Source organism: Cherax quadricarinatus, chromosome 91 (genome assembly GCF_038502225.1).
Source record: "Cherax quadricarinatus isolate ZL_2023a chromosome 91, ASM3850222v1, whole genome shotgun sequence".
NCBI classification, from domain to species: domain Eukaryota; kingdom Metazoa; phylum Arthropoda; class Malacostraca; order Decapoda; family Parastacidae; genus Cherax; species Cherax quadricarinatus.
In genome coordinates this window covers 12,619,286-12,691,374 of record NC_091382.1, presented here as the reverse complement: position 1 = coordinate 12,691,374, position 72,089 = coordinate 12,619,286, and the positions used below count along the sequence as shown (strand labels likewise).

At 43.7% G+C, this 72,089-nt stretch overlaps 1 protein-coding gene across 1 annotated transcript; it reads right to left on the bottom strand.

The window, feature by feature from the left end:
• Positions 1-20,510: 20,510 nt before the first annotated feature.
• Positions 20,511-71,436, bottom strand: LOC128704818 (uncharacterized). The gene is made up of 7 exons (XM_053799958.2): positions 71,246-71,436; positions 69,807-70,064; positions 52,758-52,880; positions 48,083-48,172; positions 31,618-31,773; positions 31,269-31,415; positions 20,511-21,055 (listed from the first exon to the last, which is right to left on the bottom strand). The coding sequence occupies exons 1-7, from the start codon at positions 71,367-71,369 to the stop codon at positions 20,946-20,948; spliced, it is 1,008 nt and encodes a 335-aa protein (XP_053655933.2). The 5' UTR covers positions 71,370-71,436; the 3' UTR covers positions 20,511-20,945.
• Between the last annotated feature and the right edge of the window lie 653 nt (positions 71,437-72,089).

Genomic DNA, 72,089 nt, shown 5'->3' with positions numbered 1-72,089 from the left:
CTAAACTACACTACTATTAATAAACTACACTTCAATCACTAAACTACACTACTGTCAAAAACTACATTACCAATGCTAAACTACAGTACCGTCATAAACTACATTACCTACAATAAACTACACTACCATCACTAAACTACACAATAATCAGTAAACTACACTACCATCTCTAAACTACACTACCATCTCTAAACTACACTACCATTACTAATCTCCACTACCATCACTAAACTATACTACCATCATTAAACTACACTCTCATCACTAAACTGCACTACCAGCACTAAACTACACTACCTTCACTAAACTACAGTCCCATCACTAAGCTACAGTTATATAACTAAACTAACGTTTATCACTAATCTACACTACCATCACTAAACTCTACTTCCATCAGTAAACTACACTACTAACACTAAACCACACTAATGTCACTAAACTACACTATCATCACTGTACTACACTATCATCACGTAACTATACTACCATCACTACCCTTGCTAAACTATACTATCATTAGTAAACCACACCATCATCATTAATCTATACTACCCCTCAGTAAACTACACTACCATCAGAAAACTACTCTACCATTTTCTAATTGTACTACCTCTTAGTAAACTAAACTACCATTAGTAAACTACACTACCATCATTAAGCTACACTACGATCACTAAAGTACACTACCATCTGTTATGCAAAAATGTGGGATAACTGGGGGCTTGAGCCTGGTCTAAGGGCAAAGGTAAAAGTTACACACATCTCAAGCCCAAACCGGCCACCCAGGGCTATCCCAGTCAAAACAGAAAGCGCTAAACCAGAGTGTGTTACTTCAGTGGGTTGGTTAACAGAGAGTTAGGCAAAAATTCCAATTAGGAAAATATATCTATTTAATCACCATAACATTACATAACAGAAAAACCTTAATTCTAAACGCCCAAATGAGGGTACACACCACAGCTGGCTGGAGGTTCAGCCACCATAACACTAGGCTTCGTCAGCGTCAAGCCGTCATTACACTACAAACCTCATTTCTTATTTCCTCAATCATCCCACATCACCCTGACCATGTCAGAGCCTGGGTGAACATACAGGTAAGCCATATGAAAGCCTATGGCTTGAGTTGGATAAACAAAATGAGTGTACAACTACAAACTTATCTTAAATACACAGCATCTCCGACGCCAGCCTCTACACACCATGCTAACGTCACGTGACCCCCCCCAAACCACCTTACTCTGCGTACCAAAACATCCTTGGAAAATAAATCATTAACAGAATTTCTTTATAATTACAGTTAGAGTACTTTACAATACCCCCAAATGCACATTATCAATTATAAAATTATTCCTTACAACTGTAATATTCATATTATTATGGCACACTTCTCCACTATATGTACATTACGATGTCATGCAGAACCCTGCATAACATCATCATAAACTACATTATCAACACTAAACTACACTACAATCACTAAACTACACTAAAATCAGTAAACTACACTAACATCACTAAACTAAACTACCATCACTAAAGTACACTTACATCACTATATTACACTACCATTACTACCATAATTAAAGCACACTACCATCACTAAACTACACTACCATCAATAAGCTACACTACCATAATAAACTACATTGCCAACACTAAACTACACTAAAATCACTAAACTACACTACCATCGGTAAACTACACTACCATCACTAAACTACACTACTACCACTAAAATACAAAACCATCAAAAAACTACACTAACATCACTAAACTTCACTACCATCTCTAAAGTTCACTACCATCACTATCCTACACTACCATCACTAAACTACTCAACCATTACGAAACTATACCACAATTAGTAAACTACTTTACCATCACTAATCTATACTACCCCTCAGTAAACTACATTATCATCAGTAAACTACACTACCATTACTAAACTGCACTACCATCAGTAAACTACATTACCAACACTAAACTACACTACTATCAGTAAATTATACTAGCATCACTAAACTACACTACCATCCTTAAACTACACTACCATCAGTAAACTGCACTACCATCTGTAAACTACTCTACCATCACTAAACTACACTACCAAAAGTAAACTATACTATCATCACTAAACTACAGTACCATCATTAATCTAAACGACCTTCACTAAACTACACCACTATCAGTAAACTACACTACCATCTGTAACCTACACTACCATCACTAAACTACACTACCATAAGTAAACTACCCTTCAATCACTAAACTACGCTATCATCAATAAACTACACTACCATCAGTAAACTACACTACCATCACTAAACTACACTACCATCACTAAACTACACTACCATCACTAAGCTACACTCCCATCTCTAAACTACACTACCATCACTAAACTACACTACCATCAGTAAACTACACAACCATCACTGAACTACACTTCCATCACTAAACTACACTACCATCACTAAACTACACTCCCATCACTAAACTACACTTCCATCACTGAAGTACACTCCCATCACTAAACTACACTACCATCAGTAAACAACACTACCATCACTAAACTACACTACCATCACTAAACTACACTACCATCACTAAACTACACTCCCATCTCTAAACTACACTACCATCACTAAACTACACTACCATCACTAAACTACACAACCATCACTGAACTACACTTCCATCACTAAACTACACTACCATCACTAAACTACACTCCCATCACTAAACTACACTACCATCACTGAACTACACTCCCATCACTAAACTACACTACCATCAGTAAACAACACTACCATCACTAAACTACACTACAATCAGTAAACAACACTACCATCAGTAAACAACACTACCATCACTAAACTACACTACCATCACTAAACTACACTACCATCACTAAACTACACTACCATCAGTAAACAACACTACCATCACTAAACTACACTACAATCAGTAAACAACACTACCATCACTAAACTACACTACCATCACTAAACTACACTACCATCACTAAACTACACTACCATCACTAAACTACACTACCATCAGTAAACAACACTACCAATACTAAACTACACTACCATCAGTAAACTACACTACCATCACTAAACTACACTACCATCACTAAACAACTCTACCATCACTAAACTACACTACCATCAGTAAACTACACTACCATCACTAAACTACACTACCATCACTAAACTACACAACCATCACTGAACTACACTTCCATCACTAAACTACACTACCATCACTAAACTACACTCCCATCACTAAACTACACTACCATCACTGAACTACACTCCCATCACTAAACTACACTACCATCAGTAAACAACACTACCATCACTAAACTACACTACCATCACTAAACTACACTACCATCACTAAACTACACTACCATCAGTAAACAACACTACCATCACTAAACTACACTACCATCACTAAACTACACTACCATCACTAAACTACACTACCATCACTAAACTACACTACCATCACTAAACTACACTACCATCACTAAACAACTCTACCATCACTAAACTACACTACCATCAGTAAACTACACTACCAATACTAAACTACACTACCATCAGTAAACTACACTACCATCACTAAACTACACTACCATCACTAAACAACTCTACCATCACTAAACTACACTACCATCAGTAAACTACACTACCAATACTAAACTACACTACCATCACTAAACTACACTACCATCACTAAACTACACTACCATCACTAAACAACTCTACCATCACTAAACTACACTACCATCAGTAAACTACACTACCAATACTAAACTACACTACCATCAGTAAACTACACTACCATCATTAAACTACACTACCATCACTAAACTACACTACCATCACTAAACTACACTACCATCACTAAACTACACTACCATCACTAAACAACTCTACCATCACTAAACTACACTACCATCACTAAACTACACTACCATCAGTAAACTACACTACCTTCAGTAAGCTACACTACCAACACTAAACTACACTACCATCAGTAAACTACACTACCAATACTAAACTACACTACCATCAGTAAACTACACTACCATCATTAAACTACACTACAATCACTAAACTACACTACCATCACTAAACTACACTACCATCACTAAACTACACTACCATCACTAAACAACTCTACCATCACTAAACTACACTACCATCACTAAACTACACTACCATCAGTAAACTACACTACCTTCAGTAAACTACACTACCATCACTAAACTACACTACCATCACTAAACTACACTACCAACACTAAACTACACTACCATCAGTAAACTACACTACCTTCAGTAAGCTACACTACCAACACTAAACTACACTACCATCAGTAAACTACACTACCTTCAGTAAGCTACACTACCAACACTAAACTACACTACCATCAGTAAACTACACTACCTTCAGTAAGCTACACTACCAACACTAAACTACACTACCATCAGTAAACTACACTACCAACACTAAACTACACTACCAACACTAAACTACACTACCATCAGTAAACTACACTGCCTTCAGTAAGCTACACTACCAACACTAAACTGCACTACCAACACTAAACTACACTACCATCACTAAACTACACTACCAACACTAAACTACACTACCATCAGTAAACTACACTGCCTTCAGTAAGCTACACTACCAACACTAAACTGCACTACCAACACTAAACTACACTACCATCACTAAACTACACTACCAACACTAAACTACACTACCATCAGTAAACTACACTGCCTTCAGTAAGCTACACTACCATCACTAAGCTACACTACCAACACTAAACTACACTACCATCAGTAAACTACACTACCAACACTAAACTACACTACCAACACTAAACTACACTACCATCAGTAAACTACACTGCCTTCAGTAAGCTACACTACCATCACTAAGCTACACTACCATTGTAACACTAAATTATACCGATCATCGCAACATTTAGTTATACAAACATTTCAGTACACGTGTGTCACTACACTATAGTATACCACCATCGCTGCGGTACACCATCACTACTATACTACACTTCTATCGGTATGCATCACTAAACTATCATTGCTACACTAGCGGCCCCTTTCAAAGCAGGCGACACTGCAGACCTGGTGAATGTGCAAAGAACTTTCATGGCACACGTATGTACGATAAGGCTCCTAAATTTCTGGGAACGGTTGAAAATCCTTGATCTGTATTTCCTCGAGCACATGCGAGAGAGATTCAAATAATATGCACTTGGAAGGTCCTGGAGGGACTGGTACCAAACCTTCACTCGAAAATCACTCCAAATGAAAGCAAAAGACTCACAGGAGATGCAACATTTCCAAGATGAAAAGCAGGGGCGCCATGAGTACATTGAGAGACAACACAGTAAGTGCCCGGGGCCCAAGATTGTTCAACTACCTCTCAGCATACATAAGGGGGATTACCAATAGACACCTGGCTGTCTTCAAGAAGGCGTTGGACAGGCCTCTAAAGTCAGAACCTAAGCACCTGACCTGTGTTTCTTATGTCAGTTTATATGCAGTCAGCAGCAACAGCCTGGATGATCAGACCCTGATTCACCCTGAGACCTGGTCTAAGATCCAGCCATAGGGGCATTGACTACCAAAACCCTCTGCAGGTAAACTATAGTACCCCACTATTAGTACACAACACTATGCTATCATTGCAATACTACACCACTGTCAGTACACAGCACCATACATTACTACACCACTGTCAGTACACAGCACCATACATTACTACACCACTGTCAGTACACAGCACCATACATTACTACACCACTGTCAGTACACAGCACCATACATTACTACACCACTGTCAGTACACAGCACCATACATTACTACACCACTGTCAGTACACAACACCATACACTACTACACCACTGTCAGTACACAGCACCATACATTACTACACCACTGTCAGTACACAGCACCATACATTACTACACCACTGTCAGTACACAGCACCATACATTACTACACCACTGTCAGTACACAACACCATACATTACTACACCACTGTCAGTACACAACACCATACATTACTACACCACTGTCAGTACACAGCACCATACATTACTACACCACTGTCAGTACACAGCACCATACATTACTACACCACTGTCAGTACACAGCACCATACATTACTACACCACTGTCAGTACACAGCACCATACATTACTACACCACTGTCAGTACACAACACCATACATTACTACACCACTGTCAGTACACAGCACCATACATTACTACACCACTGTCAGTACACAGCACCATACATTACTACACCACTGTCAGTACACAGCACCATACATTACTACACCACTGTCAGTACACAGCACCATACATTACTACACCACTGTCAGTACACAACACCATACACTACTACACCACTGTCAGTACACAGCACCATACATTACTACACCACTGTCAGTACACAGCACCATACATTACTACACCACTGTCAGTACACAGCACCATACATTACTACACCACTGTCAGTACACAACACCATACATTACTACACCACTGTCAGTACACAACACCATACATTACTACACCACTGTCAGTACACAGCACCATACATTACTACACCACTGTCAGTACACAGCACCATACATTACTACACCACTGTCAGTACACAGCACCATACATTACTACACCACTGTCAGTACACAGCACCATACATTACTACACCACTGTCAGTACACAACACCATACATTACTACACCACTGTCAGTACACAGCACCATACATTACTACACCACTGTCAGTACACAGCACCATACATTACTACACCACTGTCAGTACACAGCACCATACATTACTACACCACTGTCAGTACACAGCACCATACATTACTACACCACTGTCAGTACACAGCACCATACATTACTACACCACTGTCAGTACACAGCACCATACATTACTACACCACTGTCAGTACACAGCACCATACATTACTACACCACTGTCAGTACACAACACCATACACTACTACACCACTGTCAGTACACAGCACCATACATTACTACACCACTGTCAGTACACAGCACCATACATTACTACACCACTGTCAGTACACAGCACCATACATTACTACAACACTGTCAGTACACAACACCATACATTACTACACCACTGTCAGTACACAGCACCATACATTACTACACCACTGTCAGTACACAACACCATACATTACTACACCACTGTCAGTACACAGCACCATACATTACTACACCACTGTCAGTACACAGCACCATACATTACTACACCACTGTCAGTACACAACACCATACATTACTACACCACTGTCAGTACACAGCACCATACATTACTACACCACTGTCAGTACACAGCACCATACATTACTACACCACTGTCAGTACACAGCACCATACATTACTACACCACTGTCAGTACACAGCACCATACATTACTACACCACTGTCAGTACACAGCACCATACATTACTACACCACTGTCAGTACACAGCACCATACATTACTACACCACTGTCAGTACACAACACCATACATTACTACACCACTGTCAGTACACAACACCATACATTACTACACCACTGTCGGTACACAACACCATACATTACTACACCACTGTCAGTACACAGCACCATACATTACTACACCACTGTCAGTACACAACACCATACATTACTACACCACTGTCAGTACACAGCACCATACATTACTACACCACTGTCAGTACACAACACCATACATTACTTTTTTTTTTTTTTTTCATTTAAAAAACACAGTATACATGTATGTTATACATAATTGACTAAAACACAGTATAGATGTGTGATATACAAAATTGATTTTAAAACAAGAACCGTGAAAACTTTATGTAAGACAACAATATATATAACCAAACAGAGAACTATCGGAACCTACCTTAAACACCAAATAAATATATAACCAAACCTGACAGTCTTATTCATATTGTGCATGAAATTTTATATACAAAAGAATGTCATATAAACTAATGCATTGCGCATTCAATGGTGCTATGGACATATAATAATTTATGTACAAAAACAATATCATAGAAACTAATACATTACACACTCACTAGTACTTTGGTTATATTAAATAACTAACAGAAAACTACATGACTTGAAATTGAAACCTGGTGTTTTTTATTTTTGGTTTTGCATGTATTGAAAAAGGAATCAAAATATATAAAAATCCTTTAATAATTAACATAAGACTTTACAGATCTTTTTTTTTTTGTATATTTTTATTAAAACATAGAACAAATATAGTAAGTATAAGAGTAAAATAAAAACCATACTAGATATTACAAAACCTCTAAAACACAATCCCGGTACATTTAGAACACCATAGATCATGGCCATATTACAACCATATACATAACCCACAACCATATACATAACCCACGACCATATACATAACCCACAACCATATACATAACCCACGACCATATACATAACCCACAACCATATACATAACCCACAACCATATACATAACCCACAACCATATACATAACCCACAACCATATACATAACCCACGACCATATACATAACCCACAACCATATACATAACCCACAACCATATACATAACCCACAACCATATACATAACCCACGACCATATACATAACCTACAACCATATACATAACCCACAACCATATACATAACCCACAACCATATACATAACCCACAACCATATACATAACCCACAACCACATACATAACCCACAACCATATACATAACCCATAACCATATACATAACCCACAACCATATACATAACCCACAACCATATACATAACCCACAACCACATACATAACCCACAACCATATACATAACCCACAACCATATACATAACCCACAACCATATACATAACCCACAACCATATACATAACCCACAACCATATACATAACCCACAACCATATACATAACCCACAACCACATACATAACCCACAACCATATACATAACCCACAACCATATACATAACCCACAACCATATACATAACCCACAACCATATACATAACCCACAACCATATACATAACCCACAACCATATACATAACCCACAACCATATACATAACCCACAACCATATACATAACCCACAACCATATACATAACCTTCAAACCCTCCTTTACAATACTCATTATTGCCAGTGCCGACACAGCTGACACTTCTACCCCCCCCCCGTATGTACAGTCCCCATTCTAAATAACATACATTAATTTCCCTAATGAATGGTCATTGATAACAATTTCTACTAAAATAACCCAACCAACCAACTTCCAAACAAAAACAGTCAGGGTCATTATAAGACATGTAGGAACGAGTCCTTCAATCATATATGTATACATATACGCATGCATATACACACATACGTGTATGTGCACTTATTCATAAGAACAAACTGAATCATACATAGAAATAAATCGCTAAATGACTTGTCTGCAAATAAACTAAAAATATTACATTCAATGATAGAACTATACCTAAGACATTGGTTCCCACAAACACCCTACACATACACAAAGTTAATGTTACCGATTAACATTCAATATATAATAGGACCTTCCATACAAAAAAAGGGTATATATAAACCCCATCAAATACTTATATATTTTCGTACATAGTGCATAAAGTACCCATTCAATACGATAAAAAGAGACGGATGACAAGGCTAAAACTATCATCAGATTGAAAATATATAAAACATAACCTCACAATATTATATAAATATAAACGCACCACTGAAGAGACCAACCCCTTGCCCCTCACCCCATACCCAAACGGAGTAGACGTTCAACAGTAAGTCCACGATATCCCTCCGGAAAACTAATTACCCACCTTCCCCCATATAATTGTTTGTTCCTACATGCTGTCCTATAAAAACTCGCCGCCAACGCTTTTATCCTAATGTTTCCCTCCACCTCCCTCATCCCCCAAGAAAGATACAAGTAATCAACTATTACGTATCTGATAGCCCTTCCCATCTCTTTGGGTACCCCTCCCATATCTAACATTAAAGCCCTAAGGGGTGATATCTGTCCCCCCCCCAATAAAAAGAAAACCCTCTTCAACCAAAATCTTACCACCTCCAATGCAGAACAAAAATATACTACATGAAAAGCCGTTTCAACTTCCCCACAAAAACCGCATGACGCCTCTCTCACAAAACCCATTCGTCTTAGCACCTCTTTCGATGCTAACGTCCCCATAAGAAATCTATATACTAATTCCCTCGCTCTTGCCGGTATTCTTAATTTACTAAATTCCACCCATATCACTCTCCAATCATATGTGGGATACACTGCCATCCCCTGCATTAATTCCTGACGACGACCCACACCCACTAACCGTTTTACCTTGAGTTTTTTAACATTGCATACCTTGAACATAAACCGCAACATATCTTCACACTCCACTAAGTCCCTGCCACCCCACCATTTGCAGATATCCCCCATCACCTCCCCCACCCGAAGACCCCTTTCCCCTGCTGCCCGAATATATCGCTGCTTCACATATAGCGCCTTCACCCTAGACCCTAATGCAATCAATCCCAGTCCTCCCTGCCTTACCGCAGTCATTACTACATCTTTGCCCAACCACACCCTCCCATACCCCCACACATACCTTAAGACTCTTCTTTGCATCTCCATAATATCCTGACTTCGTAATGGGTAAATTTCCGCCACTCCCCACACCTTACTATAAATCAGCGTATTTACCACCACAACCCTTTGATGCAAGGTTACATCCCCGGCCCTTAGACTCCTGAGCCTACTCAAAGCTCTGTCCATTACCATTTCTGAATTAACCCTCCTGCTCTCCTGTGCATCTGCCAAAAACAAAATCCCACAAATCTTTAGCCTATCTACAGTTATCCAACCAAAACCCTCCCCAAGGTCCCTCCTACCCAAGCGCCTACCTCCAGCAACCGTGATTTCTGCTTATTAACTCTCATCCCAGTAGCATTCCCAAAAATCTCAATTACCCTTCCCACTTTTCTTAAATCTTCTATCTCATTAAGTAAAACAGTTGTATCATCTACATAACCAACAATATTCCCACAATATCCTCCACTCTCCCCCATCCTTCCCATCCCACCATCAACCAGAACATAGAAAGGATTCTGCATACATGCAAAGAGTATTTGGGAGAGTGGACACCCCTGCCTTAAACCCCTCCCCATGCTTACAGAACTACCCAACCTCCCATTTACCTGTACTCTCATTGATGCATTCTCATACAAAGTCCTCACCCATCCAACCACCCTCCCTCCAAAACCCATTCTCACCATACTCTCAATCAAAAATTCCCTATCCACATAATCATAAGCTTTCTCCCAATCCAGACCTAGAATACCTCCCTTATTACTACCCTCAAGGAAATCCCGAATACGACCATGACCTACCCGCATACTCCTCCCCGGGATACCAAACTGTCCCCCATGTATCACCGATCCCATGACCTTCTTCAGTCTATTACCCAAAATTTTCGCAAAAACTTTGTAATCCGCACACATCAAAGATATTGCACAGTAAGCACTCAACTCTCTACCCCCCCTCTTCTTTGGCACCAAAACTATGACACCCGTACTTTGCGATGTGCCCAACTTCCCACTAGTTAACATATGGTCCAATACCCTAACAATACACTGCCTAATACACCCCCAATGTGCTCTATAAAAATCATTTGGTATACCGTCTATCCCTGGTGTTTTCCCGGTACTCATCCCGAAAACTGCCTCTTCCACCTCAACCTCACTTATACCAACCTCCAACCCCACTCTATCCTGCTCACTTAAAACGCTATGGAACCCCCCTTCAAAAATACCCTCCCAGGAACCCCCCTCCCTCCAACTCCATTTCTCCCTAAACCAACTATCTGCATAAAGACTCATACTTTCCGTATTGGATAGGACTCGACCCACTGGATACCCTCCCACCCCAGGGCTTGTCTCCAATTGTAGAATGGTGGTTACACTCTGTCGATCCCTAAATTTACGTAAAACATACCCAGACGGCTTATCACCCCACAAAACATCCTCTAACCCCGCCCTAACCCTAATTGCATCAAACCTATCATTGTGTAATTCAGTGATTCTACTCCGCAGACTGTCCATTTCATCCCTCCTACCACCTCCCCCAACATAACAATCTTGCAATTGTCCCTCCAGATAATTTTGCAACCCAAAACGCCACCTCGCCTCTTCTCGTCCCCTTACCTTAAAAAAGTTCGCTATTCCAGGTTTGGCCTGCATTTCCCACCAATCTAACAGATCTATCTCCCTGTCCCTAGCCTCCCAAAAAGGCAACCACCAATCACTGAAAAAAGGTCCCTCCCCCTCCTCCTTAAGAAGCCTTACATTTAATTTCCAGTACCCAGAATAAATACGCACCACTCCATCCCACATCAAATCTGCTATTACCGCCCTGTGATCAGAAAACCCCACGTCAAGGGTTTGCACCCTCACAACGTCTATTCCCTGCTTAATATAGATTCTGTCCAATCGCGCTTCATATCCCCTATGGACGAACGTGTGCTCCACTAGGTATCCCCCCCTCCCCACCATATCTATAACCCCAGTATCTCGCAATACATCCCTCAGAACACTCAACACACAACCCGCCCCTCTCGGTTCGACATCACTCCGAATCACACAATTCCAATCACCTCCAATTACTGTTATAGCAGGCAAACCTCTCAAGTGATACATCAGTACCTCCCTGACAAAATCTACTTTTACCCTGATATTACTAGTTGCTGGCATGTAAACTCCTACGAAACTTGCTCGACTCTCACCCCAGACACCATCCACCCTCACGACCCTCCCCCCCCCCCCCTCTTCCCAGCCGATGACACGCAAGGGGCTGGTCTCCTTTATCGCCACTGCTACCCCACCTTTCAATTGCAAACCACTGGTAACATACATCCGATATCCTTTTAACCTCAACACACAACCAGCCCTATGATTATGCTCTTGCAAAAAGCAAATGTCTACATCAAACCGCCGTAAAAACCACTCCAACCAAACTTTCTTAACCTCAGTCTTAAGTCCATTAACATTAAGCGTGACACTTCTGAAAATTATAGAAGGGGCGGCTTTCCCCTATGCCGCTGGGATTTACTCGCTGCACTTTTCACATTACGTATTCCTTTACCACTCGAGTTATCCTGTGCAGTCGCCTCCCCCCTCCCTCTCCCACTGTGCAACTCAGGCGCACCTCTACCACTATGTGGCATCGGCTCCACAACCGCTGCCCATGACTTCTTCCCCGGCCTCTGCCCCGGGGTAATAACCTCGTCTATCTCTGATGCCGCAGTTCTTTTCCTAGAACTTCCACTTACACACATCTCACCCTCAGACGAATCCCCCTGGTGTACCTCCACGGCCACCACATGCTCCAGCCTTTTCTTACTCAAGTCTTTCTCCACAATTTGTTGTCCCTCCAGCTCTCCAACTTCACATAAACTGAGGACACCTTCTGCACCGGGCTCCTCCCCATCCAAAAAGTCCTTGATCACATCTGCCAGTAAACCCTCCTGAGTCGAAGCTTCCTGGACAAAAGACTCCTCAGATATCACCTTCGACTCCCCTGACTCCTCTGGGAGAGTGACACACGTCTCCGCCACTGCCACCTCCCGGTCAACCTCCTCACTCCAGAGATCAGACCTCCGGCCTCCCGAGGCAACAGAGCCAGGCACCAAATCACACGACTGTTGAATCACAATCGGCGTTTCCAGAATTCGAGGAGCCCGCCTCCTAGGACACTGGGCCGCCATGTGCTCATAAGAGCTACACAGACGACATGTTTTTCTCTGACCCGCATAGTACACATAAACCTGTGTTCTACAACCGGTCATCGTTACATAGGATGGTATAGGCCTTGTTAAAGACATTTTAAGGGTGTAAGAACCTTCCGGCATTCCTTCATACGGACCATCCCTCCATACCCCCATGGTTGCAGAATGCACTGTCCCATAACTGCGAAAAAACTCCTGTAGGCCATACGCCGTGGCCTCGAAGGGTACATTCCGTACCTTCACCCATGTGAAGTACTTAGAAACATCATGTAACACAACATCCATCGCTGAATTCACACTCATGCGTTGTTCCTGGTACTGCTCGACAATTCTTGTGTAGAAGCCGGCTCTTAGAAATTTCACGAAGATTCTTGTCAAACCATTAAGAGCGACGCCATATAATTCCTCGTTGGGGATGCCATATGTGTCCCTGATGATGTTAGGGAGAAGTACGTTCATCGTATCTCCACTTAACGTACCACGAACCAGCTCTATGCAGATAGTATTTACTCTTCGTACTGTAAGTTCAGCCATTTTGATATCCCAAAATGAGCAGCGCACGTCCTCACTACTCAATGGTTGTTGATGTACTGTGGGAGCTCGCCTGAAAACAGCAGAGGGGTGCCGAGCACAACCGCACTCCACCGTGGTCAGGCAGCGAATCAATCATTACAATTATTAGCTGCATTTCCAACACTAAACTACACTACCATCAGTGAACTACAGTACCATCACTAAACTACACTACCATCAGTAAACTACACTACAATCACTAAACTACACTACAATCAGAAAACTACACTACCATTACTAAACTACACTACCATTCACTAAACATACACTACTGCCACTAAACTACACTACAATCAATAAACTACACTATGATCACTAAACTACACTGCCATCAGTAAACTACACTACCATCACTAAACTACATTGCAATCAGTAAACTACACTACCATCAGTAAACTACACTAAAATAAATAAACTACACTGCAATAAAAAAACTACACTACCATCACTACTACACTACAATCACTAAACTACACTACCATTAATAAACTACACTTCCATCACTAAACTACAGTACACTCAAAAACTATATTACCAACTCTAAACTACACTACTGTCATAAACTATATTACCAACACTAAACTACACTACCATCACTAAACTACACAACAATCAGTAAACTACACAACCATCTCTAAACTACAATACCATTACTAATCTGCACCACCATCACTAAACTATACTACCATCATTAAACTACACTCTTATCAGTAAACTGCACTGCCACCACTAAACTACACTACCTTCACTAAACTACAGTCCCATCACTAAGCTATAGCTATATAACTAAACTAACGTTTATCTCTAAGTTACACTACCATCACTAAACTCTACTACCATCAGTAAACTACACTACTAACGCTAAACCACACTAACGTCACTAAACTACACGATCATCACTATACTACACTACCATCACTTAACTACACTATCATCACTAAAATACACTACCCTTGCTAAACTATACTATCATCAGTAAACTACTCTACCATTTTCTAATTGTACTACGCCTTAGTAAACTAAACTACCATTAGTAAACTACACTACCATCACTAAAGCACACTACCATCATAAACTACATTATCACCACTAAACTACACTACAATCACTAAACTACACTACAATCAGTAAATTACACTAACATCACTAAACTAGACTACCATCACTAAAGTACACTTATGTCTCTATATTACACTGCCATCATTATACTACACTACCATCACTAAAGTACACTGCCTTCACTAAACTACACTACCATCACTAAACTACACTACCATAATAAACTACATTGCCAACACTAAACTACACTACAATCACTAAACTACACTATCATCAGTAAACTACACTACCATCATTAAACTACACTACAATCACTAAACTACATTACCATTATAAACTACATTACCAACAATAAACTACACTACGATAAGTGAACTACACTACCATCATTAATTGTCCATACGCCATCCGGTAATTAGTTGGTAGGTCTGGATGGTTCAGCTTCCACGGAAGTCTCACCCAGTATTGTCCAGATTCAAATTTAACATCCTTCTGGTATTGTTCTTTAGTAAAGGAATCATCTGGACTTTCTTCATTTACATTGATCCCTATGCTGTCCAATTTCCATAATTTATACACAGGTTCAACTTCATCCTCTATTGAAGTATATTTATACTGGGGTGATACTTCATGAGTAAGACACACCGTAACTGTATTTATGGCTTCCTCCAGTCATTCATTATCAGTACGAGGAAGCCTGCCATACATCACGTGACCTCCTGCGGTCCTTAGAAGGGTGACTCCGCATTTCTTTGTCATACCCTTTACAAAGGTGGCATAATGGTCACTACTTATCAAAATATCTATTGGCCCCACAGAATCATTATTTATACCAGAAGGTGCCAAATTTACCTTACTCGAAAGCCTTTCAGCAGCGCTACCAAGCCCTATTGTAGATATTTTCTCTGGGAGCCTATCCACAATTACGGCATTAATACGTTTTCTCTCATTGCCCAGCCTGACAGTTACATAAACAGTGTCGTATGACTGGGCCTTCTTATTCGAGAGAAAGCCAGATAACTTGAGTATAGCAGGATCTCCCATTTGTACCTTCATCCCATTAAGGCAATTACGTTTTATGAAGGTACGTTGTGATCCCTGATCCAGTAATGCTGTTACAGTTTTGGATTTACGCCGTTTATCATTAATCACCACATCCAACACAGGTAAAGCTACCTCAGCTAGGCCATCATTACCGACATTAGCTGCAATCTTTACGTTGGCTACTGTTGTGTCCGGGTTATTATCACTATCAGTACTATTGTTACCATCATTACGATTGGATCCGCCCTTACACATAGCTATGTGGTGTCTTCCCTTGTTACACTGATAACAATAGTGCAAGTTAGCACGGCAATCCCTTACATTATGATTTCCTAGACACCTGATACATCTAGCAAGCTCTTCCAATCTTTCCACTTTAACATCCCATGAATTATAGGTATTACAGTTCTTAGAGAAATGAGTACCGTTGCAGAAGATACAATCTCTCCTTTCTTTGCCTGACCTCTTATCAACTGGGCTACCCTTATTGTGGTACTTCCTCCTCTTGCTTTGATGTGGAGAACCACTATTACTGGACCCTGTCACTTGATATGTGCCTACGTAACCCCGTTTAGTAGGTGACTTATGTTTATTGATATTGGGATAAAGTTTCCTTTTGTGGAACTTGACAGGTGCACTGGGGTCTGTAGACGTGGTATTCCTAGAGGTAATGGGTTGGCTGGTCTGCAGTTGGACAATTAGCTCCTGCAGGCCCACTCTTATTTCTTCCAACCCGAAGTAACCCTTGTGATATCTGTTAGAAAGCCACTCTACTGTCTTGTGGTTCAATTTATTCTGAATCAAAGCGCTCAACAACCACTCTGCTCCCTCCAGATCATATTTATTACTCAAGGTCTTAAGAGTGCTTTCCAGTTTGATCCTAAATTGCTGTAAGCTGTTGCGGTTGTGATCTGGAGTCTTCAAACTAGCCAAATTAGCTACTAGATCCAACCTACTTTGCTCTAAGTTACCGTAAGTGACCTCCAACAAGTCAACTGCCTCACTGTAGGAGTCATCTACATTTGGGAACGCTTGTATGAGAACATGCGCATCTCCCCTTACTTGTCCCTTTAAATAGCATAATTTGGCAACACTTGCAAGATCACTCCTATCATGTACGACTGCTTTAAAGATAGACCAAAACTCCTCCCAGTTTTCTCCCAGATTAAACACAGGCATGCATAATTCTGGGAGTTTTGGTAGACACCTCTGATTTTCCTTACTAGATTGACCAACAACATTGTTTACACCCTTTACCTTCTCTAAAGCCTTAGTTTTGCAGGACACAATGTTGTCCTCCACTTCATAATATTGATCCAGCAGCCGCTCCCTTTCAGCATCATCTGCACAATTCACCAGAAGATCGCTCTCACAGTCCTTATACCACAATCTATATGACTCATATCTACTTTCTAAGGCATCTAGGTGTAGCTTTAATTCATCAGGGTTTACCGTTTCTTGTCTCATTAAGTCCATACACTTGTTGTATGATTTAGTAACATGACCCTTCCGAGCTTGTAGTGACGCTTTCTTTGCTTTGGCATCCATGGACTTGCCAGCCGCACTAACTTCCTCAGACCCAGCCATGGTTAGGGAATTAATAATCACAAATTATACAACTTAAGTAGACACCTTGTGAGAGTAATTCTTGCACTTTACTCTTGTATAAATCCTAGCCACCCATGTGCTAGTAATTAATTGGGCTAATTATCCTCCACCACACGACCGATTAAATTTGTGTACCCTATACCCACTTCCTTCAATCAGTCACTTAATTATTAAGTAATTAATTCAATTAATTTTTTACTGATTGCATCCGGTTCAGGAAGGACCAGCGGGCAGATATTGAAAATTTTATAGGGTGATTACCTTTATGTACCTCAACATTACATGCTTTCAAGTAAACTCATTGGGAGACAACCATATTGTTTACCGTAGTCACCCCGTGTAGACATGTGAGAAAACTTAACCACCCCTGGTCACGGCAAGTGGTTCCTTCAACCTCACAATCTTATCCATATCTATCCGAGACCAGTATAGATTGGATAGCACCCACAAGTACGGTGCTACTAATTAATTGTGGACTGTATAGATTTTATTAGTTTAACTGAATGAAGGGGGGTGGGGTAGGTTACACATGGATATATCCATCAAGGAAAACACTTGTACATAATCTCACCACTTACCAGATATTCTCTGGTGGTCACTTGATGTAGCTGGATCACCCATAACCTATCCAATTACAACATACCTAACTGGCCAGTATCAGTCTGCTATACCTAGAAGGGTTACTTAACTGTGGGTGATTGATACTCCTTATTCCCTCCATTCACCATCTCATTTCGATGTCCTGCTACACCGACACGGTTCTTATTCCAGCAGGACGAGGTATCCGTCGGTTTGTCCCGGTTTAGAAGTCGTGATTCCATAAAGCTTCACTAGGGAGGTCAAGCCCATGATGACACTCTTCAGGTCACTTGTTCTATCTAGGCTGGAATATTGCTGCACACTAACAGCACCTTTCAAGGCAGGTGAAATTGCCGGCCTAGAAAATGTACAGAGAACTTTCACGGCGCGCATAACGGAGATAAAACACCTCAATTATTGGGAGCGCTTGAGGTTCCTAAACCTGTATTCCCTGGAACGCAGGAGGGAGAGATACATGATTATATACACCTGGAAAATCCTAGAGGGACTAGTACCGAACTTGCACACGAAAATCACTCACTACAAAAGCAAAAGACTTGGCAGACGATGCACCATTCCCCCAATGAAAAGCAGGGGTGTCACTAGCACGTTAAGAGACCATACAATAAGTGTCAGGGGCCCGAGACTGTTCAACTGCCTCCCAGCACACATAAGGGGGATTACCAACAGACCCCTGGCAGTCTTCAAGCTGGCACTGGACAAGCATCTAAAGTCAGTTCCTGATCAGCCGGGCTGTGGCTCGTACGTTGGTTTGCGTGCAGCCAGCAGCAACAGCCTGGTTGATCAGGCTCTGATCCACCAGGAGGCCTGGTCACAGACCGGGCCGCGGGGGCGTTGACCCCCGGAACTCTCTCCAGGTAAACTCCAGGTATCCTCGGTACGAGAATCACGCGTTCACTCGGAGCAGGGCGATCTATTTCACATCCCGCACTCTCTTAACTTAATGTTATTATCACTGATTACATTACCATTCACAAGACGATTTAACGTCTCATAATTATTATACACATTAGAGGTCACTCCATTAAGATCTGAGGCCGATGAGTGAGGATTAACACACGGGTATTTCCCCTGGACACACACCATGGCCGCGCACCAGTCACACCCGGTCGAACCATTATTCACTAATTTTACCACCTTTTTACGGTGGTCCCGTAAATCACGTTCCCTCACTCTTCACCAGGAACAGTTACGACACTTCCTATTATGAAGTGAAGCCCATATTAATCCTTAGGCCGCCGTGAACGCCAATTTCCTGATCCCAGGTTTTCACAGCCTCCTCACTACCTTCAAAACACTCCCGCCTCCCTGTGCTCCAGCTCGACCTATACCCCCGCACATCTGCGCAGGCGCAGCGGGAACCCAGTTGGTTCCATTCAAAATACAAATACATTTTGACCCAAGTCAACACATTAAACACTTATTAGGCACTATAGCTTCGGAAATTAAATAATTTCCACACGACATACATATATATGCAACAGTCGCAAACAGGCGATCTTACCAACACAAGACAAGCCAGCCATGTTAAGTGGAAGCCTTCAGCTCAAGAAATCTCAAACGCCTTCGTGTGTAATCAGGAGCTTTGCAATGTTAGCAATTCTCCATCCTCTGTGTTAGCTTGTTGCAGACTACGGTACTGGACACTTTTTATCAAGGCTGAGGGACTGATTACCTCATCTTCAACTGTCTCTGGTTCATAAAGTATGTATTGAATTAAAAAATCATGTAGTTGACGAATTTTTTTAATAATAAAACCCGGGCATTGCACATTTTACTACTGGTCGGTATTATTTATCAGTAATATAAGGATATTACTGTCACATACCACTTGATTAGTCTGAGAAAGCATATTTTCCGTGAAACGGCACGTCAATAATATACCCAGGTATTACACTTGGGTCTTATTCATGAACCTGTGAGTATTATATACCATTAATGTAGGCATAATATTGGGTATTGAGTAAAAATCTACACAGAGTAAAACGTAGTCCCAGTGACAGCGTGTTCCACAACCAGTCTTTTTTGTTCAGCATTTTCAAGTGATAGATTTCTAGAGTCTTTCAGCATCCAGGTTGTAGTCTTGGTGACGACGTCGACTACAACTACAACTGCTGTTGTTGCTGCTTCTGCTGGTGCTAGTGGTATTTGTTAGCAGGTCATTACACGCAGCTTATAATCTGTCGGTAGTTGAGGCTGAAGCCTCGGTTAGAGTTATCAAGCAACTCATCCCCGTCTGTTTTAAAGTACAGTACGAAGGGCTGGGCAGTGGCTGCAAATAATAAAAAAAAATTAAGAATTAAATGTCTTAAAATTAATTCAAGCATATTTGATAATTTGAGATATTAATACGTGTATAATAAATAAATAATTGCTACATATGGGAAACACGAATGTGTTTTAAGGCTTTTGGTAAAATTGTTTGCTCGTGCTTGGGTTTGTGACAGCTTCTCTCCATAATGTTAATGAAGGTCTAGGGATTAATTCTAATATGATGCGTTGTAGAGTAATTAGTGTGAATTCTAACTATAAAATAATGGTACGGGTGAGGTTAGAGCTCATGGCAAGTGAGTCGCAAAACACCAAGCCAGTTCAAACCCCATCCATACTGTTTATAGTCGTGGTATTACAATTCTAGCTACATTTTGTAACTGAATGAGGTCTTATTAGAGAGAAGGAGGGAGTATATATAGGCCAGCAGACAATGACTGGAGCAAGAGAGGTAGTACTAGTAGTAGTACTAGTAGTACTAGCAGTAGTACTAGTTGTAGTACTAGTAGTAGGACTAGTAGTAGTACTAGTAGTAGTACTAGCAGTTGTACTAGTAGTAGTACCAGTAGTAGTCAGTCAAATACTAAGAAAGAAGAGCACTGCAAGGGAGCTAGGAGCCAACAGAGGGTAGGAGCAAGAACACAGAGGATGGGGGGAATGATGAAAGGACAAATACCCAAGGCAGAAGAAAGAAAACCCCAAGGACAAAGAGGAAAAGGTAAGAGTGAGAAGGGGTGTTCTGAAGTTCGGAGCATTGTACAATGTAGTGGGAGAGGAAGGCATCTACAGAGACAAAGCCACAACTAAGATTCAAACAAGGAAAGTTGTGTATAAGGGATTCAACTAGATGGCGACTGTGAAAGTTGGAAGTAGGGAAGACAGTTTTAGCAGAAGACCAGTCAATAGGATGACTGTGATCTCTGACATGACAGAAAAGAGCATTGTTGGTATCAGCAACCCTAACATTACTTTTGTGCTCCCTAAGTCTGTCAGAAAGAGATTGGCCAGTTTCTCCAAGGTACTGAAGAGGACAGGAGAAACAAGAAAAAGAGTAGACACCTGGAACATCTATAGAGGGAGGAGAGGTATAAACTAGATTGGTGCAAAGAGTGTTAGTCTGGCGAAAAGTAAGTTTGATGTCTAAGGAATGGAGAGAATTGTTGAGATTAGAAAGACCAAAAATGTAGGGAAGGCAGAGGACAGGAGAGTTCACACGAGTAGAGAGTTTGGGAGAGAAGAAAGTTCGTTCAGCACTTGAGAAGGCAGAGTCCATGAAATGGGAAGGTTAGCCTAGAAGGGAAAATGAATTATGAAGAGTGGAAATTTCTGATTCAAGGCTCTGAGGATCACAAATGCGGAGAGCACAGAGAAAGAGGGAGACAAGAACACTTTTCGTCGTATGCTCCTCTCTTCTATGTGCGGGTTATTTGTGTATTGTTCCAGTCAAGGCTCTGTGCCTTATTTTGTTATTTATGGAAGTAAATGTTCTGCCCAGCATGGCAAAGGTAGAAAACACAGACAGTAGAAGTTGGTTGAAGTGTAAAGAATTTTGTCCAAGGAGGACTTTGAAAGATTGAGTATATGGGGGGAATTGCTTAATTGTAAGTTTCTTAGAAGCGTAAGAGGAAACTGAGGCTGGGTCATCAGTGACAGGTCGAGGTTGTTTGAACAGAAGGTTAAAGCCGGGCCGTCCTGAGTCATGTATACGATCCGAAAATCGACGCACTGTATGCGGAGAAGCCCGTATCATAGTCAAAGCAACATGGAAGTCAGAACTGTGTTACTAAAGGAGACAAATACAAACGCAGTATAATGCGATCCTTTATTGACAACGTTGCGCCCACTCATTGGGCGTTATCAAGTCACAAACAGATCTACCTGGGTGAATAGTACATGAGTATTTATAGGATGGAGAGAGGTGGAGACTGGTAGGTTAGATCTGAGACGGACATAAGAACATAAGAAAGAAGGAACACTGCAACAGGCCTACTGACCCATGTGGAGCAGGTCCATGTCCCCCCCCCCGGATTAGACCAATGACCCACCCCGTGGATTATCCCAATGACCCACCCAGTCTGGTCATCCCCACTCAAGGATGGAGCACTGTACCAGACCCAGCAGCACAAGCTAGTCAGGTCCAACTCACACACACCCACACCCACTAATGTATTTATCTAATCTATTTTTAAAACTACACAACGTTTAGGCCTCAATAACTGTACTCGGGAGTTTGTTCCACTCATCCACAACTCTATTACCAAACCAGTGCTTTCCTACATTCTTCCTGAATCTGAATTTTTCCAACTTGAAACCATTGCTGCGAGCCCTGTCTTGGCTGTAAGTAACCGCCGAGAGTGTTGGTAGGTTGTATCTGAGATACAAGCGTCATTCCTTTGCTGACCTTGCTACTGGCAAGACACAGTCACTCTACTCTCAAGAAGTCTCCTTTCGATCCCTGTTGGGAAGCGGATTTTTTACATTCCTCACGTGACACTGCTTTACCAAGATGTCTCATCGTATGGAGATAAAATTTACAAGTTCTACGGTTAATGATGCCTCGAAGCTTGCACTTGCAGCTGGCCTTAAAAGCAGCCTATAGGTCATATTCTCTGGCATTTTGACCCTGCAAAACGCCTTCCTAGTCGCCTGCACCAACGACGAGGAAGCCGAAAAAATCCCAACTACTAATGCTATCAAGACTTTGAACGATTGTGCCTTTTTAATCCCCAATTCTACTTATTTGAGGGCGAAACGTTCTGTCTTCGTGAAACGATTGAACAGGATCATTACTGTCCTCTCTAACGAAGAACTCAAGTCATCCATCTAGGAACAAAATGTCTAGGCCTCGGTGGACATGATTACGAAGATTCCCAACGCCTCTTCTATGCTTAAGATAGCTGTCCAAGCTCTATCTGATGGACTGGCCATTTCATACTACTTCATCCACCCTCGCCACATCGACCCTGAGCAGTTTAAACATATCTCTCCCTGCTGAACCTGATATTCGTACAACTACGCCACCAAGGACTGTCACATCAAGGACAAGAAGATCTGCTCTTGTTAGGTAAGACACATATGCAACAGTTAGGTATCTTTATTTCGAAGCGTTTCGCCTACACAGTAGGCTTCTTCAGTCGAGTACAGAAAAGTTGATAGAAGCAGAAGAGACTTGAAGACGATGTAATCAGTCCATCACCCTTAAAGTTTTGAGGTGGTCAGTCCCTCAGTCTGGAGAAGAGCATTGTTCCATAGTATGAAACAATATCATATTGTTTCATACTATGGAACAATGCTCTTCTCCAGACTGAGGGACTGACTACCTCAAAACTTTAAGGGTGATGGACTGATTACATCGTTTTCAAGTATCTTCTGCTTCTATCAACTTTTCTGTACTCGACTGAAGAAGCCTACTGTGTAGGCGAAACGCTTCGAAATAAAGATACCTAACTGTTGCATATGTGTCTTACCTAACAACTTGTCGGTATTTTATACCATTTTAATGTTCAAGATCTGCTCTTCTTGCGGGAAAGACAGCCACGACTACAAATCCTGTACCACCACTACTGGCTCCTACTTGCCTTAACTGCAAGAGTGACCATCATATTCTTGCAGCTAAATGTCCTATAAGAAAATTATGTCCAAGAAGATCAAAGAAGACCTCCAAAAGACTACCGTTAAATCACCTACTTAAACTGTGATAACAAAGATTCTCCAGGCCACACGACAGGCTCCTCCATCCAGTAACTCAATCTCTCCATTTCCTGATGGTGCTCCCTGCAAGGTGCTATACAGTATGGTGTATGCGCACCTCGCAAATGCAGGGAACCCTGGTACTTTCCGTTTAATTATAAACGAGATCTCTCGGCTAAACAACATGCCTGCCATCAATTTCCGGACTCCGCACCTTCAACCGACATCAAGATTCTTCCCAACGTTGTGAACTTGCTACACCTGTTGACCTGTCTTTTGCCTAAGCAACTGTTCCTGAAGCTTCTACAACCACTTCCATTGCCGACAACGCTAATTATTCTGCCTCAACCACCACCACCTCCCACATCTCCCAGCCTGTTGACACATCACCAATACACCCCTCCACTACTGTCGTCCCACAGTCTCCTGCCAGCACCATCGTAGACTTGGCCTCTGAATCCTCTTCCTCAGAAGAGGAGGAAGATGTTGAGTCTTGCACCAGTTCACCAACTTGGGACAACCTGACCTACACATCTTCAAATGAGGACACCATGACCTGCTGAACATCAAAATGGCATACAATACCGACAGGTTGGTAGGTAAGACACATAGGCAACAGTTAGGCAACTTTATTCCGAAACGTTTCGCCTACGCAGTAGGCTTCTTCAGTCGAATACAGAAAGTAGGCAGGAACATTAGGGATGTGAAGACGATGTAATCAGTCCATCACCCTTGAAGTCGTAGAATTTGAGGTTGTCAGTCCCTCAGCCTGGAGAAGTTCAGTTCCATAGTCAGGAACTGTCGCTTGATCTTCAGATAGTTCCTGACTATGGAACTGAACTTCTCCAGGCTGAGGGACTGACAACCTCAAATTCTCCGACTTCAAGGGTGATGGACTGATTACATCGTCTTCACATCTCTACTGTTCCTGTTGTCTGTATTCGACTGAAGAAGCCTACTGCATAGGCGAAACGTTTCGGAATAAAGTTGCCTAACTGTTGCCTATGCGTCTTACCTACCAACCATGACCTGTTGATAAATTAGACACATGTGCAACTCTTGGGTATCTTTATTGAGGAAACGTTTCGCCACACAGTGGCTTCATCAGTCCATACGTAGGAGAAACTTGAAGAACAGGGGGAGAATGAGGTAATCAGTCCCTCAACCTTGAGTCAATGTGTTCAGTCCATCAATCTTGAATAGAATACTGCATATGAGCGGAGAAGCAGCTTATAAACCGTATGGCAGGAGAGGTGCAGCAGTCATAGGTGGTGTCACATTTGTTCAATGTGGAAGTAGGTCGTGCCCAAGAATTAGGCAAGCGAAGAATTCCTAAGTATTAAGATTCCATGACTGATGGAGTCACTGTGTGGCGAAACGTTTCCTCAATAAAGATACCCAAGAGTTGCACATGTGACTAATTTATCAACATGTCGGTTCTCTGAACCATTCATCTACAAAACCATGACCTGCACATAGCCGTGCAAAGGGCTCTGTGCTGGGTCTGTCAAATTTGCGTGTGAGACTCCACATTACTTCACTCTTACCCAAGTTCTGGAGTTCATCAAACACTCCATTTTAAGAACATAAGAACATAAGAACGAAGGAACACTGCAGAAGGCCTACTGGCCCATGCGAGGCAGGTCCAAGTCTCCTACCGGCTTAAGCCAATGCACCCAACCTAGTCAGGTCAGGTCACATTGACTTAAGGGAGGAACACGGCAACCGACCTGGTAGCACAAGCTATCAGGTCTAACTCACACCCACCCACATCCACTCATGTATTTATCCAACCTATTTTTAAAGCTACACAACGTTCTGGCCTCTATAACGGTACTTGGGAGTTTGTTCCACTCATCCACAACTCTATTACCAAACCAGTACTTTCCTATATCCTTCCTGAATCTGAATTTTTCCAACTTAAAACCATTGCTGCGAGTCCTGTCTAGGCTAGATATTTTCAGCACACTATTTACATCCCCTTTATTTATTCCTGTCTTCCATTTATACACCTCAATCATATCCCCCCTAATTCTACGTCTTTCTAGAGAGTGCAGATTCAGGGCCCTTAGTCTATCCTCATAGGGAAGGTTTCTGATACATGGGATCAACTTTGTCATCCTCCTTTGTACATTTTCCAGAGAATTTATATCCATTCTGTAATAAGGTGACCAAAACTGTGCAGCATAATCTAAATGAGGCCTAACCAAGGATGTATAGAGTTGAAGAACAACCTGAGGACTCCTATTATTTATGCTTCTTGATATGAAGCCAAGGATTCTATTAGCTTTATTGCGAACACTTATGCACTGTTGTCTTGGTTTCAGATTACTGCTAACCAGAACTCCTAAATCTTTTTCGCAATCCGTAATATTAAGATCTACATTATTTAGTTTATATGTGGCATGATTATTGTCCTGTCCAACATTTAGAACTTTGCATTTGTCTATATTAAACTGCATCTGCCACTTCTCCGACCACTGCATCAGTCTATTCAAATCTTCCTGGAGTGCTCGAATGTCCTCGTCAGAATGAATTCGACGGCCTATTTTGGTGTCATCGGCAAACTTGCCGATGTCGCTCTTTATGCCCTCATCTATGTCGTTTATGTAGATTGTGAACAGCAGGGGGCCCAACACTGACCCCTGTGGAACACCGCTCGTGACACTTCCCCACTCTGATTTCTCCCCATTTATGCAAACTCTCTGCTGCCTATTTGTCAACCATGCCTCTATCCAGGAAAAAATTTCTCCTCCTATTCCATGTGCTTTAATTTTCCTCAATAGTCTCTGATGTGGGACCCTGTCAAAAGCCTTACTGAAGTCCATATACACAATATCATATTCATTACCATGATCTACCTCCTCAAATACCTTAGTGAAAAAAGTTAATAAATTCGTAAGGCAGGAACGCCCCTTTGTAAAACCATGCTGAGATTCGTTGATTAATTTATGCTTTTCAAGGTGGCTACGAACTGCCTCGGCAATTATTGATTCCATAAATTTTCCCACTATGGAGGTTAGGCTTATTGGTCTATAGTTCGAAGCTAAGGACCTGTCACCTGTTTTGAAAATAGGTATCACATTTGCCATTTTCCATTTATCTGGCACCATGCCAGTTTGTAGTGATATGTTGAAAAGATTAGCCAAAGGTGTGCTAAGCTCCTCTTTACATTCCTTTAGAACCCTTGCATACAGTTCATCAGGGCCTGGGGATTTGTTAGGTTTTAATTTATCTATTTGCCTAAGGACCATGTCACTTGTGACCCTAATAGTACACAGTTTATTATCGTCCTGTTCTACATAATTTATCATTACTGGAATATCGCTGGTATCCTCCTGTGTAAAAACTGAGAGGAAGTATGTGTTAAAAATTCTACACATTTCCTTATCACTGTCAGTGAGCTGACCCGAGGAACTTTTGAGTGGGCCTATCTTGTCCCTGATCTTACTTCTGTATACCTGAAAGAATCCTTTTGGGTTAGTCTTCGATTCTCTTGCAACTTTAACCTCATAATCTCTTTTTGCTTTTCTAATTCCCTTTTTTATTTCTCTCTTTAACTGAATATATCGATTTCTCAATTGCCCCTCTCCTCTTTTGATTTGCCTATATATGCCTATATATGCCTCAGTTTGAGAACTGCTCTTCTACAATTCTTCCTCGTTAAATAACATCTACAACTGAGCTGCCTCTGTTGTCCCCCCCTGCCTCCCCTCCTTCGACCGAACATGTTGCAAGCTACCCAAGTTACCCCGTGTCTCCAGTCTGCCCCACAAGCACCTTGCTACTGGGTCAAGCCCTGGCACTTTCTGGACATTCCTCTCCAATGCTATTCTTCGCCTGTCCCGTCTTTCAAGCTCACCCCATATGGGGTCTTACCTAAACTTTCATGTTTTGTCTTTGATCTGCTATAGACCTCCATGGGATGGGCGGCTGTATATATAGTTATGTAGGATAATGATGAAGAAGTTTCTTGGCTATGTTATAGAAGCCATTATTCTGTTTGAAGTTGTTAGATATACTGATAAGTGATGATTCCAGGATTCTGCAGGATTGAGTATTTTCTTCTCTGGTGATAAATTTTGCGTTTCTGTAACTGATTAAATGGTTGTTGAAGTTTGGAGAAACCTAAAATTATATAGAATCTTTCATCTCGTCCAATATCCAGTACATAAACCGAAGCCCTCAGCTTAGGCCTCAAATTTGCTACAGGAATCACGAAACCTAAACAAGACCAGAACAAGACGGAATGTGACAGATAACACCTTTTCCACAACCCAGGAGCTAGAATTCGTTAGGAAAGGACCACAGAAGCTAAAAATAGAAAAGAAATGGGGAGGGGGGGGATCGGGCAGGGAAGGGAGGAGTGGGGTTAATTAGGGTAGGTCGAAGGAAGAAGACCGAAAGGTCCTATTCTTCAGACCAAAAGCTTTTTCACCTTATCAAGGAGCCCCCCTTGAAGAGGTCAGGGAAAAACAACAAAGTCGACAGCTCTTACCACCGGTAAAACCATCATCCATAAGGTTGAAAATGATATTGTAGTGGTACCAAGTACAGATCTAAGAACAAGGTCAGAGTCTGCACCTGTGCCAAGGGCAGGAAATTCTACATAAAGACATAAGAACATAAGAACATAAGAAAGGAGGAACACTGCAGCAGGCCTGTTGGCCCATACTAGGCAGGTCCTTTACAATTCATCCCACTAACAAAACATTTGCCCAACCCAATTTTCAATGCTACCCAAGAAATAAGCTCTGGTGTTTGTAGATGACTGGTTCAGAGAACCGACATGTTGATAAATTAGACAAATGTGCAACTCTTGGGTATCTTTACTGAGGAAACGTTTCGCCACACAGTGGCTTCATCAGTCCATACAAAGGAGAATCTAGAAGAACGTTTCATTATCTTAATGGATTTCTCTTTGAACATAAATTCATGTGTAGAACACAACACTAATAACTTAAAGGTAGTAGATAGAGGCAAGACTACATACACTATTATGGCCGGGGACAAAGTCTACCTCACGTTACATAAAGAGGACTGAAACAGCTGTAAGCTGCCTTATTTCTTATGTACAACACTGAGGTGAAACCAAGGCACTTCGACACTCTCTAAATGACTCTTATTATCTCCTGTCATCTTGTGATGTAGTTCAGCTGATCGTCTCACTCATACGCCCAACAAACTATCACATTACCAAGTTCATCACCTCCATCCATCAAGTGACTGGACGAGTTAGAGAAGCATTCATATGAGACCTCTGCTGTTCCTTATGTCGTTTTTATCTATTTGCCCATATATCTACCTCGGCCAGTGTCTCGGACTCAAGACCAGTGTGAAGAACAAAAAGGCACAATACTGTGACTGGAACAATACACAAGTAACCTGTGACTATGAAAGTTAAGACACATGTGCAACATCTGGATATCTTTATTGTAGTAGACGTTTCGCCATCCAGTGGCTTTACTACAATAAAGATATCCAGATGTTGCACATGTGTCTTAACTTTCATATTGTCGGTATTTTATACCTTTCTTGCACAACCTGTGACTAATTATGGGTCCAAGTCGGACCCAAACATCAATTACTCATTGCTATGTGATGGTTACTGTGTATAAGACCAGTGTGTTATGAGCTGAATGTTAAATGTCGAAGCTGTCGAGCTGAATGTCGAGCTGAATGTTGTGACAACTGAGATGAAATATTTATTATTGAAAATGTTTCGTCTTTCTTCATTATTTCTGTTATTTCTAAAAATGTGAGAATGTTATATACACTTCTAAGGCAAACAAATTGTTTACAAAGCTCTTATTTATATTGTTATCGGCCAGACTAATAAATTTTTTATGTGCTGTAAAGAAGCTCTGTGACACTGCATGGCTGGAATGTTGCTGACAGACTGTGCAAAGCATGACTGGAATGTTGCTGACAGACTGTGCAAAGCATGACTGGAATGTTGCTGACAGACTGTGCAAAGCATGACTGGAATGTTGCTGACAGACTGTGCAAAGCATGACTGGAATGTTGCTGACAGACTGTGCAAAGCATGACTGGAATGTTGCTGACAGACTGTGCAAAGCATGACTGGAATGTTGCTGACAGACTGTGCAAAGCATGACTGGAATGTTGCTGACAGACTGTGCAAAGCATGACTGGAATGTTGCTGACAGACTGTGCAAAGCATGACTGGAATGTTGCTGACAGACTGTGCAAAGCATGACTGGAATGTTGCTGACAGACTGTGCAAAGCATGACTGTTTAACATGAAGGTAAATAACCATTGAAGACGTTGACTTTGATGTCAAAGAATATTTTTCTATTTAAAGAACTTAAGCCATTTATTTTCTCTTCAATTAAAACAATAATAAACCCCCTTATTATCCAGGTGCTTTATTATCCTTCCGGGTTTATTACTTACCTATAAATATAATAAATAATAAAGTAATTTAAGTGTTGGTGAGGACAACAAACATAAATTGCATTCCTCTTAATTTAGAGATAATATAATGTAAATATTTACTCACTGGTGACGGTGTAAGGGAAGCCGAGGCCACAGTATCTGTCTGCTGGGAATGTTGTAATATCGTTGGCATACATAGTGTACCTGCCTCCAGGAATGACCACGTAGTCTGTCGTACAGTCTTCGTTCCGACTGTTAGCTTCGAAGGTACCTGTGTAAAATCTGAATTAAGTCTGACATTCTCTGAATCTGACAGTAAAATCTATGTGCTGAGGTCTATGAAATTTACTGTTTTTGAGATAACTAGAAAGATTAATTCCTATATTAGGCTAAAAGAGTCAGTACATTGTTTTCTTCATTATATAATACAACTAGAGTGTGTCTGTGTCTGTCTGTCTGTCTGTCTGTCTTACCAATTAAATATGGAAGCAGAGTATTTGTATCTCCAGAGAGTGTAAAACTATAGTCGCCGTCGTTGGTATTACGGTCATAAATGATGCCACAGTAGTCGTCAGCTCTCTTGATGCACACACCGTAGTCCTGGTTGGCCAGCTGCACTATTTCTGCACCTATGGGATGGGTGAAGTTTGATATGAGGAAAGAAATATACATATATTCAATAGAGTATATATATGTGGGATTAATAAAAAAAAGTGCTAAACCCACTAGGGTCATACAGCGCTGCAGGGCAGGTGTAGCTGAATAATCATAGAGTACTAAGGGCGGAGAGGATAAAAGTCGAGTTAAAAAGGGCCGTGAGGAAGGATTACCAAATGTGTGTAATAAATTGGTTGCAACTGAAAAGTTAAAGGGAGAATCTGTGTCAAAGGTGGGGCCGTCAGCGAGGAGGGAAGTCAAAGTAACGCTGTTAGAGCGGTGACGACGTTGGAGGTAAATTCTCCGTGTTTGTTGATATACAGGAAAGTCCAACAGAATGTGGCAAACTGAAAATGGAATCTGACAATTCTCACAGAGTGGAACAGGGCGCCTCTCCATGAGATACCCGTAAGACGGGTGTGTCCAGTGCAAAGACAGGAGAGCATTGTCTCCCAGCCTCGGCAACGATGACAAGGCCAGAAAGCTAAACTTGGTTTGATAGAATATAATTTGTTATGAGTCATATCAGACCAATGTTGCTGACAACGGATGCAAAGGAGGTTAGAGATTACAGCAAAATAGTCCAAGAATGGAATACTTCTATATGAAACTGGGAGACTGTGCACTCTAGATCGTGCAGCAGAGTCTGCCTGCTCATTGCCCTGAACATCAACAGGGACCCAGTAGAAAACGATTTCTTTATTTCTGCTAGCAATGCAACGCAACCAAAGTTGTTTACGAAGAACTAGGTGATGAGGTGAATCCAATCTTTTAATAGCTTGCAAAGCACTAAAGGAGTCTGAGACAATTACAAACGTTGAAATAGGCATAGATACAATGCAGATAGTTGCAACTAGAAATGCATACAATTCAGCTGTAAAAATGCTTGAAAATTCTAATAAATGAACTTGCACTATGCTGTCCGGGAACACTGCTGCAAACCTAACACCATCAGAGGATTTAGAACCATCAGTAAACACTGAAATTGAATGAAGATGAGACTATAGGTATTCTGGCTTTCGCGTACGGCAGTGGGGAAGAACAGACAGAAGCTGTTGGAACCTCCCGAGGGAGAAGTGAGAAGCTAGATGAACATATAAAGGGGGCAACTGAAGAGAAGAAAAGAACGAGCAAAGACGAAGGGAAAAGAGACAGAGTAAATAGGGGCAGCGAACAAATAATGGACTTTATTAACGTCCATTACTATCCTATAAGTATACAAGGATCGTGAAGGTCACGAGAGCGGACAAAACAGTGGAGGCAATGAGCATCACGATGATCGTTCAAGGATGGAACATTTGCCTCTGCACAGAGGCTCTCGACAGGTGAGGAGCGAAAAGCACCTAGACAAACGTAATCTCTGGTGATGGATGGGATCAAGTTTAGAAGGAGTTGCAGGAGCGACCGCAGAATATATCTCGTCACCATAATTTAGCATTGGTAAAATTATGGCTGAATACACTCCAAGGAGAGTTCGACGATCCGCCTTCCATCAAAGATGAGCGAGGGTTTCAAGAAGGTTCAGTCGGTTATGGCAAGTTGCTTTCAAGGAGGCAATGTGAGGTTTCCAGGACAACTGGCAATCAAACAGAGGACCCAGAAATCAGACAGTATCAGGATGAACGATACGTGAGCCATATAGGTAGAATGGAGTATCAGGGACAACAGAACGTCTGGTGAAAGTAATATGGTGTGTTTTAGCACTAGAAAATTTTAAACCCATGAATAGTGGCCCAGAGAGAAACATGGTTGACAGCATTCTTTAGTGAGGCAGTTACTAGGCGACAGTGAGCGTCTGCACAAGCTATAAGGAAGTCATCATCATAAAGTGATGACCGAATATTAGGTTGGAGAACAGAGGCCAGATCATTTACAGCAAGTAGAAAAAAAGAGTGGTGCTAAGGACACATCCCTTAAGGACACGAGCAGCTTGGACAAAGTCCAGGGAAAGCAAATTATTAATCCGAACAAGGAAATGTCTCTTAGTTAACAGGTTTTTAAGGAAAAATGGCAGATTGCCTCGGAGGCCTAAGGAAGGAGCCTAGGCCACGATGTTATATCTCCAGGTAGTGTCATATGCCTTATCATCATCATCATCAAAAAAAATGGAATAACTGAGTGTTTTTTAAGCGGATTAAGGGGTCAATAGTAGAGCAGCCATTACGAAAGCCATATTGACGAAGGGAGAGATTATTGTCTCTCTAAATACCACATTAAACGTCTATTTACTAGATGTTCCATCACCTTTCATACTGCACTGGTAAGAGCAATGGGACGATAGTGTGAGGTATCATGTCCTGAAGTACCTGGTTTACATAAAAGTAGAACAATGACGGATTTCCACAGCTGGGGAAGAACTCCTTGCGACCAAATAAGATTAAATAGAAGAAAGAGGACAACAAGGACTATGGGATGTAAGTATTGGAGCATACGAATGTGAATGCCGTCAGTCCCAGTTGCTAATGATCGACAAACGGAAAGTGTTGACTCTGGTTCTAAAAGTGTAAAAGGCACATTATAAGACCCTTCTCCGCTAGAAGAAAAATTTAAGGGCAGTAACTCTCTGGTAGATTTGGAGGAAAGAAACGAAGGGCATAGATGGAGCCCTTGAGAGATACAGACAAGATGATAAGGGGTCTCCATGGCAACTTCAAGTGGGCTTGCAACACTGACACCGGCAACCTGAAGAATGGGAGCCGGGTCGGGAGAGTACTTGCCACTCAATTTTCGTACGTTTTTCGAAACTGTATTCATAGAGGAAGCCGAAGGGAAGGTGTAAACATAATCCTGCCAACAACTATGTTTAGAGTCATGGATGACATGTCGGACGACCGCTCTCGCCAGCTTCAAATCGAGGAGTCACTCTGTGGAATTGCTGTAACGATATCTGCCAAATGCAGCAGTTTCACACGGACTGCACGAGCACGAGCAGGAGACAACCATGGCACGCATTTCTGAGAATGCCTGCTCAAGGTCTGAGGTATAGAATATGAAGCTGTGGTTAAAACTGGGGTTGAAAATAGGTATAACAGTTCATCAGTAGAGAACGAAGGTCCCTCACTACAAGCAGTTTAGCGTGGGTAAAGGTCACAATTCGCTTGTTCAAGTTTCCAACGTTGGCTTCGAGAAGGGTGAGAATATGAATGGGAAGGAGGATAGGAAAATGATTGCTGTCATGTAAATCTGGGAGCAAAGACCAAGTAAAGTCAAGTGAGCTGACTAGTCATGAAGATTGGGGAAGGGCAAAGAAGACCGCAAACGGAGTATAATCTAGGGATGCCAGAGACAACAAATCTCACTTAAGGAAAAGGATCCTGTGGTGAGTATAACACCAGGCACATCTGAAGTGCACATCAACCAAATAACTCCTGCAGCATACGGACGCTTAGCAAACCTAAGAACAGCATTTCGACATCTTAATAAGGAATTGTTCAGGACTTTGAACACTGTGCACGTTAGATCTATTTTGGAGTATGCAGCACCAGTTTGGAACCCTCACCTAGCCAAGCATGTAAGGAAACTAGAGAAAGTGCAAAGGTTTGCAACAAGACTAGTCCCGGAGCTAAGGGGTATGTCCTACGAGGAGAGGTTAAGGGAAATTGACCTTACGACACTGGAGGACAGGAGAGATAGGGGGGACATGATAACGACATACAAAATACTGAGAGGAATTGACAAGGTGGACAAAGACAGGATGTTCCAGAGATTGGACACAGTAACAAGGGGACACAGTTGGAAGCTGAAGACACAGATGAATCACAGGGATGTTAGGAAGTATTTCTTCAGCCACAGAGTAGTCAGTAAGTGGAATAGTTTGGGAAGCGATGTAGTGGAGGCAGGATCCATACATAGCTTTAAGCAGAGGTATGATAAAGCTCACGGCTCAGGGAGAGTGACCTAGTAGCGATCAGTGAAGAGGCGGGGCCAGGAGCTCGGACTCGACCCCTGCAACCTCAACTAGGTGAGTACAACTAGGTGAGTACACACAGACACAGACACACACAAGTATTAGCAAAAGTATTAGCAAAAATAAATAAAGTAAAGGCGAGAGAAAGCTTGAAATTATACAACAAAATTTCAAAGTGCCAGTTCGTTGAGGCCTAGTTGGCACTTGTTGCCACATTGTTACACATATACAAAGTACAAAGCGAGTGACTAAAGAGAAAAGATAAAAAAAATAAGAGAGGTTGGCTAACAACAAACTGTGATGTAGCACACAGCGTGAACAAGCTAGCCAGAAAGGGGATATATATATATATATATATATATATATATATATATATATATATATATATATATATATATATATATATATATATATATATATATATACATAAATATGTATAAGCAGAGGTGGTGGCAGCAGTAGGCCTGAGGAAGTAGTGCTGCCATAACAGGTTGGGTGTCATCACAAATAGGAAGTGTACTTACCAAAAGTGAAGTGTAAATTATAAAAGTAGCAGTATACAAGTGATAAGTGTGGTAAATGAGGACTCAAAAGGGCAACGAGAAAAGAATAGCTGAAGAAGTCAGCGGCGGAAGGGCGAGGTGCACGAGTCATCGTACAGCGAGCATCGTACAGCGAGCATCGTACAGCGAGCATCGTACAGCGAGCATCGTACAGCGAGCATCGTACATCAGGCATCTGGATGGACGTCCCCTCTGAGGAGTAACGTACAAATCACCTGTTTGTGGTTGGCGGGAAGTTTTGAGTGGTAGAGCCGGCCCTACGGTCACTGGTAGCTATCACAAACCCTACTCAAGAGCGATTATCATACACACAACACCTAGCAGTAGTAGGAAGATAAAATTTGTAGGAGCAAGGAATAGGCAGGAGGATTAAGTTGTGGCTAATGGGACTACAGCCCTGACAACAGTTTCGAGAGATAATGTTTTAGGACACAAAGACAGTACAATCTGAGAAGCAAGTATTGGGTACACATGTAGTAAAAGGTAGTACATAACTGGGTGAAAGAATGACTTGTTAACACACGCTAGTATTATAATTATTAGAATTACTCTCAGTGTTAATGGTATCTTATTAGTATTACGGATACACAGAGGTGAATTGTATTTCTGGGACATATAAACAACTAACGTGCTCACACACACACGCACGCACACACATACACTCGGGGACAGGAGCTGAGTCTCGACCCCTGAAACCACAACTAGGTGAGTACACACAGCTGATCCTTGGAATTTGACCACATCCCCTCACCCCCCCCCACACACCTTTCCCTCCCCCACAGACCTTTCCCTCTCCCCCTCTCCCCCTCCCTCGCATTTCTCTCTCCCATAGCCTTTTTCCCTCCCCTTCCCCCTACTCTTTCTTTCTTTCTTTCTCTCTCTCTCTCTCTCTCTCTCTCTCTCTCTCTCTCTCTCTCTCTCTCTCTCCCTCACTCCCATAACCCTATCTCACCCTCCTCTCTCTCTATAGACTTCTCTCTCCATCTCTCCATTTCTCTCTCTCATAGCCTTTTCCCTCACCCTCCTTTCTCCCTCTCTCTCTCTCCCTCTCCCTCTCTTTCTCCCTCTCTCTACCCTTTCTCTCCCCCTCACATTTCTCTCTCTCTCCCCCTTGGTCTTATCCCTCACCCCCATACTCTCTCCTCTCTCTCCCTCTTTCTACCCTTTCTCTCTCCTCTCTCTCTCTCTTTCTACCCTTTCTCTCTCCCCCTCACACCCTCTCCCTCCTCTAGCCTTCTGTCTGTGGTAAAAAAAAAAAAAAAAAAAAAAAAAAAAAAAAAAAAAAAATGGGTGGCCCTAGAGGACGGAAAACCAGAGATCTGGTAGACGAACCAGGGAGGAAAGACTGGGAGTAAGAGCTCCAAAAAAGGGTGGAAGAGTGGGGAAGGAAGATAGTAGAGCTTGGTAAGAAAATGGAGGAGCGGATAGCTGAAGAGTGCAGGAAGTGGGAAGTACAGGTCTTAGCAGCAGAAGGTAGGATACAGTGCTTAGAAGAGAAACTGCAAAGCCTGAAACAGATTAGAGAGACAAATGACAATTCAGATGTGACATCAGGAAATTCAATGTCAGGCGCAGACAAGGGGACAGTAAGCAACAACGGAGACATGACGTACACGAAGGCACTATCAGACCCACGTGGGGCCAGGGAAAAGACGAGGAGCACACTAAGATCAAACGACAGGTCCGAAGACAATGAAGGTATGCTATATGCAGAGATTCTAACAGCCAACTGCAGTAGCAAGGGACAGCTGGTCATGAAAGACAGTTCACTGAGAATAGAAGTTTCAGATATGACAGGGACTGAAGGCAAGAACATGTCAATGGAAGGAAATAAAATGCCTCAGAGGAAGCAGATGGAGACTCAGTGGGAGGAGGAAAGGGCGAGGTCAGTTTTTGTGTACGGGCTCCAAGAAGCCAAGGGGGACAACTTTGAAGAAATAAAACAGGAGGAGAAAAAAATGATTGAAGGCATCATGAAAACAATAGGTGAGGGTGATATGACCCAGGTGACAAATTTTCAGAGAATTGGGTGGTTTGCGAGTGGAAGGATACGGCCTGTCAGAGTAACTTTCAAGGAAGAATCAGTTCGAACCAGGATTCTGCAAGAGAAAGCAAGACTGAGGGACAAACAGGGGTACCAGAGAGTATACCTCGACCGCGACAGAACACAAGAAGAAAGGACTACACTGAAAGAGAGGGTACAGAGATGCAAGGAGGAACGAGAGGCAATGACAAAAATGAGCAGGACCCAGACACAGGAGGAAGGGCAAACACACCCCACAGAATCTCCCACCAAAAGACTCCAACCGCGACATTCCCAATGCAACTGAGCAACCTATACTACAACCCACTCACTGTTCCCTCTGCCACCAACCCCCATATCAAAAACCTCACCCCAACAGCTGTCCCTTATGGGCATTCTGACCCCACCCCCATCATCACAAACCCCACCAACACCACAGCCCCATATAGGCCCCCACCAAGGCTCTTGCTCCCCCAGCCCCAATATTCTTGCATGACCACAATGATAGAAAAGAAACTGAAAGTTTGGTACACAAACGCGGATGGAATAATGAATAAACATGAGGAGTGGAACGAAAGAATCAGTGAAAAATCCCCAGACATCATAGCAGTCACAGAAACAAAACTCGCTGAGACAATAACAGACGCAATCTTCCCAACGGGATATCAGATCCTGAGGAAAGATAGAAAGAGTAGAGGGGGAGGAGGGGTTGCACTGCTCATAAAACACCGATGGGGATTTGAGGAAATGGAAGGCATGGACATGATTGGAGAAAGAGACTACATTGTAGGTACAATTCAGTCCGGAGAACATAAAGTAGTCATTGGAGTGATGTATAACCCACCAAAGAACTGCAGGAGGCCAAGAGAGGAGTATGAAGAAAACAACAGGGTGATGGTGGACACACTGGCTGAGGTGGCAAGAAGAGCTCACTCGAGCAGAGCAAAGTTACTGGTAATGGGCGATTTCAACCACAGGGAGATCGACTGGGAAAACCTGGAGCCACATGGGGGTCCTGAAACATGGAGAGCCAAGATGATGGATGTGGTACTTGAAAACCTCATGCATCAACATGTCAGGGACGCAACCAGAGAGAGAGGGGAGGATGAGCCAGCAAGACTGGATCTTGTGTTCACCCTGAGCAGTTCAGACATTGACTTACGAGAGGCCCCTTGGAGCTAGCGATCACGTGGTTCTGAGTTTTGATTATATAGTAGAGTTACAAGTGGAGAAGGTAACAGGAACTGAAGGGGACAGGCCAAACTATAAAAGGGGGGACTACACAGGTATGAGAAACTTCCTGCAGGAGGCTCAGTGGGACAGAGAAATGGTAGGAAAATCAGTAAACTAGATGATGGAATATGTGGCAACAAAGTGCAAGGAGGCAGAGGAAAGTTTTGTTCCCAAGGGAAACAGAAATAATAGGAAGACCAAAACGAGTCCCTGGTTTACCCAAAGGTGTAGGGAGGCAAAAACTAAGTGCAACAGAGAATGGAAAAGGTACAGGAGGCATAGGACCCAGGAAAACAAGGAGATTAGTAGAAGAGCCAGAAACGAGTATGCGCAGATAAGGAGGGAGGCCCAGCGACAGTATGAAAACGACATAGCATCGAAAGTCAAATCTGACCCGAAACTGCTGTATAGCCACATTAGGAGGAAGACAACAGTCAAGGACCAGGTGATAAGGCTGAGGAAAGAAGGTGGAGAACTCACAAGAAACGATCAAGAGGTATGTGAGAAGCTCAACACGAGATTTAAGGAAGTATTTACAGTAGAGACAGGAAGGACTCTGGGGGGACAGACCAGATGGGGACACCAGCAAGGAATACACCAACAAGTGTTGGACGACATACATACAGATGAGGAGGAGGTGAAGAAACTGCTAAGGGACATCGATACCTCAAAGGCAATGGGACCGGACAACATCTCCCCGTGGGTCCTTAGAGAGGGAGCAGACATGTTGTGCGTGCCACTTACCACAATCTTCAACACGTCCCTGGAAACTGGGCAACTACCTGAGGTATGGAAGACGGCAAATGTAGTTCCCATTTTTAAAAAAGGAGACAGAAAAGAGGCACTAAACTATAGACCTGTGTCATTGACGTGTATAGTATGCAAAATTATGGAGAAGATTATCAGGAGGAGAGTGGTGGAGCACCTGGAACTGAACAAGAGTATAAATCCCAACCAGCACGGATTCATGGAAGGCAAATCCTGTGTCACAAACCTTCTGGAGTTTTATGATAAAATAACAGAAGTAAGACACGAGAGAGAGGGGTGGGTTGATTGCATCTTCTTGGACTGCAAGAAGGTCTTTGACACAGTTCCTCACAAGAGATTAGTGCAGAAGCTAGAGCATCAGGCGCATATAACAGGAAGGGCACTGCAATGGATCAGAGAATACCTGACAGGGAGGCAACAACGAGTCATGGTACGTAATGATGTATCACAGTGGGCACCTGTGACGAGCGGGGTCCCACAGGGGTCGGTCCTAGGACCAGTGCTATTTTTGGTATATGTGAACGACATGATGGAAGGGTTAGACTCAGAAGTGTCCCTGTTTGCAGATGATGTGAAGTTAATGAGGAGAATTAAATCTGATGAGGACCAGGCAGGACTTCAAAGAGACCTGGACAGACTGGACACCTGGTCCAGCAAGTGGCTTCTCGAATTTAATCCTGCCAAATGCAAAGTCATGAAGATAGGGGAAGGGCACAGAAGACCACAGACAGAGTATAGGCTAGGTGGCCAAAGACTGCAAACCTCACTCAAGGAGAAAGATCTTGGGGTGAGTATAACACCGAGCATGTCTCCGGAAGCACACATCAATCAGATAACTGCTGCAGCATATGGGCGCCTGGCAAACCTGAGAACAGCATTCCGATACCTTAGTAAGGAATCGTTCAAGACACTGTACACCGTGTATGTCAGGCCCATACTGGAGTATGCAGCACCTGTTTGGAACCCGCACTTGATAAAGCACGTCAAGAAACTAGAGAAAGTACAAAGGTTTGCTACAAGGTTAGTTCCAGAGCTAAGGGGAATGTCCTATGAAGAAAGATTAAGGGAAATCGGCCTGACGACACTGGAGGACAGGAGGGTCAGGGGAGACATGATAACGACATATAAAATACTGCGTGGAATAGACAAGGTGGACAAAGACAGGATGTTCCAGGGAGGGGACACAGAAACAAGAGGCCACAATTGGAAGTTGAAGACACAAATGAGTCAGAGAGGTATTAGGAAGTATTTCTTCAGTCATAGAGTTGTAAGGCAGTGGAATAGCCTAGAAAATGACGTAGTGGAGGCAGGAACCATACACAGTTTTAAGACGAGGTTTGATAAAGCTCGTGGAGCGGGGAGAGAGAGGGCCCAGTAGCAACCGGTGAAGAGGCGGGGCCAGGAGCTAAGACTCGACCCCTGCAACCACAAATAGGTGAGTACAAATAGGTGAGTACAAATAGGTGAGTACACACACAAACACACACACACAGACACACACACAGACACACACACACAGACACAGACACACACACAAACTGAAAGGCAGCAGGAAGAAAGAAAGGAGATTGAGAAAATCATCACGGAAATAGGTGAAGAGATGGACGAGATTGTAAATTTTCAGAGAATAGGGGGGTACTCGAAGGGGAGAAACCGACCAATCAAGCTGATTCTCAGGACGGAAACAGTGCGGAACAGGATCCTCCAAGAGAAACCACGATTGAAATACTCGGAAGAGTACAAGAGGGTGTTCCTAGACAGAGACAGAACAAAATCAGAACGACAGCAGCTGAGGGAGAGGACAAAAATGCGAAAGGAGCTAGGAAAAGAGACAAGGAGGGAACCAGCAGAGGTCAGTCAGAGCAGAACAGAACAGCAAGGGCAAGCACACACACAACTACTCTCAGAACCATACAACCTATCACACCATCCCAACACACACTACAATCCATACCCACAGCCTCCACCCTACACCGAGCTATAGAATCCCACAGTATGCCACCAGGTCTCCCACCCTCACAGGCCCCCCAAACCACAGTGTTGGAAAGGAAACTGAAGGTATGGTACACAAACGCTGATGGAATAACAAATAAGTGGGAGGAGTGGCATGAAAGAGTCAAAGAAGCATCACCGGACATCATAGCTCTCACAGAAACCAAGCTTACAGGTATGATAACGGATGCCATCTTTCCAACGGGATACCAAATCCTGAGGAAAGACAGAGGGAACAGGGGGGGTGGAGGAGTGGCGTTGCTGATCAAAAATCGCTGGAATTTTGATGAGCTGGAGAGAGGAGACAGCGGAAAAGAAAGTGATTACATAGTGGGAACACTTCACTCTGGAGGTCCCAAGGTGGTAATAGCAGTGATGTATAACCCACCACAGAACAGCAGGAGGCCAAGGCAAGAGTACGACGAGAGCAATAGAGCGATGGTTGACACACTGGCTAGAGTGGGAAGAAGAGCTCATGCATGCAGGGCAAAGCTCCTGATCATGGGTGACTTTAACCACAAGGAGATCGATTGGGAGAACTTGGACCCACATGGGGGCCAAGATACATGGAGGGCTAAGATGATGGAGGTGGTACTGGAAAACTTCATGTGCCAACACGTAAGGGACACTACAAGAGAGAGAGGAGAGGATGAACCAGCAAGGCTGGACTTAGTATTCACCTTGAGTAGTGCAGATATCGAGGACATCACATATGAAAGACCCCTTGGGGCCAGTGACCATGTGGTTTTAAGCTTCGAATACACAGTAGAGCTACAAGTGGAGGGAGAAGCAGGAAGGCCAGGACGAATGAAGCCAAACTACAAGAAAGGGGACTACACAGGAATGAGGAACTACCTGAACGGGGTTCAGTGGGACAGAGAACTGGCAGGGAAGCCAGTTAATGAGATGATGGAATATGTAGCAACAAAATGCAAGGAGGCTGAGGAGAGGTTTGTACCCAAGGGTAACAGGATTAATGAAAAAGCCAGGATGAGCCCATGGTTTACCCAAAGGTGCAGGGAGGCAAAAACCAAGTGTGCTAGGGAATGAAAGAAATATAGAAGGCAAAGGACCCAGGAGAATAAGGAGAACAGTCGTAGAGCCAGAAACGAATATGCACAGATAAGAAGGGAGGCCCAAAGACAATATGAAAATGACATAGCAGCGAAAGCCAAATCTGACCCGAAACTGTTGTACAGCCACATCAGGAGGAAAACAACAGTCAAGGACCAGGAAATCAGGCTAAGGAAGGAAGGAGGAGAGACAACAAGAAATGACCGTGAAGTATGTGAAGAACTCAACAAGAGATTCAAAGAAGTGTTCACAGAAGGGACTCCAGAAAGACGGAGAGGTGGGGCACACCACCAAGTGCTGGACACAGTGCACACAACCGAGGAAAAAGTGAAGAGGCTTCTGAGTGAGCTAGATACCTCAAAGGCAATGGGGCCAGATAACATCTCCCCATGGGTATTGAGAGAGGGAGCAGAGGCGCTATGTGTACCCCTAACAACAATATTCAATACATCTATCGAAACAGGGAGATTGCCTGAGGCATGGAAGACAGCAAATGTAGTCCCAATCTTTAAAAAAGGAGACAGACATGAAGCATTAAACTACAGACCAGTGTCACTGACATGTATAGTATGCAAAATCATGGAGAAGATTATCAGGAGAAGAGTGGTGGAACACCTAGAAAGGAATGATCTCATCAACAGCAGCCAACATGGTTTCAGGGACGGGAAATCCTGTGTCACAAACCTACTGGAGTTCTATGACATGGTGACAGCAGTAAGACAAGAGAGAGAGGGGTGGGTGGATTGCATTTTCTTGGACTGCAAGAAGGCGTTTGACACAGTTCCACACAAGAGATTGGTGCAAAAACTGGAGGACCAAGCAGGGATAAAAGGGAAGGCACTACAATGGATCAGGGAATACTTGTCAGGAAGACAGCAGCGAGTCATGGTACGTGGCGAGGTGTCAGAGTGGGCACCTGTGACCAGCGGGGTCCCGCAGGGGTCAGTCCTAGGACCAGTGCTGTTTCTGGTATTTGTGAACGACATGACGGAAGGAATAGACTCTGAGGTGTCCCTGTTTGCAGATGACGTGAAGTTGATGAGAAGAATTCACTCGATCGAAGACCAGGCAGAACTACAAAGGGATCTGGACAGGCTGCAGACCTGGTCCAGCAATTGGCTCCTGGAGTTCAATCCCACCAAGTGCAAAGTCATGAAGATTGGGGAAGGGCAAAGAAGGCCGCAGACGGAGTACAGTCTAGGGGGTCAGAGACTACATACCTCACTCAAGGAAAAAGATCTTGGGGTGAGTATAACACCAGGCACATCTCCTGAAGCGCACATCAACCAAATAACTGCTGCAGCATATGGGCGCCTAGCAAACCTCAGAACAGCATTCCGACATCTTAATAAGGAATCATTCAGGACCCTGTACACCGTGTATGTTAGGCCCATATTGGAGTATGCGGCACCAGTTTGGAACCCACACCTAGCCAAGCACGTGAAGAAAATAGAGAAAGTGCAAAGGTTTGCAACAAGACTAGTCCCAGAGCTAAGAGGTATGTCCTTCCTACGAGGAGAGGTTAAGGGAAATCAACCTGACGACACTGGAGGACAGGAGAGATAGGGGGGACATGATAACGACATACAAAATACTGAGAGGAATTGACAAAGTGGACAAAGACAGGATGTTCCAGAGATTGGACACAGTAACAAGGGGACACAGTTGGAAGCTGAAAACACAGATGAATCACAGGGATGTTAGGAAGTATTTCTTCAGCCACAGAGTAGTCAGTAAGTGGAATAGTTTGGGAAGCGATGTAGTGGAGGCAGGATCCATACATAGCTTTAAGCAGAGGTATGATAAAGCTCACGGCTCAGGGAGAGTGACCTAGTAGCGATCAGTGAAGAGGCGGGGCCAGGAGCTCGGACTCGACCCCCGCAACCTCAACTAGGTGAGTACAACTAGGTGAGTACACACACACACACACACACACACACAGACACACACACACAGACACACACACACACACACACGCACACACACACACGTACTTAAAATCTGACTTTCTAAAAATTATCCCTCAGATCGACTAAATTCTTGTCTTGACTTCGAAGTCCTTTTTTGTGCGGTCTTTTAGAGCCCAGTTTCCTGAGTTTGCAGATGAAATATTGAAAATTAATGACAAGATAGATGAATGACTCGGCTTTCTTTTTCTTTCACGCAAAGGAATAGTGTAATAATGTCGGAAGTTACAATATGTTACGCAAAACAACACATAAGCAATTAATATAACATTTTATTGTGGCAACGTTTCGCTCTCCAGGAGCTTCGTCAAGCCTTAACAAACAATAAAAGGACACAGATGTATATAGATAAAAATATACGGTGGTAAAGAATAAGCACAAAATGCCTTGAATCATATTTAATCGGAAAGTCAAGTACCGTCATCTGCGACGTATTAGCGAGAGTCATCAACAAAACAATGATCCCCACAATCACGTAGCAACCAAAAGTTACGTCCGTTACTACTACTACAGCTATTGCTATTACTACTTCCAATCCTCCTATTATTACTATACTTCTACTGCTATTAATGCTACTCATAATACCACTGCTATTATTACTGCTAGTACTAGTTACTGCTGCTACTGATTCTAATTACTATGACTACTACTAATGCTCTTGCTGCTACTACTATTACTACTACTGCTAATACTAGTGCTAATACTACTACTGATACTGCTCCTACTACTGGTACTATTTGTTACTAATGCTAATACTACCATTACTAATACTTTTGCTACTACTACAAATACTACTACTGCTGATGCTACTGCTGCTGTTACTACTACTATTACAAATACTAATGCTGCTACTACTACTACCACTGCTACTACTACTATTGCTTATACTACTAGTGCTCATACTACTACTACTGCTACTTCTACTACTAACACTATTACTACTATTACTACTAAACCAAAACAGTGTTGCAAACAGCTATCTTCATTTTCAGTTCAGCTGAAATTGATGTGTAGGTCAACTGGTTTTATCAAACCCTGGTGTGGGAGATGCAGATTGATTTCGCTGATAATTCTTTATCTGTGATGACATCGTTAGAAGGGACGTTCGGGGACAGTGAGATAATGTCAACCAACGTTACGTGTTCATTATTTATATTGGCGTCAGGAATGTATAATTGAAGGATCCTGAGTGTTTTAAGTATTTGGAGCAGATAAACCCAAGAGAGCCAGGACAGTTGCTTAGCGAGGAGTTCTTCTATTCTGTGTAGGGCATTTCCTATGCTTGAGGTAAAGGATCATAGAGGCACGTGTCTTGGGAAGTCTGTATATTAGGCAAGTCTATTGGATTATTCCTGTTACAAGCATATTTATGTTCGTTGATCCTAGTAGATTTCTTGCAATCTCTTCCATGTATTTTATCACATCCTCCACACGGGATGTTACAGATACCGGAGGACACTGGGAAAGGGCAGTATGCCACTTTCTGACAGTTCTTGAAGGACATGGTAGCTCATGTCACTCATGGCACATGTTCTTAACCCTTAAAATGTTGTTTGTCACGTCACCACACAGACATTAACATATGTGAAGGTTTATACATTGTATGAACATTCTTCCTTCAGGTTATGACTGGATATGTGAAGAGTCTTTGAAAAGAATCCAGTTACTCTCTTCACTTGTGGCAAGAGTTATATAAGTAGATGTGCTATATGGTCATCCTTATTGGTAGGCTTCCTGTACACACTGAAAGAGAAGGAATAATTCTTTGGTGTCCTGCATTGACCATTTCCGTCTAGCTCATCGCAAAGTCATGCGTCTTTTAACACAACTGACCTTCAAAACTGTTTATCCTGCCTTACGCTCCTTCCTCTGAATTGGATAATTGGGGCTCCTGGTGAACTAAGTGCTTCCTTAAATATCAAACCCAGCATGTGTGTTAATTTTCATATTTCTCGATGTTAATTACCAGTTTTTACCTATAATAGCAGCCTACGTCTGTTGAAGAATTAGACACGTGCAACAACTGCATATCTTTATTATGATAAATTAGACACATGTGCAACTCTTTGGTATCTTTTTTGAGGAAACGTTTCGCCACACAGTGGCTTCATCAGTCCATACAAAGGAGAATCGTGAAGAACAGGAGGAGAATGAGGTAATCAGTCCCTCAACCTTGAGTCGATGTGGTCAGTGCCTAACCCCCAACTATCTTCATTATGTAGACGTTTCGCCATCCAGTGGTTTTATCAGTGCAATACAGGAACAAAAACAGAAGACTAAGGAGGTAGAAGGTGAAGTAAGTTTACTTAGGTACAAGTAATCAGTCCCTCAGCCTAGCAGCAGGTGTCCAGTACCGTAGTCTTGATCATTACCTCAGCTTCAACCTTTTTAATCTTCTGTTATTGTCCTTGTATTGATCAAGTCGCTGGTTGGCTAAACGTCTATATAATAAAGATATCCAGTTGTTGAGTCTAATTGTTCAACTTTTCGGTATTGTATAACATTGATCTTATACGATACGATACACATAGTACATAATAACCGACAAATTGACGATTAAAACACCTGGCTAAAACTAGGAATCCTTATTGATGATCGTCAATAAACATTCCTAGTGTTGCCCATGTGTCTAACTCTTCAACATTAGTCTATAAAAACAGATTTTAGATAACTGATACATTCTCAAATTTTTCTTGACAAGCTGGTAAAGAATAAGTATCTCTGCAGCTCCTCTGATTAATTATAGACACTCACCTGGCGGAAGTGGAGTATTGCTGGGGAGGAAGTTGAAACTGCTGATGGTGCCAACAGTGGCCGTGTAGTACTGTAGGCAGCCTTCAGGCGCTGTGAAAACACAAGTAATAATAAATTAACTACTACTACTAATACTATCAAGAAAAAGTTTTGGAGTGAGATTAATAAGTTGAGAAAAACTAGGGAACTAATGGATTTAATGGCTAAAACGAAAGGAGATATGAGATGGGGTGGGAATATTTTGAGGTGTTAAACGTTGGAAGGAGGGAGGGAGGGAGGGAGGGGAAGAGAGAGAGAGAGAGAGAGAGAGAGAGAGAGAGAGAGAGAGAGAGAGAGAGAGAGAGAGAGAGAGAGAGAGAGAGAGAGGCAGTGATTTCATGCATTGCACAGGGAGGCATAACCTCTTTTAGGAGTTAGGAAGAGCCACATGTAAGTGTCTTGGAGGTGTATGGGGCAGTAGGGTAGAATGCAAGGTTAAAGCAGATGGGACTGATGGGTATATAAACCTGCTGATTATACTAAGTAAAGTGTGTAGTAGCATTTAAGTGAACAATATTTAGATTTAGAATGATCATATGATAGAGTGGATAAAATATCAACGTGGTAGATGTTACAACTGTATGGAATAAGTGACAGGTTACTAAGCAGTTAAAAGTATTCACAAGGAAAGTGAGGCTCAGTTTAGAGTGTACATGTGAAGGGGAAATTATTTTCCAGTAAGAGTAGGGTTAAGACTGGAATGTGTTATGCCATAATAGTTATTTAACATATGTTAAATATGTGAATGATAGGGTGTTGGGGAGAGATGTGGGAGGAAAGTTAGAGAATCTAATACAAAGTGGGAGTTGTCACAGTTGCTTTTTGCTGATGACACTGTGCTTTTGAGAGATTCTGAAGAGAAGCTGCAGAGGTGGATGGACATATCTGGGAGGGTTCGTTAATAAAGGAAACTAAAAGTGAACATAGGAAAGAGCAGTGCGATGAGGGGTAACAAAAATATTAGGTAATAAAAGATAGGATATATTAGAGGAAGATAGTATGGAAGATGTGAATGTGTTCAGATATTTGGGAGTGGACTTGCCAGCAAATAAGTCTATAAAAGACGAGGTGAACCATCAAACTGCCAAAGGGAAAAGGAATAGTGCATTGAGGCATCTTTGTAGACAAAAGAAACTTATCCATGAAGAAAACAAACAGGGAATGTATGAGAGTATAGTGGTGGAAACACTCTTATAGGAGTGTGAAGCATGAGTGGTGAATGTTGCAGCAAGGAGGAGGAGGCTGGAGGCAATGCAGAAGTCGTGTTTGAAGGCAATGTGTGGTGAATATTATGTAGAGAATTTGTAGTCTGGACATTAGGAGGTTTGAGGTTTTTAAAAGTATTATACAGAGGGCTGAAGAGGGTTTGTTGAGGTGGTTCGAATAGAGAGAATGAAACCAAATATGACTTGGAGGGCCTATAAATCTGCAGTGGAGGAAAGGAGGGGTGGTGGTCGTTCTAGAACGGTTGGAGGAAGAGGGTAAAGGAGGCTTTTGCATAGGAGTGGGTTGGATATCAAACAGGCAAGTGCTAGCGTGTTAGATAGGAGTGAAGGGAAGCAGTTTTTATGAATTGATGTGCTGTATGAGTGTGAGCAAAGTAACATTTATGAAGGGATTCAGGGATACCCGTTAGCCAGGCTTGAGTCCTGAAAATGGGAAGCACTCTGAAGGAGGGACAAGTATATTGTAGTTTGGAGGAGCATCTGAGCTATGTCAGCAGACCTTTGGTAAGACAGCAACAGAGTGATGATGAAAGTGTTTCTTCTTTTGGTATTCCTTAAATATTCCTTAGGTATCAAAGTACACAGTACTTTTGCCACTCAGCCATATCTCGGATCATGTTATATATATATATATATAGAACATTGGAACAAGGTACGCAGTGCTTTACCAATCTACCCACACTGGACAATACCTTACCTGGAGTTTACCTGGAGAGAGTTCCGGGGGTCAACGCCCCCGGAACGCCTCCTTAGGTCAGTGTCCCAGGATGCGACCCACACCAGTCGACTAACACCCAGGTACCCATTTTACTGATGGGGAACATAGACAACAGGTGGAAAGAAACACGTCCAATGTTTCTACTCTGGCTGGGAATAGAACCCAGGCCCTCACCGTGTGAAGCGAGAGCGGTAACCACCAGGCCACCAGAGCCAGACTTTGCGCTAGACTTTTGCGCTAGACTTTGATCCAAGGCATCCAGCTTTCAGGGAGAAGGCTTACAGTTTTTCATCTCATCACCTGCATGCATCAGCCTTACTAGAGATATTAACAATGCAAGGAATTCGCAAGAGCAGGCGAAATATACACAAACACTGATCTCTTGGTGAAGGAGACTCGAACCTACGAACCTTGGAACAAGGTAAACAGAGCTTTACCAATATACCCACACTGGACAATACCTTGGAGTCCAGCTTGCACTAGACTTTGATCCAAGGCATCTAGCTTTCAGGGAGAAGGCTTACAGCTTTTCATCTCATCACCTGCATGCATCAGCCTTACTAGAGATATTAACAATACAAGGAATTCGCAAGAGCAGGCGAAATATACACAAACATGATCTCTGGCTGAAGGAGACTCGAACCTACGAACTTTGGAACAAGGTACGCAGGTTCGAGGATATTGGCAGTTTGGAGGGATATATTGTGTATTTTTATACGTATATACTTCTAAACTGGTGTGTTCTGGGCACCTCTGCAAAAACAGTGATTATGTTTGAGTGAGGTGAAAGTGTTGATTGATGAAAGTATTTTCCTTTTGGGGATTTTCTTTCTCTTTGGGTCACCCTGCCTCCGTGGGGGACGGCCGACTTGTTTAATATATATATATATATATATATATATATATATATATATATATATATATATATATATATATATATATATATATCAATGCACCACGCAGAAACAAGTGGGTATATACAGAGAAAGATTGCAGTCAGCAGGACTCGATACTGCTACTGGGGATGGTCAAGAGTCATGAATCAAGTGATTCTGAATCATTAACAGAACTTAGGCTAGCCAGGATTCAATCTTGCGTCACCATGCCCAGCCCTGTGAAAGCAGAACAATGTAAGCATCCCTCTATCCACTGGACCAAACATTCTCAAACACTAGGTGGCCAGTGGAATTGAGCATGTTTTCCTTGATGTGAGAACATACATGGGCGTGGAGATGTATATAACACAATGGCTGCCTCTCAATGAGGTACAGTGACCCAAAACAGTAAACTCGTTCAAAATTGCTCCATACATTGCTGTTTTGCCAGAGCTGTGCAGACACCACAGTTCTAATTAACCTCAGGAACGTAACATCTCCCCTCCCCATGGCCGGGTTCCAGGGGCAGAAAAACTCTTGGAACTCATGTTCCTCAGCGTGCAGGCACTGTACTTTCCGCCTCCACTACGATTCAAGTCTGAATAACGGACAAGAAACAACATTTTAAATATATATATATATATATATATATATATATATATATATATATATATATATATATATATATATATATATATATATATATATATATATATATATAACACACACACACACACATATATACATATATATATATATATATATATATATATATATATATATATATATATATATATATATATATATATATATATATATATATATATATATATATATATATATATGTATATATATATGCAAAACAACCACTCTGAAAGAATAGAGAAATTCCAAGTGCTTTCGTGACTAATCACATTATCAAGGAACTATAAAATGTTGCTTCTCCCTTACCATGAAAACTTGGTTGATATGCCTTCTCTTCTTTAGACTTTTAATATTAAAGTTGTATTCAAAAATCTTGATACAGTAAAAAAACTTTTGATAAAGAATTCCTCCCAAAATGCTGATGGATGTGTCTATAAGATTCCTTGTAAAATTTGCGATAAAGTTTATTACGGTCAAACTGGTAAAAGTCTCGAACTAAGATTAAAACAACATAAATATAGCATTAGAACTGGACAAGATTCCAATGCTCTATTTATTCATGTAAGAGATTTTAACCATCCAATTGATTTTCAAAAAGTTGAGAAAGTAGTATCAAGCAAGTCCATGGTCGACAGAAATATAATTGAATCTTGTTTCATAAAAAGCAGTTTTGACAATAATATGAATATTTCCTTTGGTTTATATAAATTAGATCCATTTATAATTAATAGAATTTGGGAAGAATTTAATAATACACTGGACAAATAATAATTTTTAAATTTTCTTGGGTAGAATAGTTTGTTGGTGAGTTGTGCAAAGAACCTGTCCAGTTGGGCCGGCGCGCGTCAGGTGTTTAACCGTTGTGGGATCTAATAGTGAGGTGTTGGCCAGACCCCTTATATAGCTTCCTTGGATGCTTTACTTTCATAGTTCCTTGATAATGTGAGTAGTCACGAAAGCGCTTGGAATTTCTCTATTCTTTCAGAGTGGTTGTTTTGCATATTCTGAAATCACCTGTTTACTGTGATCTTATTGCATATATATATATATATATATATATATATATATATATATATATATATATATATATATATATATATATATATATATATATATATATATATATATATATATATATATTGATGAGAGTAACACAAACATAGGAGTCTCACCTCGGTACCTGGAGCCACAGGAGATCTGTGCGATTACAATGTCCCAGGTTGCCAGCAGTGTTATGTCACTACGATCTATGGTCAACTTCACATGTCCACCGTCTGGATCAACGTCGTAGTAAACTGAAGCAGAAATAAATGTTTGTAAATGGTCCAAGTCGGACCGAAACATCGTCATAAGCTCCTCTCTCCTATGTGAGGCTTATTTGTGTAATGTATATTACATATGTGGAAAGACACGTTTCCTTATTTTGACTGAAGAAACAACTCATGGAGAAATGTTTTCGTTTAATGTCTTGAACACTACATAAAATTTTGTCTCCATATTTTGTCACTATCCCCATCCTGTTTACTGCCTTATATTGCTTATTTTACTTCTTTTGAAAATACATATTCCAGTCAATTAGAGAAATCATTAACTTGTAAAAGTAATTTGATTGCTAAAAGTGTACGTGTGTGTGTCTGTGTGTTTATACTTTATACAAGATATATCTGACAGTGCATAAAGCGGCATGAATGACAGTTTAGATTATCGACAGCTGAGATAAAATTCTACAGCCGTGCATTTGCTGCGGAAGTTACTTAGTTGATACTCACCTCTTGATATATTTCTGGTGCTATGCTCACCTTGCTAGCCCAGTCTGTAGTTTGATATCAAACAAATTGTTAGAGAAATAATATCCATTGTAATGTATTTTATAAGCAGCCGAACAGATAAAAAATTGGAGGATGAATATAGGCCTAGGGATATTTGCATTTTGTTTGAAGGGAAAATTATATATAAAAATGCTTTAGCCATGTTGATTTTTATATTTTTACTTCAGTCATACTTGTTACATGACTTGTTAAATTAAATTTTTGTCTGGCCTCATCAAAAGGGCTCCTTGTCCCGGCGAAGAGGCTATTGGTCAGAGGAATTGGACCCTTTGGTCGTCTTCCTTCAACCGAATGTAATTACTACCCAATCCTCCCCATCCCTCCTTTCCCATTCCTTCCCTTTCCTGTTTTCAGTCTTTAGGATCCTTTCCTCAGGCACTCTATTTCTTAGGATGGGGGAAAGGATACCATGGTCCATCCCATTCTGTTGTGGTCCTTGGTGGTAGTGTAGACGCCGTGGAATCTGGATCATCTGGAGATCCCGATCCCTCTCCGGTCTACCGTGGGGAGGCTTCAGGTGTCTTTCAGGTGATAGGTGTGTCTCTGGAGGCTGCCTGTCGAATTCCAGGTGGTGGAGGTATGATTTGTGATCGATTTCCGACCGCCATCTCTTTTGTCCACCGAGGTGGCTCGGTAGACGTGAGGTTGCTATCCCTGATTACTAGTTTATTGGCTTGAAGGGCACGGTATGGGACGGGTTCCATGCCGCATCTGCACTACTGGCTGAGCTGAGGTCCTCTTGTGCGCTGTTTTATGGCACTTTCATTCTACCTTGGAGACACCCCTCCGTGTTTCCCCCCTCTTTTCTTTTTTTCTTTTTCTAAAAAATAAAACATGGAGTCCCAAATCCAGGAAACTGCTCCTTCTGGGCCTCTCTGTAGCAGCACCCACTTACAACCCTGCCTTGTTACCGGATCATCCTTCGGACCATTCTAACGCCCCTGTATCTTGTGTGGGTGACATTTTGTTACACACTTCTGATACTAGGGCTAGGGCTTTGCTTGACTCCTTTGACACATCCGACCTCCATGCATCTTTGACTAGCCTTCTGGCTTCTTCCCATATGGTGTGACGGTTTTCAGATTGCCATCCCACCTCAAAATGGACTACTACTGGTCCTGCATCGAAGCAACCACGACCTTTCTCTGATAACATTGCTTCAAATGCCTCTCTCCCTTTACAAACTACGTCATAGTACACAGTGGACTAAATTTTTCACCCTGCAACAACCTCTTCAAGGGGGGGGGGGCTCCTTGGCTTCCTCAGACCGAACTTTATTACCCCTCAATCCCCCCTTTCCTATCCTATTCTCCCGGTCACCACTTTCCCCTTCCTCCTCCTCTCCCAATCCCTCCACTTTCCCTTTCCTGTTGTTGCCTTTGAGGTTGTTCCCTTAGGCTTTGTAGTTCCTGGATCTGAGAAGTGGTTCCAGGGTCCACCTCTTTTCGTTGAGGTCATTGGTGGTAGTGTAGTTTGCTGTGGGATCTGGATCATCTAGAGATCTCGATCCCTCTCCGGTCTACCCCGGGGGGGAGGAGGCTTTGGGTGTCTTTCAAATGGCGGGTGTATCTCTGGAGGCTGCCTGTCAGATTCCAGGTGGTGGTGTCCAAAGGAGGTATGCTTTGTGGCGGGTTTCCTACTCCTCTTCCTTTTGTCCACTGAGGTCGCTCGGTAGATGTGAGGTTGCTATCGGTAAATGTGAGATTGCTATCGTTGATTGCTGGTTTACTGGCATGAAGGGTAGGGTATGGCACGGGTTCCATGCTGCATCTGCATTACCGGCTGTGTAGTGCCCAGGAGGTTGTTCTCTTGGGCACATAAGGGAAAACTTGTGGTCGTTTCCCCCGAGGAGCTGCCCCTTCACACTCCACCCCCTTTTTTTCTTTCATCTTTTTCTTTGTTCTTTTCTTTTTTTCTTATAAGAAAAGACACACTTAACCATGGAATCCCGGTCCAGTATCTAATCGAGCATGACCTTCTTCTGATGACATTATTTCGGCTATCATTCTACTCAGAAAAGACCAACATGACAATCCCTTCCTTTACATACTAAGCAGTATAGTGCACAGTGGACAAAGTTTTTCACTCTACAACAGACTTCTTCAGAATATCTTTCTGGTCATAGTATTAGCAAGTTGCTCCTATGCCATGTTGGTTGTAAAATTCCATTTCGTGCTGTCAAGAGTGGGGCACTCATCGTCACAATACAGAATGCTAGCCAAGCTCAGTATCTTTCTCTCCTTAGATGCCATTCCTGTGACAATTGAAAAACATCACTCTCTCAATTCTTGCAGTGGTACTGTCATTTTACCACATACTATTGTTCAACGTAATTTCCAGACATGAAGTGATGACCTCCTGGAACAGCTTGAGCTTCAAGACCTCCCGATCCTTAAAGTAGACACGTATATTGGGTGGAGACGCTGTCTCTGCAATGTAGCTCGCTTAACTTTTGACTGCCGTGAGCTTTCATCATTGGTTTATATTGTGGGACACTGTTTACAAGTCTGACAGTTGACTCCTACACCACAACAGTGTGGAAAATGCTGGAGGTTTGGCCATTGCCAAAATATTGCAGGTCCATGACTGAATGCCCAGTCTGTGGTGCCAATGACCATACCAATACATCTTGTGGTATACCTCTCTCCTGCCTTAATTGCCATGAAGCTCATCCATCTTATTCTCGTTATCTACACCTCGAGGGAAGACTTCCCCATATTTCTTGTTCTCGAGTTACTAAGAGAACCCCCAACCTCTGGGGTCCCAATTCTGATGGTCCCCCCTGCAATCACACCTTCCACGGTCACCTCTGTATCTAACTCTCTTGCAGTCCTGACTCTGAGGTCTCTACTTCGTCATCTACTGTTCTCCAGTTTTCATCTTACATGCAAGCTTCTATGTCTACAATACCTCGCACAACAGCTCCTCCCCCTCGCCTAGCTACTTCTTCAAAGTCCAACAAATCCCAAAATGGTAAATTTCTTTCATTTCCAGTCTTAGTACCTAGATCTTCACCTCTTTTTCGTTCTGTTACGAGTATGGAGGTCCATCATCGCCCTTGTACAGTACCTTCCTCTCCTGTCCTCTCCCAAGCTTCTTCTCAAGTTACCTCTAACTTCCCAACCCCCCGGCACACTGTTAAATTCCATTGTCACCCCGATTTTTTACTCACCCTCCTCCTTCTATCTCCTACATCGTTTAACATACAACGTTTATGTCCTATGAAACAACTGAAGCTATCTCTGACTACAATGCAGAGAATAAACCATTGATGGACACCAATCCACCTCCTGTCGTTCCTCTTCACTCTTCTCCATCTGCACAATTCCTTTCTTAGCAGCAATCCAACCCTTCACTGCTTGTTCGTTTTCCGCTGCCTCTTCTAGTCCGTAGATACCTTTACCTTTCGATTTCTTGTATCCTTCTCTTCGCAAATCATGGCTTATTTACAGTAGAATATCTGCGGCCTCATAGGTAACCGGGATGAGCTTCAGGTGTTGCTCTCCCAGTTTTCCCCCCATTTGTGGTTGTTTACAAGAATCCAAATTATGCTCTGCCGTTATCCATCCCATCTCGGGCTGTTTTATTATATTCATCGGATTCTTTTCCCGATGGAACCTTTAATAAAAGTGCACTTCATAAATGCAGTTGAATTCCCACACTGCAGCCCGCATCCACTTGAATAAGTGGTACACAATCTGTTCTTTGTATCTCTCTCCTTCTCAGACATTATCTATCCCAGATGTTGCATTTCTAATTCTTCATTAATGCCACCACTTCTCTTACTTGGCGATTTTAATGCTCACCATTTCCTCTGGGAGGGTCTCACTGCGACTCTCGAGGGATTCAATTTCAATTCGAGGCTTTACTTATTTCTCTCCCCTCCATGTTTTAAATATGGGTATTCCTATTTGATCCTCGTACTCAGTCTCTCTCTTGCATCGATCTCTTGGTCTGCTCTTCCTCAACTGCACTAGACTTTGCCTGGTCTGTCCTCCCAGACTTGCATGACAGTGATTATTTTCCAATCATCCTCACTTCTCATTCATACTCACTACCTCCTCGCAGCCCATGCTGGTAATTTGATCGAGCGATCTGAGACCTTTACTAGGGTCAAACTGCTTCTAGCGAGGATACCTTTTTTTGTCCTCCACTGGTGAGCTGTTGCATCTCTTCTCGACCTCAGTTTTAACTGCAGTTTCACATTCTATACCCCAAACCTCGGGCAGGCATTCTCAGAGGTGCGTGCTTTGGTGGTCTCCTGCTTGTGCTCGGTCAGAACGATTGAAGTGTGCTGAGTGAGGCAGATATCAGTACTATAGGACCACAGAGCACTTCCTTGTTTTTAAGCAGAAGAGAGCAGCCGCTCGCCATGTGATTCATGAAGCTAAACACGCTTGTTGGTGGGATTATGTTTCTACCGTCACTTTGGCTTTTATGAGTGCAGTCTGGAAAAAGGTACGGAAACTGAGTTGCAAATACACTCCCTATCCAGCTCCTGTCCTTCAGGTTGCCAGTTTCGCTATAGCTAACCCTTTTGACGTCGCCACCGAACTTTGTCATCTTGTCCATATCTCCTAGCGGCTCCATCTCTGCCCCTCGTTTCTTTCCTCCAAATCTGCCAGAGAGTTTGAGCCTTTATTGACTAGTGTAGAGACAATAGTCTCTACACTAGTCAATATAGCTTCCATAAGACCGTTTTAATATTGACCCTTTACCCCATTTAGATACATATGTATGTAATGCCTTTACCTGGAGTTTACCTGGAGAGAGTTCCGGGGGTCAACGCCCCCGCGGTCCGGTCTGAGACCAGGCCTCCTGGTGGATCAGAACCTGATCAACCAGGCTGTTGCTGCTGGCTGCACGCAAACCAACATACGAGCCACAGCCCGGCTGATCCGGAACTGACTTTAGGTGCTTGTCCAGTGCCAGCTTGAAGACTGCCAGGGGTCTGTTGGTAATCCCCCTTATGTGTGCTGGGAGGCAGTTGAACAGTCTCGGGCCCCTGACACTTATTGTATGGTCTCTTAACGTGCTAGTGACACCCCTGCTTTTCATTGGGGGGATGGTGCATCGTCTGCCAAGTCTTTTGCTTTCGTAGTGGGTGATTTTCGTGTGCAAGTTCGGTACTAGTCCCTCTAGGATTTTCCAGGTGTATATAATCATGTATCTCTCCCTCCTGCGTTCCAGGGAATACAGGTTTAGGAACCTCAAGCGCTCCCAATAATTGAGGTGTTTTATCTCCGTTATGCGCGCTGTGAAAGTTCTCTGTACATTTTCTAGGTCGGCAATTTCACCTGCCTTGAAAGGTGCTGTTAGTGTGCAGCAATATTCCAGCCTAGATAGAACAAGTGACCTGAAGAGTGTCATCATGGGCTTGGCCTCCCTAGTTTTGAAGGTTCTCATTATCCATCCTGTCATTTTTCTAGCAGATGCGATTGATACAATGTTATGGTCCTTGAAGGTGAGATCCTCCGACATGATCACTCCCAGGTCTTTGACGTTGGTGTTTCGCTCTATTTTGTGGCCAGAATTTGTTTTGTACTCTGATGAAGATTTAATTTCCTCATGTTTACCATATCTGAGTAATTGAAATTTCTCATCGTTGAACTTCATATTGTTTTCTGCAGCCCACTGAAAGATTTGGTTGATGTCTGCCTGGAGCTTTGCAGTGTCTGCAATGGAAGACACTGTCATGCAGATTCGGGTGTCATCTGCAAAGGAAGACACGGTGCTGTGGCTGACATCCTTGTCTATGTCGGATATAAGGATGAGGAACAAGATGGGAGCGAGTACTGTGCCTTGTGGAACAGAGCTTTTCACCGTAGCTGCCTCGGACTTTACTCTGTTGACGACTACTCTCTGTGTTCTGTTAGTGAGGAAATTATAGATCCATCGACCGACTTTTCCTGTTATTCCTTTAGCACGCATTTTGTGCGCTTTGCCAATAACCACTCCGTTATTACCATCTTTTTTGAGAAGGCACATGACACAACTATAACTTTGCTATAGCTTGTGCAGACGCTGGCTGTTGCCTCATTGCAGTTTCTCTCCAACATGCGGTCAACTGTGTTTCCAATTGAGCCACTGTTCATGGGTTTAAGTTTTCTACTACTAAAACTCACCTAATTACTTTTGCTATACATTCTATCATCCTTGATAATCCATTGTACCTGTATGGTTCACGTACCCCAGATTGTGATACTGTCATGTTTCTCGGCCTTCTGTTTGACCGTTGGTTATCCTGGAAACCTCATATTACCTCCTTGAAGGAAACTTGTCATACCCGGCTGAACTTCCTTAAAATCCTCGCTCATCTTTCATGGGGGCTGATCCTAGAACTCTCCTTCACCTGCATTCTTTCCTAATTTTACCGAAACTAGATTATGATGACCCGATATATTCAGCAGCCTCTCCTACAACTCTTTCTAGCCTTGATCCCATCCATCACCAGGGATTATGTTTATGCCTTGGGGCTTTTCGCTCTTCACCTCTTGAGAGCTTCTAGGCAGAGACGAATTTTCCATCCTCGACCGATCACCGTGATGCTCATGGCCTCTGCTATTTTGTTCGCTCTCATGACCTGCGCAATCCTTCCATACATAGGATGGTAACGGATGTTAGTAGAAGTTCCTTATTTGTCCCCTTTATCTTCATCAACATTCACTTTTGCCTTCTCATCAGTTGCAACCTTTCAATGTTCACGTAGCATCTAACTTTTCCCTTCTCCCTTGGGAAGGTCCGACGGTTCGTATCTGTTCTTCCCAACTGTCATGCGCGAAATCCCAAATACCTACAGTTGCTTCTTGCTTTCATTTTCTTAATCACTTCCAGTCTCATTCTCATGCCATCATAGTATACACAGATTGTTCCAAGTCTTCTGACAGTGCTGGATTTGCAGCAGTGTTTCCAAACAGCGTCGTACGGGGGCATTTATTAGCCTCGGCTAGTATTTTTACAGCTGAATTGTATGCCATTCTCGTAGCACTTATCCGTTTTGCATCTATGCCTGTGTCACAATTCATGGTCGTTTCAGACTCCCTTAGTGCTTTGCAGGTTATACGAAAATTTGATTAACCTCATCCCCTGGATCTTCGTATCCAACTTTGGTTATGCCGTATCTGTAGCAAGCATAAAGATATTGTTTTTTGTTGGGTCCCTGGTCATGTTGATGTACAGGGCAATGAGCAGGCAGGCACTGCTGCGCGGTCAGCAGTACATGACCTCCCAGTTTCATATTGAAGTGTTCCATTCATGGACTATTGTGCTGTGATTTCTACCCACCTTTGCAACCGTTGGCAACAACGTTGGTCTTATCTGCTATATAACAAATTGCACTCTACTAAACCAAGTATAGGTTTCTGGTCGTCTTCTTGTCATCATTATCAAGGTTGGGAGACTGCTCTCTCTCCTGTCTTCTCATCGGGTATCTCATGGAGGGGCACCCTGTCCCACTCTGTAAGAATTGTCAGGTTCGAGTTTTTGTTAGCCATATTCTGTTGGACTTCCCACTATCAACGAGCACTCAGAGTTTACCTCCCACGTCATCTGCTCTAATGCTACAAATATTATTCGAGAGGCTGCGGACCTTTCGATATTGTTTTGCTTTCATACTGACTTCCTTAAATCTGTTCCTTAAGTTAGACAAAAAATATTCGACATGACTTTGAAAATCTGAATTATTCATTAAATATAAAGTCCTTTGGATCTAGACACATGCATCTTACTTCGCTTTGCACTTGCTGTCTGCGGCTGTAATGCGACTCTCCTGTTTTAATGACGTTGTTTTGATTACGCTGAAAACCAATTCTCTTTGCAAGAAGCTGGCAGAAGCATTCTGCCGAATAGCATCCACAGATGAGGTCACTTCATGTACAATGGTACCTCAGGTGAAGGACTGGATGCACTCTGTTACCAGAGAATTCGTGAGAAAGTTTTAGTAAATCTACTTTTCAGTGCAGGTTTACACTCTGCCAATAACAGCTGCAGTAGCAGCAGCACGATACCACAGCGCCTGTCCTTATTTTCAAGTTCACCAGTGGATTTACATGTTAGTTGACTGTTGTGAGTCGCATCTTCTGGGACAAGACTGAAGGACTCCAAAAGAAATAAGACAGTCCTCAATAACGCACTGACTTTCTTCTGTTTTCCTTGGTGGCTAATCCTCTCTCGGGTTAAAAATCCGAAGAAATTTTATGCTCTTTAATCCATAAAATTATGAATGTATATTGATCAATGATTTACTTGCAATACGAACAGATTTAACACCAACATGAGAACCTCGACTGGTGATCAGCCGCATCTGTAAGACTGTGAGACGAACCTATGTGCCAATAAGATTATGATCTGGAATGTTCATTGCGGGAGCTAGTTGTACAAACTCATCCTTACTTCCCATGAACCCCATAAATTAGTGTCACATGTTATGTGTGGTAAAAAGGAATTTCTTTACGGATATTCGTTTTCTATGACTAACGTAGCTATCCGTTGTTCGGCATTAACTTTAACATTTGTTCCAAATGCATGGCAACATCCTGGTTATAGAACTGTTTTAAGAGAATAAGAATCACATCCCATCCTACGACTTTCCCTTCCACTATACCTCTAAATTCACCAGGGGGGATTACTGAACTTTATTCGATTAAACTTTCCCCACTGGAAATGAGTTATCACGAATATCTCACAGATAATAATGTATAAAATATTGTACTCTTGAGGTAATGTTGTATTCAGATTTAGTGGACTGTCTGTCGTGTATTTACATAGAATTATGGAGTCAATAATTTTTTTACGTAAAAGGACTAAATATGAAGTTGTTCAGACACCTTGTGGACACAGTCACAGTCAATCACAGCGACATCGGAGAATTCATAAGGATTATCGACTGGACGAAGATTGGAAAACAGTGTGTGTTGTGTTCGCAAATCTGTGTTAGTTTACGCACAGATTAGCGTCATTCCTGGTGATCCTTGGACTGTGTTCAGTGCTTCAGAGCAGTGAGCCACGAGAGGGTGGCTACGGGCCCCGACTGGGGCTCTGAGCCTCACAGCTCTGCACCCAGTGTGGGCGGCTGTGAGGTCACAGGCAGCAGCTCTGCTGCTGGCTCTGTCCCCACACCTACAGTCACCATGACAGATCCAGGAGAGCGGCCTAAACGTTCCTTGGAATGCGGGGACGAGTTGGAGGACGACGTGGGGCAGGTGGGAGCCCCCACCAAGAAGGCCAAGGATGCAGTGGAGACTACTGTACCTACCAATCTGCCACTAGGTCCGTCGGCAGCCCCTACCCAAGAAGACTTGCACCCCCAGATGGCCATAGGGGTCGTGGAAGGAAGCCAGGAGGATGTAGCTCCTCAAGTGGCAAGGATGGAGCCATCCCAGGTCCCTACACCAGTTGCGTTGGCCTCCACAGTGGACGGGGACTGGTTGACTCCACGTGGAAGGAGGAGTTCCCGCTCAGCTCGGGCGCAAGCAACCAGGGCCTTCAACAAATTCAAGGTTCCCAACTACGGGTTTGTAAGGTATCTGGAAGGTCTCCCCCACCTCAAGTTCCGCTGCGAGTTCACTCTCAGGAACGAGGTTCTGGTCATTCCTCGGGACGAAGACTCTTACGAGGAGTTGAAGGGGCTGGTTGTGACCCATCCCAGCATGGTGGAACTGCTTGCTTCGGAGAAGGTGTACAAGGGGGTGCTTTTACACGTCCCTGTGCCCCTCCCACTGGACCCCATTTTGGAAGTGCCCAATATTGTCAAGGCGGAGCGACTCACTGCAACGGTGAACAAGGTGCCCACCCGCCAAGTGCTGATCCACCACAAAGGTCCACTTCCCACGCACCTGGACCTTGGGGTCTGGGGAAGATTCAAGACCCGACCATACCTGTCAGGCCCAGTACAATGCTTCAACTGCCAGGGGTTCAATCATATTGCAGCCACCTGCCAGCGAGAGAAGAAGTGTGGTGTGTGCAGCAAGGCACACGACTCGAAGGACTGCATTGCAATCCTCAAACATCCACCTGGCGAAGCCCTTCGGCCAGCGCCCAAGTGTGCCAACTGCTCAAAGAGGCACCATGCCTGGAACCGGAGCTGTCCTGTGATGGTGCAGCACTGGCAGCAGGTTCGTCATCGGAACGACCCGACGGCCCCGACGCCACCCAGCCTTGGAACTGCCCAGCAACAGTCAGCATGGGCTCCAATCACAGTTCCCCGGATACCACAGGAGGGCAATACCAGCGAGTTCCCAGCACTGGGCTCCCAGCAGGGGCATCAGAGGGCAGACACTGGTTTGCAGCAGCGCGGTCAACTGCGGCGTCAGATGGCAAGGTGGCCAAGAAGGCAGAATCATTGGGAAAACCAGCCATAGGCCAGGCACACTGCCCAGCAGGTCCCAGCTGGGCACCAACATTCCTTGCCATACGGCCAGCAGGCCTCTTCCCAAGGACAGGCCCCTCCTGTGAGCGGCCAGCGACAGGCAGAGGTTCCCCGCCAGGGGACTTGGAAGCCCATGGCCACTCATGCCGGGCCCAGGGTGCACCCAGCTTATGCTGCTGCAGTGTCGACAGCCACCCAGACATACCCAGTGACCCAGCCCCGCCTCGACGGGTCGTCCAGCTCAATGCCTGCAGAGGTAGTGGTCGAATCCTTTCCGGATCGACTGAAGAAAACCATCGGGGTCATCTCAGCGCTCCTCTGTCGCCTGCTGCCGTCGGCAGAGGACAGGGGCGCCTGCAGGCAGCTCCTGTCATGGATGCTGGGCGTGGTCCTACTGGACAGGAAAGACTCGATGGAACTTCAAGCCATCATCCAGGAGTCCTTCCAGTCTGTGATGGAGGAGGCCCCGGAGTCGCCAACAACGGACGACGAGTCCCAGGCAGAGATGGAATCAGTGAGCCACCTCTGCGGCCCTTGAAGATCCACCAGTGGAACATTTGTGGGCTGCAGCGGAAAATTCACTTAGTGATTGAAGCTGCAGTTCAAGATGAGGTTGATGTCTTCCTGTTTCAGGAGACACTCACCAATTTGTCACGTCAAATGCAGCCACGTATTCCGGGATTCTCTGCCTACCTTCAGCGCCTGGAAGGGACTGGCAGGGGCACGGCGATCTACGTCAGGACCACTATCCCTCATTCAATCTCCACTGACCCCATCGACTGTGGGGAGGGCGTAGAGGTTCAGGCTGTCACCCTACACCTGGCGGATGGACCTCTCGTGGTTTACAATATTTACAGAAGCTCTCGGTACACCCTTGACATCTCAGAGGTGGCAGCACTCGCCCCACGGGAGGGTCTTGTTGTGGCTGGGGATGTCAATGCCCACCACCCAATACTTTCTTCTGTCTCTCCTACCAACGCAGCTGGGAGGCACCTTGCGGCTGTGCTGGAGGAGGTCCCTGAGATCGCCCTCCTCAATAATGGTGAGCCAACCCATCACTATGGTGGCCGCTTGGATGTCACACTCATCTCTAGGCGGATGCTCTCGAGCGCGAGATGGGAGGTCCACCCCCGTCTCACCAGTGATCACTTTGCAGTGGTCACTACGCTGATGGTCCAGCGGTGCCCGCTCCCCACACCTACCCCCAGATGGAATCTAAAAAAGGCCGACTGGCAGTGCTTCCAGGAGGTCATTGAGCGTTGGTGGGTGGAGTCTCCCCTTCCAGATGACCCAGATGAGGCGGCTCAAAGCTTGCAGGTGGCCTTCACATGTGCAGCTGAGGCAGCAATACCTAAGATTACAGGCGGAGGGTCATATAAACGTGACTGGTGGTTTTACAATGAGGACATCAGGGAACAGAACCACCGCATCAATGTTGTACGCAAGATGCACAGGCGTAATCCCACGGTTGCGTCCATGCGTCTGCTCAGGGGAAGTGGTGCAGCATGCACGCCATGTCTCACACAGGGTCCGGCAGGCTAAATGGTTCGAGTGGTGTGCCTCCTTCAGCTACTCCTCCACCTTATCTGAGATTTGGACCAAGTTACGATTGGCCACTGGGCAGCGTCGCAGTGTGGCTCGGTTGCACCCAGACCCCGCAACGGAGGCAGAGCGTCTGGTGGACCTATTCACCTCCAGAGCGGCCATGGCTCAACTGCCTCAGGATCTCCAGGACCTCCAAGCCACCCTCCTTCCTAGAAGGGTGATGGTGATCCAAGCAGCATGCCAGGCTGGGGATGTCATGGATGAAGACTTCACCGACCAGGAGCTCCAGGCAGCCTTCACATCTCATCGAGACACTGCTCCGGGGCATGATGGTATTACCTATGGCATGATCACTCGGTCTGGCCATTCTGGACATTCAGCTGTCCTGGGAGTCATCAACCAGACTTGGCGAGCTGGCAAACTCCCTGTCGTATGGAAGGAGGCTGACATCATACCGATTCCTAAGCCTGGGGATCCTGGCAGTGTGAGACCCATCTCCCTCACCAGTTGCATTTCGAAGGTGTCTGAAAGGATGGTGTTGGAGCGCCTGAGGTGGAAGCTTGGCCCTCCTCATAAACACCTCTATGGCTTCACCAGAGGAGTGGGCACTTTTGAAAGCCTTACCACTCTACTGACCGGCATTGGGTCGGACGCCCAAGCCCACATTGTTGCCTTTCTTGACCTCGAGAAAGCTTTTGAGCTAGCCAGTGCGCCTGCCATCCTCTCACTCTTGGCCCGCAGGGGGATTAAAGGCAGGCTGCTTTCATGGCTTCGTTCCTATCTCCAGGACAGGCGGGCCCGGGTACGCTTCCAGGGGCATGCCTCTTCTCTCAAGACCCTGGACAATGGCACTCCACAGGGCGGGGTGCTTAGTCCCACCCTGTTCAATGTACTGATGCACCAGCTGGTGTGCCTGCCTTTCTCCAGAGGGACCGTCCTCCTCAGCTATGCCGATGACCTGGCGCTTGTCGTACCTAGGAAGCGCCGGCTTTTGCAGCGTGCCCAGGAGGACCTCGATCTGCTGGCTTCCACCTGCCGTCACTTGGGACTCAAGATATCTGCAGCAAAATCCAAAGCCATGATCCTTCGCACCAAGGTGCCCAGTCAGAGGCTGCGGGTCCTGGGCATCGACCTGGAGTGGGTTCACAGTTATAGGTACCTTGGCATCTACATTGACAGGCACCTCACCTTCCAGAAACATGTGCGCCACATTAAAGAGAGGGCTCTGCAGAGGGTCAGGGCATTGAGTGCCATGGCCAACCCTAGGGTTGGGGCCAGCCTCAAGGTCATGAGGTTGTTCTACATCCAGGCAATACGTTCCCTCGTTGACTATGGGGCACTTGCTCTGGTTCACGCCAGACCCACAAACATCAAATCCCTCTGTGTCATCCAGAACACAGCTGTACGGGCCATGCTGGGGGCTCCTAGGTGGGCCAATGCAGTGGCTCTGAACCTTGAGGTGCAGCTACAGCCTCTTGAAGACAGGATCCAACTGGTAGCTGCCAGGAGGATTGCAAAGTATCTCCGACTCCCAGGGGCTGACAAACTGATGAGAGATTTACGGGTCCGCCAGGGACAGGTCATTCCACTGCATCCCGGCCGCCGATGGATGTGGTCGGTAGCAGATGCCACACAGAAGCTCTTGCCCATGACATTGCTCCAGGCGGGGGGCTGCGACAGACTGGCAGCGAACTACACGGTGCCGCCCCCTTGGGCACCAGAGCTGTTTGCGGTGAGCTGGACAGCCCTACCAGACAGCAAGAGGCATTGCACCCGGGACATTCTGCACCACCTTGCCTCGGCTAGCATTGTGGGTGCGGAAGGCCCAGGGTGTGTGCCGTATTACACTGATGGCTCCAGAGACCCAGTGGCAGGCCGCACAGCTGCTGGGATGTTCCACAGCAATCTGACAGCAGGTTGGCGCCTCCCAGACCATTGCACCATCCTCCAGGCCGAACTCTTTGCCATCCAACAAGCTCTGCGGCATGCTCTTGCAGGCCATCAGCATCCCCCCATCATCCACGTTGATTCCAGGGCAGCAATCCAAGCGCTTATGCACAGAGAGCCAAAGGACAACATACACTTAATCACATCCATCCGGGGTGACCTGCAGACTCTCATGGCCCAGGGTCGCAGGGCTACCATCAACTGGATCCCGAGCCATGTGGGTATCCCTGGCAATGATGCTGCAGATGAGGCTGCTAGGACTGCAACCCTCGAGGCACAGCCACATGCTGCGATCTCCATCAGCCTCAGCCAGATTGCGCTGTTGGCTGCTGGTGCGGCAAGGCGCCCATTCCCTGACCCTGGGGAGTCACGGAGCCTCTGTTGGTATGTCAGGGCGACCCACAGGGTGCCCCCTCCAAGTCTTCGGACACAGTCCAGGGAACTGAGGGTGCATATCCACCGCCTATGCTTAGGGTATCTCACCACTGCGCGGATTGTTGAACGGGCACGAGAGGAGCTCTGTGCCCATTGTGACCAAATGGTTCCACAGCCCTTGGTGCACTACCTGTTAGACTGCCCGGCTACGATGCCCCTTCGCCGTAGACACTTCCCAATGACCCCAGTAGGGCAGACCCGAGAGAATGAGGCAGCACATCTTGTGTACTTAGCTGTCAGGGACTTCGTAACCTTACTTCCAGTCCTTGCATGTCATCCGCCCCCCCGCTGAAGTTGCTGCGAGGGCCTGCTTTGGGCCTCCATTGCACTGCACACCAGCCACTGTTAGTGCACACTAACGTTTGGTACGTCATCTGGCCATAGGGCCGGTGAGGTACCCCCCCCTTCCTGCTGAAGACCTGCCACACAGGTGCAAGTAAAGATAAATGTCACTTCCCTACCCGGGGAGCCAATGCCGGGTCACCAAAATGGAAGAGACCCGGGCCGGGATTACCGGCGAATCAAATAGAATAGAATAGAACACCTTGTGGAGATCATCGACACCATGCCTAACCCTTCTAGGGTAGGGTAGGTGCCTGAGCCCGAGCCTTTAGCTCATAAGACTGTCATTCCCATTTGCCCCCTTGGGGCGGGGATGGCAGACCAGAGAGGCCTAGCTTGTGGCTAGGTCTGGGGACAGTTGGTCCCAAAGATGAGGAGGTACTTGTACCTCCTACCATGGGAGACTTAGGTCTCAGACACTCACTAAAGAGGGAGCCAATGCCGGGCCACCACTTGGAAAAGGCCCGGGCCGGGAGAATACCGGCTAATCTTTAACTAACTAACTAACCTTGTGGAGAAGACGCCACTTCCCCGAACCCTCCTGGGGCGGGGATGCTGCCTGAGCCAGAGTTTGTTATCACCTGCAGATCACAAGACTGTCACTCCCACGAGCACCCCTGAGGCAGGGAAGATGGCAGACCAGAGACCTAGCTTCTCCCTACTAACCCCGTGAGGGCGGGGAATGGGGCTAGGCATGGGAACAGTTGGTCCCGAAGCTGGGGAGGTACTTGTACCTCCTCCCATGGGAGACAGGTCTCAGACACTCCCAAGACAGGGAGCCAAGGCCGGGACACCTTCTGGAAAAGACCGGGACCGGGAGAGTCCCAGCGAATCCAGAACAACAACAGCCTTATTGAGAATTATTAAATGGTTATAACTATGACCATAATTTTTATAGATGTGAACCGGTATGCCAGCGAAAGGCCTCGGTGAGATGACCAAAAGCTCCAATGGCAGGTTATCATCTGACTAAGACCCACGTCAGGAAACACTTTTCCTGACGAACCTTACCTAACCTTATGGAAAGAATCCATAGCTTTGTGATGAGGAGGTGCGGGGGTTAACAAAAATATTATCCAGAGGTCGGAAGAGAGGTTGAGATGGTTTGGACATTGAGAGAGCATGGAGTAAAGTAGGATCATTTGGAGGTTGTGTAAATATGTAGTGGAAGGAAGGCGAGATAGAGGTCGCCCTAGGATTATACGGAGGGAGGGGGTAAAAAGTTTTGCATGTGAGGAGCTTGGACATCGATAGCCATGCGTGAGCATGTTAGACAGGAGTGGAGGCAAATGGCTTTCAGGACTTGATGAGCTGTGGTAAACGGCCATTGTATCAATCTTTCTCTCCCCCCCTCTCTCTCCCTCTCTCCCTCCCTCTCTCTCCCTCTCTCTCTCCCTCCCTCTCTCTCCCTCTCTCCCTCTCTCCCTCTCTCCCCCTCTCTCTCTCTCCCCCTCTCCCTCTCTCCCTCTCTCTCTCTCCCTCTCTCTGTCTCCCTCTCTCTGTCTCCCTCTCTCTCTCTCCCTCTTTTTCTCTCTCCTCACCTCTCTCTCTCTCTTATGCCAGATCTTCAATCACAGATTGAAGTGAAAATATTGAAAATATGAATGGATGGGAAACAGAAAAGGGTAAAATATTTGTCAAACATCTGAAGGAATTTCTGTGAGGATACAAAACATCCTTCGATACGTCAAGTGATAGATCCTGGCAACATCTACTGTGTCTACCATATCTACTCACTGTGTACCAAATCTACTCACAATGTTGACCACTGTTGTAGCCACAGATTATGGGGACACTGGACATGCCACCAGTCACCATCAGGAAGTCATACACACATACACCGTTGTCATCTGGCTGACTGATATTAAGATTGATTAAATCGAACCTCATCTGACAGATGTTATTGTCAACATGGTTGATGGTCAGTGTGCAGGCCCCTATATAAGTGTCCTGGGCGCTGGGGTTGATGAAATGTGTGTTGTTGAAGTTGGTTGACTCTTCACACGTCCCGGTGACTGGTAGGGAAGAGAAGAACAGAAGATTAACTTTGCAGTGTTAAGGTTTATTAAATCTTTTGTAATAGTGTAGAGACATGGTTATTCTTTACTATCCAGCATTGGTAGAGTGGCGGAAAAAAGTTCCCGGACACTTCTGGACAGAAATAATATCTGGCAACTTAGACGTGATAAACAGAGTGAAGACTATTTTCAAGAACAAATTAACACAGCTTGTAAAGTCGATGGTGGTTGGTTGACAAAATTGCCAGTACTTTTTATTTATATAAGAGTAGATTTATTAATGCAGATATGAATTAATTACCATTCGGGTATTACATCCAATATTTTAAAACCTTAAAAATTATTTGAAAAGATGACTGAATAAATTGAAGGAAATTGTATGGGAAATATTACTATCATATATCAGTCATATCTATTCAGGTGAAGCATAATTTGTATGTTAGGTTAATAGACAAAGATGCAGTTAATGTGACATTTTATTGTGGTGACGTTTCGCTCTCCAGGTCGGACCGAAACATTGTGGGTTATTTGTATGCTGAGACTAAGGCTGCTATATAGAGCTCGCACTATAGGAGACCTTGGTACTGAGATGTCTATTTTCCACAAGAATCGACATTATGTTACAATATTTTGTAGACTGATAATGAGCCTCGTTAATCTTCCACGACCACCTCCTAACAGGTGTTCCTGCACCACTATGAATTGTGGCGTCCTGTTGACCCAGGAGTATATTCATCATGTTTGGCTTTAGCCATTTTCACTGACTTTTGCTCTTTCCCTTTGGCTTTAGACATTCCCCTCCCCCCCAGCTTTTGCCATCTCACATTGCTTTAACCATATCCCCGGCTTCAGCCATCTCCCCCGGCTTTAGCCAGGGGAGAAAATTTCCCCTCATTCCACGTGTTCCAGTCTTGCTACATTGAATAGCTCCTGATGATGCAAGAAGAAGTTTGAAAGATCTTGAGCTGAAGATTTCCATCTCCCCCTGGCTTGTCTTGTATATGTTATGTATGACAATTGTTCTTCAGTGGACCTGTATCTAAATAAACTTACTTAATCCGTTCAGGCTAACTTTTGTCAGTGTATATAACTGACCTGTAGTAACCTCACTCTAACACTGCCACTGTTATTAAGTCAGGTTTAAATTATAAACTTGTATTTTAGACTTTTTCGCTTACTTTCCTGTTGGCTCTCTGTATCTAGACTGACATCAGTTGTGTCTGGATGTTGAAGTTGTTGATGTCCTTGTTGATGATGAGTTGATGGACCAGGTAGATCACTACCCACTATGCCACCCATCATCACAGCCGCCACCCACACAAACCCAACCTTGCTGCTCTTCAACACCTGCCAGGGTTGGAAACAAATAGGAAATTATTAATTCACACACACACACGCACACACAATCCGAGTCTCGACCCCTGTAACCACAATTAAGTTAATTAGGCGAGTACACAAAATAGTGGTAAAAACTGGGTATGGAGAACTACAAGAGTTTCAGTGACCCTGAAGTTGTGTGTTATCTATTAGTGTCACTGGGAATTACAAGTATGTTGTGAAAAGAGACACCTGAGCAAACACTTTAAATATTTTGTTATGAAAATGTTTCTGTCTTAGGAACTTGTTCACTCTGATTTTATAAGAGTATGAGAAACATAGGTTTGTATAATTAATGGGTCGTCAGGATGGATAAGACCCGTGTCAGGAGGCACTTGCCTTATTTTCTGACGGATAAAATAACAGAGGTTTATACTTTATTATTATTATTATTATTATTATTATTATTATTATTACCAAAACCCGTCGTCGAATATTTAGCTCCGTGTCTGGACCATTCTGAAGTATATTATTACTTAATAAAAGTACATATGATCAGTAATGCTGAACAATAGCGAGATCAAGAAGGTTATGCTGAATCGTAGAGGTGCAGAGGGTCAACCAATGGTGAATTTTAGTGAGGTCCTCTCACCTCACGAAGCAGATAGGATAAGCCCTATTTAAAACGAATGTTTTAATATCTCT

Excerpts from the sequence above, each read along its gene's own strand:
- LOC128704818 (XM_053799958.2), bottom strand. The coding sequence starts at position 71,369 with ATGATGGGTGGCATAGTGGGTAGTGATCTACCTGGTCCATCAACTCAT. Across the intron at positions 48,173-52,757 it reads CTGTGGCTCCAGGTACCGAG|CGCCTGAAGGCTGCCTACAG; the intron begins GTGAGACTCCTA and ends GTGTTTTCACAG. Across the intron at positions 31,416-31,617 it reads TCTGCTTCCATATTTAATTG|GTACCTTCGAAGCTAACAGT; the intron begins GTAAGACAGACA and ends GATTTTACACAG.